The sequence below is a fragment of the Cyanistes caeruleus genome, chromosome Z, assembly GCF_971803275.1.
Source record: "Cyanistes caeruleus chromosome Z, bCyaCae1.hap1.1, whole genome shotgun sequence".
Lineage (NCBI taxonomy): Eukaryota > Metazoa > Chordata > Aves > Passeriformes > Paridae > Cyanistes > Cyanistes caeruleus.
In genome coordinates this window covers 14,062,234-14,133,446 of record NC_141732.1, presented here as the reverse complement: position 1 = coordinate 14,133,446, position 71,213 = coordinate 14,062,234, and the positions used below count along the sequence as shown (strand labels likewise).

The following is a 71,213-nucleotide window of genomic DNA, read 5'->3' as shown; positions in this document are numbered from 1 at the left end:
GCTACAGCAAAATCCAATACACCTTTCTATTTAAATTAAAGCTTTTCAAGAAGACTTGATTAATGGTATACTGCATTAATTAATTAAAATCTATTATCTTTGCACTTCTAAAGAAGACCCTTAAATATGCTTAGTTTTCTATAATTAAGAAGAACAGAAGAATATTTGCAAGAAACCTAAAAAACTGTAGGGTTTTCTTTGTGCAAATGGACAGAAGAGACATGAGAGAAGTCTTTTCACTTTTTTTTTCCCACTGAAGTTCTTCTGCCTTGTCACCCTTTGTGTCTCAGTTCCTCAACACGAGGAAAAGAAAAAAAATATGTCTTTGTGATGCATTTGAATTGTTTTATTTCTATATGAGTGCAGGCAATAAAAAACTCTTAGATAATAGAATTGCTAATAGAATATTGAAGTGTGAGGAGCTATTAGCCCTATGCCATTTAGCTATAAACATGAATACAGCTTTAACAAAAATCTCAGGGGGCTTGGTAGAGGTGATTCCTATAGGCTTCCTTCTTTATTTGAACACAGTTTTAAATTTCACAGGGTAAAGGTTCTTCCTGGTCTGTGAAGGTCCAGCCTTTACTCCTGGCAAGTTCCCACAAGGGCTGTGAGAAGCCTCCCACAACCAAGACAGGGCTGATTAGGGAGTTTCTTCTCTGTGACACAGGATGAATCTGAATTAAGGGATTGAGGCTGTAAGTGCTAGAAAGTGCTGCTGTTCAATCAACCTGTGCCCAGGTTGCCTTCTGCCTTACTTCTGCTGGATCCTTGCAGTCAGACTGCACTTGCTGAGTAGCCTCTGCTCAGCAAAGCTTTCCTCTACAAAGGAATTTAGGGCAGCTCCTTGCAGCCTGGGAGTCTCCCTCGAGAGACAAAGACTGGCAGATCTGCCTGTAGAGCCACCCACAACATGGACAACAGGTAAGGAAGCTGCAGGATCTTTTAATTTCATCCCAAAATGGGCACCTTCATCTGCTCCTGTGAGTCAACTCACACTCTGCATTGACTGACTTGATAGATGCCCACCAACCACATGGGACTCAAAAGAGCTGCTCACACGGACACCTCAAGGGACTTGTGATCCACTGAGTGTAAACCCTGCTTGGGATAAAATGGTTTGTCTCTGCTTCAAGGAGACTGCCAGAAATGAAGCTCCTGGTCTTACCAGCTGGGTTTTAGGATTTCTTTTTATTCCATCTGCCAGAAGGCCATATAAAATTTTTCTTGTCAAAGATTTCAGCAGAGTCCCCCAACCACAGGAACAATCCTGAATTACCCTGGATTCGTTACCTTGAAATATGTCAAAAAATTTCCCTAAGGAGTATTGGGAGAAAAAAAAGGAAGTAAGCAGAAGGACTGTGATTTTTGTTTTTATTTATCATCCTTTTGTGTAAACTGCATTTAGCTGACAATACCTTGATTAACTTTGGCTTTCCTCATTAAACTGTTCTTGATTTGCTCCCGCCACCGCAACACCTGGGCAGGTCATTTTTGGTGTTCACTGTCATAAAGTTAATTAAATTAACAAATTATATTCTCCTCCTCTTCCCCATTCTGCATGCAGAAAATGAGGACTAATAGTCATACACCTTCAGGCAAATGCCCTCATTGCTGGACTGTGCTTCTGCTGTAATTTCATAAAGCAAATCAATAAATAGTTGCTGGCAGTGGGAAATTCTATAAAGCGTGAAATAAACCTGTGGTGGGTTTAGTGCTGGCTAAAATTGCTAATTTATAAATGTATTCGTCTTGGTTTAAGGCAAATTTGGTCTCTTGGTTTAAGAGACTTCTGAATGGGGTTCCTCCAGAAACAAATTCAAGCAACCCCTCTCTCAACTAGTTTAGGAAAAGATTTCCTGGGAGAAAAGTTGAAAAAACTGTTTACTTAATAAGCAAAGTATCCACAAGCATAAAAAAAATTGAATAATATTAAACAATAAAACCTCTTGCTGTTTAAAGAGATGGCAAATTCAGAAAAGTCCCTGTTGTGGAGTGTAGCTTAGCTCTCTTAGTCTCTTGCCAGTCCCTTTGGCACTGGAAAATGTCAAGGCCCCGGTGGGCCACAGGTGTGAGCTCCCAGTGTTTTTGTCCAGAGAAGGTTTGACCAGTTCTAAGATAAAAGGAAAAAATCCCACAATCCAGGGAACATCTCTGCCTCAGCTAGCTAAAAAACTAATAAAAAGCAAAGGAGAGCTCTCATCTGCTCTCTGTCTGCGCTGCAGACAATAAGAGTCTGGAGAAGGATGTGGGGTGTGGGAGTGGGCCTGGCTAGGACTCAGAGTCAGCCAGATTTCACCTTGAAAGTAGCAGGCATTAGCTTCAAGCCCTGGGAAACATTTCTTGAACTTAGTGCGAGCATGCAAGTTCCTCTCATAGTCCCTAGTGTTGTTACGTTAAAGCAGTCCAAATTTTACTTCCCTACTGGTTACCTATTCTCCCTATATAGTTATAGGTTCCAGAAAGTTCTACCCCCAAGAGTATATGTTGTTACTCCCTCTTTGTTTCTGGTCTTCAGAGTTGGTCACCATACTGCATTTGGTTTCTGGGAATTGCCTCTATTTTGTTTTCATTGACATGCTTTTGTTTCAGGCAACTCCATCATTCCTGCTCCTTTTATTTTGCCACCTAAATTCTGAACCCAAAAGGTTTGTCATGACCATGCTCACCGTGACAGTGGGGGAATGACTGCACTTTCTGAAAACAAACTCCACTCTTCTTTTCCCCTCTTTGCTCTCTGAACCAGTCTTAAATGTGCAGAACTTAACATCTAGCTTAAACAGAACAGACAACTGGGGATACAGGCATCATAAAGTCACCTCAGGACACAATCAGAATTACTGTTTCCAGTTCATGGCATTACCTCATTTTCTTTTGCAATTTTTTTTCCCAAGTGTTGTTATGTTTATTTCGATGCTGTTATTTTCACTCTCTTTCATTCTACATGGTAAATTGGGTAAATAATACACTGGTAGAAGTGAAACAAGTGGCCCTGGCCGAGCTGTGGCTGTCCGAGGCCAGAGCCACTGCCTTTTCATAGGAGCTGCCAGGGCTGAGCTCTCTGTTCAAAGAGTCAGGAGCTTGCAGAGCACCATCCCTCCACTACCGGTCCTTCCAGCCATTGCCTGGACTGTAAAGAATATTTTAAATACTGTCCCCCAATTCCAGTATCATCAGCAGGTCCAACACCACCCCCGCCTTACCAGTGTCATCAGGAAACTACCAGCAGAGTCTTGGACAGCCCCACATGATGACATCAAATGCCAGGCCATCCCATCCCTCACTCCCCACCATTCCGGAGAGTCATGCAAGGAGGCCACATTTACGACAGCTACTAAGAGGAGGAGCACCAACTCTCCAAGGCTTACCAATAGACCCAGTGAGGACCCAACAATCACTGGTAAACTCCCTTTCTATCCAATCTGACGACAAGGTGGTGTACCAAATACAACTGGGGAATTTGTACCTCCTGATGGACCAAAAGACAATTTAATTACTGGGGACTCAATCAATGGACTGGACAATTTACAGGTGCTTTCTGAAGTCCAGATGTTAGGATCCATGGACAACACCACCATCAAAGTTACATGTTTGGACCCACCCTGATTTCTAGGCAGGGACACTCCCATTGCACAAGATTTTCTTCTGCCAAATTTGACTGACTTTGTTCTGGAAAACCCAACAGCTTATTGGGCAGAGACTGTGGGCCAAGGTAGACCTCTCTTGGAGTGTGGCTCTAACAAAGGGAACAAGATTTATCTTTCAGGGATTGTGGACACTGGGGCAGACATCACCATCACTGAGAAGCAAACACAACATCTTGATCGAGAGTCCTGAGGGTCAGGTTGCCACATTAAGACCTTGTGTGGTAAGGGCACCTACTTGCCCCTTGTAAGAGGCAGCAGGGAGTGGGAGACACTTGTTGCTGGGAGGCATGGCAGGGTAACATCTCAACAGCAATCAAGATGCAAGAGGGGCTCCACCAGCAAAGATGTGGAGGACTGACTGACAGACCTTGGGAGGAGCCAAATCTACATAAAAGGATGAGGCCACAGACCTTAGGAGGAGCCAAGTATACATATATAGGCAAAACCACAGACTGTGGGAAGTGCCTGGAGGACATACAAGGACTTCTTATGAGTATTAATGTAGCTGATGCAACCTTGAGTGTATAAAAGGTGGAAATGCCATTTTGGGAACTGAGCCTCTGGTGGGCAGGAGTCCCATCAAGCTCCCAGTGCTGCCTCCCACCCCCTTTGCTTTATAACTTCAATGGTTTCTAATTAAATTTTATTTACTCACTCCTGCTCAGGGTCTGAGTTATTTATAACAGGAGGAAGAACTCCAGAGATCTTGCACAAGGAGGGGCTCCAAACCCAACCCAAGGTGCTCCAAGGAGCATCCATCCTGTGCCAGGAAGGCAGCTGGAGATGCTTCACCAGCTCAGAGGAGCTCAGAGGTGGTGGTATCAGCTTCCTGATGGAGAGAAGCCCTAAAAATGCTTAGAATGTGAAGAGCTTCAGCTGGAGGTCCAGCCTGATCTGCCGCCAGAAGATTCATATTGGGGAGCAGCCCTACAAGTGTGGAGAATGTGGGAAGAGCTTCATCCAGAGCTCTAATCTGATCAGTCACAAGATGATCCACAGTGGAGAATAGCCCTACATGTATTCAAAATGTGGTAAGAGCTTCAATAACAGCTCTGTCCTCATAAGGCACATTCACAGTGGTGAATGGCCCTTTGAGTATCAGGAATGTGTGAAGAGATTCAGCTTGAGCTCCCACGTGATCCGCCACTAGCTGGTGATACACACCAGGGAGAGGGCCTACAAGTATCCCGAGTGTGGGAAGAGGTTTCAGACAAGGTCCAATCTCCTCCTGCACCAGTGAATTCACATGGAAGAGCAGCCCTTCTGCTGCCTCGACTGCAGGAAGGACTTCTACCTCAACTCCTACCTCATCACCCACTGGCACATCCACACCAGGGAGAGGCCCTACGAGGGTCCAGAGTGTGTGAAGAGCTTCTCCTGGCAGTCATCCTTGACCCAACACCAACAAACCCATCAATAAGTGAAGCCCTATGAGTGCCCTGACTGCAGAAAGAACTTTGTCCTCTGCTCTAACTTCATCCCCCATCAGAGGACCCACAATGGGCAGAGACCTGGTGAGCCATATTCCCCATAATCCACATTGCAAAGACACCTTTGCCTAGACCTGGAAATGATGTGAGGTGGGACCTAAGAACATGAGAGTGGCCATGGCCCCATCATTACCTTCGATCCCACCTCGGGTCATAGCCTGACAGGGAAAGGAACTCTATCCCCAGAAGAAGACTAGGAGAAAATACATGGTTCAGAAAAGCTGAGTCAGTGTCATCACATTTTTTCCTGTAAATAGTTTCTTTGTCTTATCCCTTCTGTTCTCAATATTGTTGCTCTTCCTGTTGGTTCCTTATCTCATTGCTGTTCCCAGTACATTGTTCTTATTCCAGCCCAAAATCTTCGCCTTTTGTGCTTTCACATAAGGTTGCTGTGTTGGGGTTGAATGTAATAAACAGATGCCAGGTGATGGTCTAAGGCTGTGAGAAAATCCCTCTTTGTGAGGGTGAACAAGTTTTGCCCCCATAATCTCTCCTGTTTCAGTTATGTTAATCTAGCTAGAAAGTTCCCTGTGTTATGGTTGGCTATGTTTTGCCACAGAAATTTTAATATTCCTAGTCGGCCTCCCATATTGGATCCCTCCCTTAAACTTCTCCTTAACTACTCCCCTTATCCAAGTTTACACACACCCCTGTCAAACCCCGTGCCAGGAGTTTTTTCTCTCACAGTTCACTCCATATACCCTGTGCAGTTTAGTGTTCATTGTTTTTGTATTATTAAAGCTTTCAGATTTGGACAACTGGGTTAGAGTCCGTCTTTTTGCCCCAAGACACCGAACCACGTGAAGCCACCAGTCTCAATATCTGGGCTGAGACTGGTGAGAGGCTTCACTGCTGTTTACACAGCTGGAGCACTGATCAGTCACCAGGAGCTCATCCACACTGTAGTACTGTGGACTCACTTTTAATTTTGGCATTACTGCAGCTGAATGAGGCTTCAGCACCATTTATGCCTAGGCTGATTGCTATCCTTTCCTTTGCATAGTACACCAGACAACAACAAAAGTAAAAATGGCAGCTGAAAATAATTTAAGAAGAAAAAAAAAAAATTCCCCTAGAAATAATTTTTGTCAAACCAGAAACAGAATCAACCTTACCCAAGGACAAGCTGCCTAACCAGGCAGCACAAGTTCCACCAACGGACATGCATATAAAACAAGCTTGACACCATAAATGTGTGTGGGTTCACCGCTTTCCCAATGTGATTTCAGCTTCATTTGAGGAGTGAAACAAATTCATGCTTCAGCAGCTGATGCATCGGCTGGGGTGTACCAGGCACCTGAGCTGCTTTGTGCAGCCAGAAATATGGCAGACTCTCTCAGCAGTAGTTGGTTAACTTTCCCTTTAATTTCTTCCCATGTAAGAGGAGACAGACTTCAGGTTAATAGCTTCAAGAATATTTGAGTTTTAACCACCTCATAATTCACCTCATCTGCCTTTATATACAACCTGGCTTCATGAAACAGATGGATTTTTATTTATTTACCATGGGACATAAGAAAAGCTCAACAACTGCCCCAGTATTTCATTTGCTCAAACAAAATCATATACAAAACAAGTTCCATCAGAGAAAGTTCCATCAAAGTCAAAAAAGTTGCTGCATGGTTTAATTAAAATAAGCTCATTTTCAGAACTAAACCACAAAGTTGAGAATATGAGTAATGGTATGAAATTGTTATAAAATGAACTGGAAAATTCCTTAAGTTCATGTCTAAGCATTACAGATGGATCAAAAGAAGATCAAAAGAAAAATTGTTTTATTAATCATTACCATATCATCAAAAGATGTTTAAGTCCTGGGTTTCCAATGTATTTTAAACAAAACAATTACATTAAGCATCATGCTTCAGGGGAAAATAAAAATTGTCACTTTTCAAATTTAGGTGAAGTACACTTTTGAAACTAAACATTTCAGTGCTATTTCTTTGCTACTAGTACTGTAACTAAGAAACATTGCTATTTCACAACTCTTAGGTGTCAGTATTTTACTCTAATACAGGTAATTTTCACTTGAGACTGTAAGACCATTAACTGTTACAGTTTGTTGGTCCGGGTTTTGTTGAACACTTTTCTAATAAAGCCTCTTTTCTTTGTAATAAGTTGATATTATTTTGACACTTTCAACCATGTCCCCTCCTGTAGATGCACAAACAATGCAAAATTCAAATCCCATTTAAGGAATTACGGATTTTTGGGCCCGATGTGGAACCACTACAACATAGCCCTGTGGACAAAAATGAATGTGTGTTGTAAACTTCATGTCAAGAGACATGTGACTTTAAGGGAAGAATGATCTTTATACTGAAATTCCTAGAATTTATGGAGCAATGACTTTAACTTGGGAAGTAGCTAAGCAGGATGTTCTGACAGGCTTAAGGTAAGGTGAGGCAAGTTTTGTCTCAATCCACAATTGCAGAAAGAATTAAGTTCTAAATATACCTGAAAGTGAGATTAGAAGACAAATGAGATTACGTGTTGGGAAATCAAAGTGGTTATACAACTTTTTTTTTCATGAAAGATGAAAGAGAAAGAAATAGAAAATGAGGGAAATGTCAAGAAAAAAATGTGAGAAGCACAGGAAAGGGGTTACTACCATGATGGATCTAGCTTCTCTGTCAGGTGTGACCCCAGGCAACCAGACCAGCAAGGTGGGGCAGGAGAAGCCTTGTAGTAGCAGGTGGGACAGCAAAGGACAGCAGTGATAGCAAAGACTCCTGACACTTTGTAGACACTGTGCCATGATGGGCACTCATTTATTTAGGGGTGTCTTGCTTTAGGAGAGATGGTAGCAAGGGCATGTGCACCACATGAACCCTTCAGAGCAATGGCATGTCCAACATCTTCCCCATGAACTCCCTCATGATCTCTGGTCCCCTGAGGAGTCCCTGAGGTCCATTATGTACAGAATCTGCTGGAGAGCTGAACAAACTACCCAGAGCTGGTGAAAAATGCTATGAACACCATCAGCACCAGCTCCCTTGGAACAGGAGAAACACCTGTAGCTGGTGATGAGTCAGTGCAATGTGCTGATGGGTGCTTTGGCAGCAGAGCCTTGACTCGGCACTGTGCAAAAGACATTCCCTTTGTCTGCCAAAACTCTGCAAACAGATTGTGCCTGAAAAATCAATTCAAATGAAAAAAGGATTTCTGGTTGTCTGTGTTTCCTTGTGTGTGTTTGGTTTTGTTTTGTTTGCTTTTTGCTCCCATTGTTGACAATGAGCTGTTGTGGCTGAGGCTGAGGCATCCCTCCTACGCTGTCAGCAGCAGACCTGTCTGCAACTGGCTATAAAATATGAACAAAGCAGCTGGGTACAGCAATGCATGGAATACTATGGTGCAGGAGCTCTTATGCCAGAGCTCTAACTGAGCCTTATGCTTGTTAGCAGCTCCTTTTCTGCACACAAAAAAAGTGCATTTGTTTTGTTTTATTTTTTGCTTAGTTCTTGAGAAGCAAATGTTCTGCTGAGACTCCCATGAGTGCAGATGTTAAGTTCATTCCTGAGAAAGAAAAAGTAAGGCCAGGGTAGCAGATCAGCTGTGAGCTGGTCACTCCCTGCAAATGGCTTGTTTCTGATAAAGGAACACCATGTTCCTGGATGGTCATGAAGGGGTAAAGAAAAGGAGGTGTAACAGAAAAAAAAACAAAAAACAAACAACAATGAAAAGCCCAACCAACCAATCAATGAATTTTAAATTTTTAACCTTTTTTATGCCTAGGCTGATTACTATCCTTTCCTTTTCATAATACACCAGACAACAACAAAAATGTTTTTTTGACAGATAATTTCATAAATACAAATGTCAATGACACACTCATGCATGAACTGAGGCTGGGTCCTTTTATCTGTCCTTTGTTTTCATCATGTGAATTTATTACATTGAATAATTTTATCCATCACTGGATCTTGCAGAGATTGACAAAAGAAACTTCTATAGAGGCAGCAGAAAAGTCACACATGTATTTCAGAACCCCTGACACTTCCTAGTAGTACAAGATGACCTCTACTGGGCACTATCCTCTCCAGCCCCTTCCTGAAGCCTTCCCTTAGGATAGTGGCCCAGTCAGTACTCAATGAGTTAATTGCTCAGTGGAACCAAACTCCAAATCATGTGAAACTGGGGCTATAACAAATTTGTTATGTTGGCTCTCGTGAATGTTAAATGTATGTTATAAAGATTAAAAGAAGTTGAGATCTGTTGTTTTTATATGGAAGTTTTGTAACACTGAAAGTTGATCTCTGATCATTGGGGCAGCTAAAGCAAGGACCACACAGTTTCTGAGATGTGCAACAAAGGAGAAATTGGAAGAGTGACATGCACAAGCGTGGGGAGGGTCAGCTTTTCAGGGGGTTGGCTGGTCAGTAGCGTGTATAAGGATTGTTAGGGGTGTGGGTGGTGTGCCTCTGGCTGTGCCTTTGGCTGCAGCTAAGCACCCTTATTTTGTCCTTTGTTGTAGGTTAATAAACTTTTAAAAATTTTAATAAGTGAGGGTCATTTCTCACAGGTGCAAACAAAGGCAAGTCCCAAGCCTTGCTCTTTTCCTCACACACATGTATGTACCCAGAATGTTCCAAGCCAACAGTCTGTCCCGTGTCACACTTGTACACACTCTGACCAGCCTTTCACTTCTCAGTCCTCTGGAAGTATCACCCAGAGCTTTTCTAGAAGCTTTTCCATGGTCATGACTGAAGGAGCTTTTTCTGCCCTGGAAAGGGTTCTGGGGCCCTTGGCCGACAATGGGAATCAGGGCTCAGGGAGAAGCACCAGTCTGAGACAGGAGAGAAAGCAGAGCCCAGAGTTTCTCTGGCAGAGAAAGAGAAGTTTATTCCCCTCTTCTGAACCTGCACCGTAAGCGCTGCCGTTTGGGGCGCCGGCGTCTCCTCTTGCAGCGGAGCCGTCCCGGGGACCGGGGGCCCTCCTCTGTGGGAAGTGCCGGAGCACCCAAGGCGAGCGACTCCCGCTGAGGCCGGGCGGAGCGGGACTGCGGCCTGGGCAGGGCGTGCCCTGGCTCCCCGGGCCCACTCCCGCCCACACCCTGGATAGGAAACTCGCCTTCAGCACAGACTGAGCGGGGCTTGTGGCGTCCGTGGAGCTGGCGTGTGTCACTGTCTGGTTGGTGGCCTCAGGCAAAGCTCTTGCCTGTGTCCCCATGGGCGCAGCTGCTTGGCCTAGCGGGCCGAGCACAGCGAGCACCAGGAGCAGCGCTCCACGAGCCCGGATTGGAGCCACTCTGAGCCTGCGCTTTTACTAATATAAACGTGGTGGGTTTTGAAGTCAAAATGCATCCCCTGGTGATGTCAGAATCATTCAGTGAGGTGATCCCCATGTGCCAACATTGTGCCCCCCTGCTCATCTCATAATTTGTGAGTTACAGGGAATTCCATTATTCCTTGGTCTCTCAGTTTTCACCCTGCAGTACAGGGCACCCTACACGAGACTAAGAGAGATACGAAAGACTGAGAAGTCTTCATCTGCCTGACCAAAAAAATGGGCAATGTTGACACTGGGAACAGTTTTCCTGATGGCAAGTCTGCACAACAGATGCACAATATTCCTGCAGTCTATTGGCTTCCTGACCTGGAGATTCTGTTAAACAGCTACCACGTGAAATAGTCACATTGAATCTTTCCCTCAGAACATTCTGTGTGAATGCTTTTGAAACTAGTGCCATCAGCTGAGTGCTGGAATTTCAGAGTTGAACTGAATAGTATGTGCAAATTTTTTATTTTGTTTTTGCTGAGGCCTGCGAGTATTTTTCTGGGCCTTTTGTTTACAAGGCAAACCATTACTTCCTGCAGTTCCTTTGTGAGTTTTAGAAAAGTCACAGACTTCTATAATTTTTCTCTTTGGCATGGAGCAACCTAATAAATATAACAAGTTCTGGATTTTTTTGTTAACTTTTTTCCATGATGGTTTGATCCTCTCATGTTCTTGCAAACCTGTTGTGTTGCCTTTATAATTTTACTTTCCCATATGTAACTTTCCCATAATGTTTACTTTCCCGTAATGTTAGGCTGTCAAATTTCTAAGAATGCCCAACAGACTAGTGCAGTATTTCTGACTCCAGCCAGGCAGAGCTGTTGCATGGACTGCTGACACCTCTTCTGGCTATGGAAACTTCACTGAGAAGTTGTATGTGCAGAGCTAGAATTGTTTTTACAATGTATACATTCCTTCTCATGTTCTCAAAATAAAATTCATCCACTCTGTAGCCTAAAAAGCAATTCCTGCAACATTTGTGACTAATAATTAGTATTAACTCAGTGACTACTATTAGGCTAATTGCAATGATAACTTGACAACAGCAGTGAACGTCCTCTTTGTTTTCCTTCATTTTAAACTAGAGAAATTTCTGGACCCCAAATTATGCTCCAGTTAAAGCTCATGTTTGCCAATTCATTTGATTAAAAATTCCAATCTCAGCAGTGCTTTTTCACTTGAATTTTGTATGAATGTAATATCTTCTATCATGTCCAAGAAGCAGTTGTTGTGACTCATGTTTCTTATGTCTGTTATGAATGCCAAGAAAATGCAATCTTTGCTCTTCTGACACAGCTCTCTCTATTCATGATGCAGGACAGTATGAGTGCTGATGTGCAGAAGTTCCTGCCGATGGAAGGGATGGGGATGAGGATGCAGCAGGCACAGTGCCAAGCTGACAGAGAGATGATCTCTAACAGTGGCGCTGAAGAGAAGACTTTCCAGACAGGACAGAAAATGGCTCTTCATTTTATCTTTTCTTTCACTGCAGCTAAGAATTTAGCCTGGAGCAAGCTGGGAGCACCGGAGCATGCAGCCCTTTCCAGGGCTGTGTCAGCTGAGGGGGCAGAGGGAACCCAGCAGGGATCAGACACAAAGCAGCAGCGGACTGAACCCCTGTGGTGGCTGCAAGCAGCTCTACGCTTTGGTCACTGCTTGTGGCATTTTTTATTAAACCATCTCAGAGATCTTCTGTTGTGCTCTGTATTTCTAAGTGTCTGTCCTCTTGGTGTTGTCTTCTTCACCATTACTTCTCCGAATTTTCCTACCTTGTCAGCAGCAGCCCCTGTCCAGAACTTTGCTATATGAGCAAAACGCAGCTGGGAACAGCAATGCATAGAATCCTACAGCTCAGGAGCTCTCATGTCAGAGTCCTGACTGAGCCTTATGAGCACCTCCTTTGAGCCTTATGTGCACAAAATAATGATTGGTGGAGTTTTTTTGCCTAGGAGCTCTTGAGAAGCAAATGTTCTGCTGAGATTCTCATGAGTGTATCCAGTACAGTCATTCCTGAGAAACAGTAAGTCCAGGGTAGCAGATCAGCTAGGAGCTGGTTACTCCCTGCAAAGGGCTTGTTTGTTACGTAGGAACACCACGTTCCAGGATGGGCAAGAAGGATAAATGTGCTCAGGTTGCAGTAGGTGAGGTTTAGGGTTCACCTAGAGGGCAGTCAGGGGTGGTGAGCACTGGCAGATGCAGCTGCAGTCCCCATGTTCCTTTCAGTGGTGGCTTTAAGGTGTCTGCAGCCTGGATCCAGAGCACCCTGGGGGCTCCTGGGGCTGGCTTTGCACTCAGGGTGAGGATGCCCAGGAGCTGCTGGGGGCCAGCAGTGGGGACGAAGGCTGGGGTTTGCAGGCTGGGACATGTGGCTCTGGGGGTTAGGACATACCAGGGCATGAGTCACATGAGCCTGGTAGCCCAGTGACATGGTTCTGCTGGCTGTGGCATCACAGAGGACGACAGGTCACACTGGCACCTGTGTCCAGGGGCAGCAGCAGGCAGTTGAACTCTGGCAGCACACGCAGTGGGAATGCTGGGCTGGATGGGGGCTAGCAAAGCCAGGCTGGGGGTTTAAACCCAGAGTGAGAACTGGGACCCTCAGGACTGCCCGTCCAGGTACCCCCTAGTCCCCTGCTCCCTCCCAGCCAGAGGTGCTCAGCTCCCTTTCTCTCACTAGGCCATGTCTCCAATCATTGCTCTCATCCTGGCCATGTTAGTTACCCCCAGTGGGCTGAAGGTGGACATAAAAACTCATAAGGATGTGGTCAAGCAGATGCAGGAGCGTGAGGAATTTTTGCATCGGGAGATGAGTCGGCTCCTACAGGAAATTGAGGAGAACAATTCCACGATGAAAAGCCTATTCCTTTCCGCACAGCAGCTGCCATGGCTTCCTTGGCTCACTGAGGCTGTTCTGCTGTCTGTGGCCTTCTGGCTGGTCAGGAGATGGAAGTGGCGCTCTGCCAGCAGCAGGAGGCAGGAGGGATCCAGCAGCAAGGAGAATGGCAACAGTGAGGAGAAGGCTGGCAGCAAGGAGGTCAGTGAGCACGAGGAGAAAGTCAAGGGTGCAGACAGTGGTGGCAGCACTCTGGCTGTGCCCACCCCATCACCAATGGGCACATCCAGGATAAGGCTGGAGTGGGCTGTCAGCAGCCTGATCTAGTTGGGAATGTCCCTGCTCATCGCTTCAGGGTCCCACGGGACGGCCTTTAAAGGTCACTCCCAAGACCAACTCTCCTGTATTTCTGTGATTCTGCAGCAGGACCCACTCAGCACGAAGGTGCTGAAGGAGCTGTTGGACGAGCTCCTCAGTGTCTGCCGAGTGCTGTCCCGGAGGAGCTTCATGCCAGAGCTGCACCCAGCCACCGGGACAGGCACCAGCTCTGAAGCCTGGAGCATCCAGGAGAACAGCAGCACCTACTGCCCTCTGGTCATCCTGCGGCCACCCCTCGGCCACTCCTTCAGCCCGGAGAGCACAGAGCAGCCGCCAGCCAGGCGCATCCGTGTGGTGCTGGAGTGCCTGTGCTCAGGGGAGCAGCTGCTGGGGCAGATGTGCTTTCTCCACACCTCTGGTGGCCAGCTGCCCAGGGATCAGGAGTGGTACCTGCTGGACACCCTCTGCACAGGCTCCTACTTGGACGCTGAGAAAGTCACCTGCTGGGTCCAAATGTTGGTGGCATCGGCCTGGCTGCGTTTGCCCCACTCGCGCCACTGCCAGCTCACAGCGCTGCCCTCCCACAAGTCCTGCATCTTCCAGCTGAGCAGCACCTCTGGCCTGTGCTGCAGCATCGAGATGGCTTTGGCTGTGCAGCAAGGCAGCTCAGGTGCCTACCTGATCCTTGAGTAGGCATCAGCCAGCTCTGCCAGCAGCACCGTGTCTCAGACACATGCTGTGTCTCAGACTCACTGCCACAGTGCCACTGCTGCAGAGGTGATAGCATTATTACCAAAAACGAGTAGAGGAAGGTGAAGTCAGCTGAAGTCAACCATTGCTCATGGCACATTTTTTTGTCTTCTGTTAGGATTCTTTAGCTCCTTTTTACAAACTCTGAAAACGGTAGCCGGATCACAGTAACTCTGAAATCTTCCAGGGCAGAGCTGGGAAGGTTAATATGATTTCAAAAATGTCTTAAGTTCTTTGATTTTTATTTGGTGTCCCAACAAGTCACTTGTGATAAGAATACAGACAAGTCAAAAACATTAGCATGTTGTCAATACGAGCAATTATGGTGGCAATTAAAAATTTCATTGGTTCTTCCACAGCTCCGTCTCAACTCTAGGAAGGATTCTATAAAAATGAAAGAGAAAGTTTGGCCCACTACAGACCCATTATTAAAAGGAAGGAAAAGCCTCTTGGATTTATCCAAAGGTGATACAGCCTAAGTGAAAAATGATCATCGCATCTCAATTTAAATCTGCTGGCAGCTGCCCTGCTCCCAGACTTGTTCTTCTGATGGTTAGCAGAGAGGTGGGGACATTCCTAGAAAAAGAAAACACAAAGTTCCTGGGAAAAACTGAGCTCTGTAACTGCATCAACTTGGCGTCTTTTGCATAAAAGGTTCTACCTTTTACTGTGTGAAGTGCTTTTGCACTGCTCTTGTTGCTTCGCCCAACTTAATAGCTAACATTACACTAATCGCAAGCATATCTTGGCATCAACAGTGAACCTGCTCTTTGTCTTTCTTCTGGGTTAGAACAAAATAAATTTGAGGAGGAAGAATCCCTTAAAATTTGTGCTTTTACAGCTCCATGCATCTACATAACTATTCTGACTATCAGAGAGCAACAGATTATAAGCTTTCCCAGAAGTTCTTCCATGGTCGTGGCTGAGGGTGTTTTTCCTGCAGCCCTGGGTCTCGGGGGGTTCTTGGCTGAGGATGGGGATTCAAATTATTTGAAATGCTATTGCTCATATTTAGGTGCAAATGAGACCATTTGCTAAATTCAATATTATGGATTTTTTTTTTTTTTATTAATAAACGATAGGGGGGAGAGAGAGAGGAAAAGGAAGAAATAAGGTAGTGATAGAGACAGATTAGGTAGAAGATATCACCACCACTCCACGGATCCCACTGGCATACCGATGATCCTCTTCAGCTGGTGGTGAGAGCCCCCCAAAAAACATAGAATCCAGTGGAATAATATATTTCAGGTGAGGAGGGAATTGCCAGGTATCTCCTCAGAGAGGGACAGAGGGAAGTTTTTGACAGAGTCTCTTGCAACAGGCTTTGGGTCTGTGGCATCACTTTGTGTCCTGTGCAGTCCTGTGGTGCAAGGCCTGTGGGGACACTTTGGGGGGGTCTTTGATGGGTTCTGACACCCCTTCAGCTGCTCCTCATGGGAATGTCTTGTGGAGGTGGCCTTCCTGGGGTTGGGGGTTCCGCAGCTGGGCTGGTGTGTGTAAGGGAGGATGGGGGTTCTCTGCCTTTGACCAGAGGTTACACCACACCCAAAACTCTCCTCCTGCGCCTTTCATTGCAGAAGGATTCTGTTCAAACCTGGTGTCTGTGAACTATGGCCTCCCCCACCCCAAAACCAGCCTAGGATGATTTTCTGCTGGCTTTGGCTTTCTTGACAGTGCATCCTTTCCCTCAGCCTTGTTTACTTCTCCCTAGACCTGAAGTGATTGGACAGTAGTGTACCATTTATCTTACTTAGGTGGCCTTAACTCAGAGTCCAAAGTCCCAGTCAGGCATCCTCAGTGAGGGCTGGGTTTCAGTGGTAGTACCTTCTTTATACAGTTTGGCCATACAGTTTGGGAAAAACTCCTTCCTGACAAATGTGGTGGGAGGGGGAGGTTGCTGCCTTCCAGGAAGATTGGGCTGACTTCGATACATTTGTCAGTAGAGCACTGAGCTTGTTGAGCCTTATGGTGCTTCTTTTTGGGTTATAAAGAGCAGCTTTCTTCTGCCATTGGAGCTTCTCGAAGACATTTAGATCAGTTGCAATTCTCCCTAAATCCCTGCTGTTCCCGCAGTTTGACCTGAGAAGAAATTCAGAGGGGGCAAGAAAGCCTCAATTCTAATTTAGCAGAAATTAAGTTGTATATTTTAATGACAAATAACAAAATGTCATGGATTTTGTTCTCTGTTGTAACATGCAGAACTTAAAATAAAATGAATCCTGTTTTATATTTCATCTTTAACCTCCTTGGAGTGGAAAAAAAGATTGCTCAGATTGCATTGTTTTCTACCAGTAAAGTGAGAAGTAGTTTTTATTTTACATTTCCTCCTGCCATATATTTTCAAATGTGTGATGAAAGATCTCTGGATCCCAGATGCTCTGTTCCTGTATGTAACACAGCCTTTGAGAAAGGACAATGGCAGAAGCCAGAGCCCTCCCTGGTGCAGCTGCTGGGGACAGAGAAAATCTAACAGAAGATTCATAGGTTGAGATAAGGACTGGGAGAGATCACTCAGCAAATACCATCATGGGAAAACCAGACTGAATTTGGGGATATGAACTGAATAACTAACAAATACCTATATTTGTTCTATATATACTATATAGATATGTATGCCTATATATATAGTATTTATTTTAAGTGTGTGTGTGTGTGTGTATATATATATACACACACACACATATATATATATGTACATATCTATAGTTATCACAGAGGCATTAACACCATTTCTAATTGAACCAGAACTGGCCAGCAGCAGGTCCAGCTGCAAGGGAGTGGCTCTGCTGAACACAGAGGACGCTTGTAGCCATAGCCCCTCTTCTACCAAAACCAGGTCATGCAAACTCAATACAGGTATTACTCAAAGAAAAAAAAAGAAAACTGTATTGTTCCCCAACACCCCACTGGAATGCACACGTCACTGACAGAACTCAGGAATATGCACTAAACCCCACAATCTCTTCAAAGGCTTCAGCACATTTTGGGATAAGTCTTTAACAGAGAGACTGAAATCTGAGAAAATACATTATTCTCATTAAATTTTCATCTCATTTCTGGAAATAATTTAAACAGGTTTACATCTGATTTATTCCTCATAAAGAATCATTTGAGCGTAAAATTTTCATATCTGCAGGCTGTTTTCTATAGCATATATTGTAAATATATTTGATGGGAAATGAGTCCGTCAAGTTAAAGCAGCTTTATTTCCATCCCAAACCTCTAATCCAAAAGGTGCTGCAGTTTTGTAAATGTTTCCATTAGGATCAAGATATTGGGATTTTAAGTAATGTACTTTATGGATGATTTTGACCTGCTGCTTTTTCCAATTTGAGGTAATAACCACTTCAAAAATGGCCCTTTCCTTTTCTTCAGAAATAAAATAGTTACTGCATCATTACTGAAATTTTAAATGGCCGTTGCTTAATATTTAGAGAGGTTCACACCAGTGTCATTGCATTATTCTTTGCCTTCAAAGTGCCTGAAAATTTGCACATCACCATGTAAAGAGAACACTTGTTCTTTTTATTTCTATTCTTTGCTTCTTCTGCAATGTCCCACCTTTTCCAAGAGGTGAGTAGTCTGACTTCTCATGCCAGTGTTGTCTTTTCATTTTCAGTTTCTTTAATTCTACAAGCTTTAAATGATAAATGAGACTCTTTGCCCTACCCTGTCTGAGGTTTAGTCCCTTTGGTACACAAATGCTCAAGAAAGAGATGAGAGAAATAATGAAGGAAGAGTCCTGTGTTTGTGGAAGGGATTTGCTCTGACCAGGGTTTGATCAGCAGGAGAGACACAGGAGGAGTTCACATGACATTTTCACCTGATGAACACAGGCAAGATTTGCATGCGTGATTCACCTGAATTTACAGTAAAACGTGCAGAAGGCTGTGCATGATTAGACCATTTCTGTTTTCAGCTGTTGGAGAGCAGGGGAATGAGTTCTGGTGTCAGATATTCCACATGCAATTCACTAATGAAATTATAATTCTTTTGGTCATTGTGCATAACAGTCATCTAAAAAGCGACACTAATTTGAAGTATTTCACTGGTGGGTGTTTATAAAGAGACAGACATGGTAGCTTGAAAGGTGGCAATTTTCCAATTTTCTGCAGCACCTTCTATAATAAATCAGATATTGGAGACCTGAAGACTTTGCACTGGGATTCACCCAGCACAACTTGCTGGTTGCAACAGCAGCCTACATTAAGTGCTCAGAGAAATCCCAGTTTGCCAAGTGAAATCTTTTTCAACATTTTCCTCAGGTATTGTTGAAAGACAAGGAATAAAGAATCAGGACATTTTTTAACATTTAAATTAAGGTAATTATGGATCTTAGTAATACACCTTAACAACCATGTGGAGACTTGCTGTCTAAAGACAGCTGTGAAGGTGTTTTTGGCAGGTGGATGTGACTTCATGGTCACTTTATCTACATAGAATAGACTGGAAGTCACCCTGTAAAGAGCTCTTTAATTCTAAAACTGATGCAAAGGATTGAGGGGAATACTGTGGTTTTTTTGTGGGGTTCAGTTCAAAGATAACATAAAATCTTCCACCAATTTAAACTTCTGGTGTTTCAGCTGAAAATCCATAAGGCCAAAACAAATAATTTGTAATTCAACCAGTATTTATGTCACAATATAATTTTCATTTAGAATGCATTGAATCTTATTCCAAATAAGATTTAGCAATACCAAACACCAAAATGTCAGGTGTGTGATGAATTTCTTCAGTTACTTTGGGTTATTTTGTTATTTTCCCTCCAAATTGTCTGGAGGTAAGGACGGGGAGGGGAATACAATGTATTTGAGAAAACATATTTTTTTTCAGACCACCTGTGACCTGAATTATTAATCTTGGTAATATGTCACATCTTCCCATGGTACCATTTACAGTGCAAAATTTTTTTGTTCTCTTGAGGAAAAAGACACTCAGTGGTTAGGTGCTTGTTTCTAGAGTGATGTCACATACTCCCTAAAGGCTAATATTTATTTTCTGCTAAAGGTCCAGAAGTCTGTAAAAATCTGAATTTTATGACACTCAGAGCTTTTAAATCTGTTGCTTTAAAACTTAAATATTTTTGTAAGTATTTTAATTTTTGAGCACACACACTAATACTAAATCAATAAAAATACATCATCAAATATTCAAAAATACTTAAAATACAGAAAAACTAATTCACACGAAATCTTCCCCAAGATCATAGGGTGGTTTCTATGTGTAAACTCATTGCTTGAAAAATGTCTTTTAAAAAATGCCTAGAAAATTTTTCAGGCACAGACACCTGGTCTCATACCAAAGATCTGCAAATAAATAACATTTCTATATTTCAGAAGACTCATAGATGTATTGTTTCATTTCTTTTTTGGAGTTTCATAAGAAAGATGCAGCTTGATAGTGGATTTGATATATAATTGTAGACAAAAAAATGGGGAGACATTATATTTAATTGCATATTTGAGAAATCCCTATTGCCAAGCCCTTCTGAGTTCTTAATTCACTGAATACCATAATACATTCATCAGAAAAAGACAGCAAAATGTCTTGTTCCTAGTAGAAGAAAAATTGCAAAATAACTAGACATTGATAAACATTTTTATACATTCAGTGAGAAAGGTGTGTACTTTCAAAAATCCCGAAATAACAGGTAATTTGGTTTTTTTTCACATAAGTTGTTGCAAATAACAGAGTGGTACAAAAATCCATGGTTTTGCATTTGAAGAGAAATTGTAGAACACTTCAAAATTCTGTGATCCATACACATGTGGAGGAGCCCATATTTGATCCCAACTCAATCAGATTTTTCATGGGATCCATTTTTACAGACAGCCCTGATTACCATTTTACTGTGAGGCAGCTCTGCAAGGACTCACAAGTTCATGTGTAGATTCATGTGGATTCACATAAGGAAGAATTTCTGTGCAGTATGACAAATTTCAGTAGAAATTAAGGGTCATTATCCCTCATTTATACACTTAAAAGGTTGATTGTGCTGCTTAATGTAAGGCTGGTTTGGTTTTGGTTTGATGTGCTCTCCTTTTATCTGTGCAGAGGGAAGTGTTTTCAGATGTCCTATGGTTGAACGTGTTACATCACACAAATCACTTTTTGGAGCCCTTTGCCACTAATTCCACCAGAATTTGCAAACTTTTTTTGTTGAAATGTAGTTTTTAATTGTCCAGTTTTTTGTGTCTGAGGAAAAGCAAACACTATATGCCATTTTCAGCTCAAACCAAGATTTAAATCAGTTTTGACCTAGACAGAGAACTGGTAACTGTCCGGAATAAAAGCCTTACTGAAAAACACTTTCTTTTTGTTATTAACCATGTATCTGAATTTATACCTCAGGCATATGCAACCCCAGAAAAATGCAAACTGGAGCTACATATTTCAGTCTCAAGTCATTACTGGAGCTACATAATGGAATAAACCACCAAAACCAGAGTGAAACAGCAGCCCATTCACAGAAAGCATTCCATCCCCAAACCTCATGCATCTGGTCAAGTACAGCCTTTTCCTTTCCTTTTGGTTTTCAAATTTTTAATAAATTTAGGTCAGTTAGATACAGTCTGTATGAGATCTGGAATCACAAACCTTATCTGGTTCATCTGATTAATTATTTAGCAAAATACTCTTCCAAAACGCTTGAGAGAGGCAGTTCCAAATGGCAGGAGGCACAAACCCCAAGCTAATTGCAGCTAGCTGGATCTTTCTGAATTCAAGTCCTGAATAACTGGGAGAGCAATACTCATGAGATGTTGTATGTAAGCCTTTCCAGCTCAATTTCTGCAGTTCCTAATCTAGCAATTTCAGATTTCATAGCTGTGTCAGCTGCTGCGGATCCAGAGTTACCTCCAGATCAGAAGTGCACTTTTAGAAAACAACACATTTGTCTGGACACTTCCAGCTTCAAAACTCTTGGCTTGAGTATATATTTGTAATGTTAAAAATTCACATTTTATTCTGCTTCTGCTGATCTCCATTTTCATGTGAAAAGTAATTTGTGAGCTTTGTTGATGAGTTTGTTGTCTCAGATTTAACAGCATTTCCTGAAGAGAGCTTAGCCCTGTTTCCTCCAAGCTCATATTTCCTTTAAAGATACTCAAACAAATCCTAGAAAAACATCATGTCTCTTTCCCTTTTGTTCCTCAGAGGAATTAAAATTTTAAGAAAACACTTTTCATCTTAAACTGGCAGTCTGACTCAGATGTACAGAAAAAAACAAACAAAAAACTAGAATTTGAGTGTACTGCATTTCCTTTCCCACCATGCCACGCTTGAAAAATACAGCTTCACTATTTCTGTGCCCACACTTCCACAGAGTCCATTCCCATTAATTCACAGAGGCCCTGTGTGGATTTTGCTGCTTATCTCAGGTGTCACTCTTCAAGCTGTGGTATGTGACTATGAGAGAACACCTGATTTTCAAGCATCTTTGGACCCAAAATTGTGCAGCCCAGTGTCATTTCTAACACTAACATTAATAATGGCATTGCAGAAATGGGAATATTAGCTGAGATTTCTAGAGATTGCCAAAAATCATTTCCCTCTGGTATTTTTTTTATTTTATTTTAGGGTTTTTTTGGCCAGAATTTGGCACAGAAGCACAGGAATCCATGGGCAGCTTTGGGAACTTTGACCGTTGAGCCTCCCAGTTTGCAGACAGGCTTCCAACTAGACATCAGCAAGTGGCCAGAGTATTTACCTCTGAAAATCTGCCTTTCTGGGTGTGGAAGTGACCTTATTTTTCAGAAGTGCTGCCCATGTTAAAGAGAGCAAAATACAGCACTTGGTGGAAAATCTGTTTAGATATCCAGGACTAGTAAGTTACTTCTGATAATTCAGATAAGAAAATCTTGAATAAAATTAATTATTATAAGGTCTAGTCCTTGTGAAATAAAAATATATTTTTCTTTATCTTGCAGAGTGAGAGCTTGAAATACCTATTTTGAAATATGCCTATTGAAAAATATTTTTAGTTAGACATTGCAGTCAGGTAATTTTTTTTATCAAGGAGATTTTCCTAGCAGAAGGGAATGAAGAAAGAAACTTTTAAAAGGCTTCTGTATCAATACAACTTGCTCCAAGCATCACAAAATGATTCATCTCTTCTGGCAGACAGAGGATTCCTCTTGGGGGCATTTAGATACCTCAATTTAAAGATATAAAAAAAAAGTCATTAGTGAAACTGTACAGTGCTAAATTTCAGTATAATACCTAAGGAATGTGTAATATTTAAGGAATTTTCATGGTTCTGGCCATGTCCTTTTTTCCATAAACTTCTTCTGTAAAAAGGAAGAATCCCTCGTACTGTAATTGGATTATTTGTGATGTAGAGATATACACAGATACAAAAAAAAAAAAAAAAAAAAAGTATATATGGCAAAACAGAATGATGAATTTAATGAAACTAACCATTGCATCCTAGCTAAGAAATTTTCAGCCTATAGAAAATCCTGAGAAAAAATCCTGACAAATCTTTAGTCCTGAAGTTGAAAGCTTAGAAAATACTAGATAAAGACAGTGCTTGAACAATTCATTTAAACTCTGCCTCTAAAGTGAACTGGAAAGATAAATCCATGACAAAACACATTCCGAACTACCCATATCTCCATTTTCTTTTTTTTTCTTTCCTTTATCTGCATTTTGCTTAAAAAAACACAGATATGAGGGTTACAAAGCATAGATAAGGAGATGAGAGATACTAAAAGTTTAAATGGCCAGGAGGATTAAAAGTCTGAATTTTGATTAACTATCAGAAGATGTTCCAATAATAAAACATGGGTTTAAGAAATTAAGATTTTTTTTAAAAAAAGTACTGACCTTGAAATTTCTTGGCAATTGGAAAAGTCTACTTTTAAACAGATGTCAAAGTGTGCTTTCCCTCATTCTTAAATAAGTCACCGTGAAGAAATTTGTTAAGTGATCTTTTTTTCTTTTTCCTTAAAGAAGTTTTTCTATTTATGGGTTTTTCCTCTTAGTTACCTAGGGGATAATATTGCAACTTATAAATTATTTCTGCATGTTATTTTTTTTTTTCTTATTCAAAGAATTTTTAATTTCTGAAATTCTGCTGGGTGGTGACTAGTGGAATTCAGCTTCAAAAGCCTGACACTTCAAATATTTCAAATTGACACAACATGTTCAATGTTGTTTTTAAAAAGAGAATTCAAAACAAAATCCTGTTGGGTTTTGTGGGGTTTTGAGATGTGTTTTGTTTCGTTCTGTTTTGTTGGTTTTTCTTCTATCTCTGCACATCCAGGAAATAAAACAAGAGGTGAAAAATGATTTGAATTAATATCTCTATGCAAGGAATGAATCTTGCTTTTCAACAAATGTAAGAGGTACTTTTATGTATTTTTCTTTTAAAAAAGACTAAATATGTGGCTTAAACAAAATTATACTCTAGTTTTTGTGATAGTTTTTCGTCTGTTTATTTATGTTCTGTTTTTGTTCTAAAATCTGACACTGTTGAGAACTGTCTGGTCTGATATTTTATTCACAATGTGAGATATCTGGCAAAGACCACAGACAGTCCTAGAACATTTAATACATCAAGAGAGGGCGCTCAGATACAATAATACTCAAAACTAGTATTTCACTTAATCCAGGTCAATGTTAGCAGCACAAGAGTCTTCAAATAAGTGGAAAAATGTTTGTTCTCAGTGGTCCTTGGGAGAGCTTTATAAAAGCTCACTTACCATATATAGTGGGGAGATAATCTGAATTTGGAAACTGAAACAAGAGTTGTGCAGTTGAAACTGTGGGAGGAGCATTGGTTAAGTGGATGCATTTCTCATGGGAACAATGCAGAAGTATATGTATTATACACCACATGTAGATGAGAGCAGAGGCTTGAATATTTGCCTCCTGTATATTTGAAAAAATAAAAAAAACTGGTGTCCTTACAGGAACAATTCATATTTAATTGTATTCTGTGTGGAGTAGTTCATCTCGATGCTGAAAAGAAAAAAATGTTATAATACATTAAAAGATTTACTGTATAAAGCAAATCATTTTCTGCTCAATAAATTCACTTTATTGCACAGATAATTTGTACTATATTCACTTAAAATGGTGAGCATCTTTCAACTGCCAAATAAAACGCACCTTCCTTTACTTACTTTTTGTATTTCTTCATATGTAGCATGGAATCATTAAATGCATTTGAAGAACAGCCAGCATCTATATAATATGTGGAGCAAGAGCCAAGAACAGCCTGCTGTCTTGCTGTTTAGTCCGAAAGCAACAGCTTACCAAACAGAGGGGATTTTGGGTTTTGGGGTTTTTTTTTGAGGAGCTGATTTTTTGTAAGCTGAACTATAACCAAATCAGGGTTCTGCCAAACTTTTTGTTTGTAAGGCCAGGCAGTGACTGGCATCTAAGCATTGAATGAAGTGTTGTGGAAACCTCATGGTCCATCATGTGTGAAGGAGCAGAGTTGTAATGGGTACTACGGGCCACCAACAAAAGATCAGCAGCAGACAGGGTCTGATACACCAGAGGCAGGGAAACTTCCCTGGAGGAGGAGATGTGGCTGAATCCTGTGATGTTTTTGCATTTCAGCCTTTCCACAACAGTGGATTCAACAGACCCATGCTTCCAAGGATCTGCTACTTAATTCTGACCTTTATGTTTTTTATATTTACAATAGGTAATAATATCTAATCGCAGCTGGTAAGAGCAGTATCAGTGAGACTTTGTGGCATGCCTGGACCTATTTCAATACCTCTAGTGAAGAGGAATGAGAAAAATCATCAAAATAATAAAATAAAATGATTTTATTAGTTCTGACCACTCACTGGGCTTTTCAGCATGTCTTTTTCATGAAGGATTTTTTTCCTAGTTTGTGAGACCTACATTAAGAAGGAAAGAGAAAAATCTATTTTCTGCTTGACAAAAAAATTAAGTGTGAAGAAGTTGTTTCCATTTCCAGAAGCATTTTAAAGCCCTTCAGAGCCAAGTACTCAGTAAATCCACTTCAGGGTCTGGGCATCAGTGCACACCATGAGGAAGTGTTTTTTCTTGTAGCTGCTCCCTCAGCCTTTGTCCAGTCACCAGCCAGAGGCTGTCAAGGTGACAGCACCACTGTTGAAAGGCACAGGTGATGCTGCTTCCTCTCCACCTCATCTTCCTTGAGTGTTTGGGAGTTCCTGCTTCCATACAGGAATGTAAGCATGAGCAGCATAATGCTCAGGACCAGTTCAGGAGATACTGGATGTCATTTGCCAGAGATTAAATCTTCAAGGTCAAATTACAGGGAAAGCAGCGCAACTGCAGAGAAGAACTGAAACTGAGTATCACAGGAAGGGGTGTGCTATGAAAGACTGTTTGGTCAATTGATATTTTTTCAAATTTGAGGAAAGAAAATGGTGAGAAGTAAGTCACTTAGGATGAAGACAATATATAGGAATTGCAGAAGAACTAGTAGCTCATAAAAACCCATTTTTATCTGCTCCATGCTCAGAGTGCAGCCTGGGTTTAACCATGATGAGCCTACTACCTCCTCTGAAAGGCCAGGGTTTGTGTCAGCAAGTGCTCTAAGTTATAAAATAGGAGTTGCTTTGGTTGGTGTGGAAGGTATGTTTTTCTCTGTTTTTTATCTCACTGATGCTATCAATGTATAACTGTTAAGCCACACTGAAGAGTAAATCAGGCTGCTGAAGTGAGCAGAAATGAATTTGAAACTGTGTGTGCACAGTGGGATTAAGCAACAGGGCATGATGGGAGTTTGATAACCCTGACATTTTTTGCTGGTTTTTGGCCCTTTGTTGTTTTTGGTTTTTTTTTTTTTTTTTGCTCAGACTAGACAAGTCTTCTATTATGAGACTGATAATTTGTCTTATTTTTGTCTGCAGTGAGGACCTGTCTGGTGATTGTTCTCTCCTGAGTGCAGCAGGCTCATGTAAAGGTTGAATGGGTATTTATGGGTGTATTTTGCAAAAAATATGGGTGGTATGGTTTTGCAGCTAAAGGAACATCTAAGAAGGTCTCTGAGGCTGTCAGACCCTTAATTGCTCCTTGATACAGTAGTTGGTGAATTTCTACAAACCAAGTACAAGTCCTCAGTTAAGATGTTTATCTAACTGTACATAACAGTTACATAAATCCTGAGTCAGACCTATTGAATTGAACCTGCAGAGTTCAATTTCCATACATCTGCTATCATTTATATTAGCTCAGAGCCCAGTCTTATATTTTCTCAGCCTGACTGGACTATTGTTAATTAGAAGTGGATTTGTTGTTTACAACACCCTAGAGATGCAAAACAGCCAGGTTTCTGACTTACTTTCCCTGAGTGTGAACTAAAATCATAGGGAAGTAATAAATTTGAAATATTGTTTCCAGCAGTATTGTGACAAAGAATTTTGAGTTATCTGGTCTGTTCAAGAAGTCTAAACCACATTGCAACTAATGTTTTACACAGGAAGCATATGAGAAAACGTATGGAATGAGTTGTCTTTACTTAAATATTTAGGCAGGTTGTTAATCTGAATTGCTGCACCTGTTCTGCACATTCCTACAAAGAGTCACCAGCAAGAGGAGATCCTTGGGTGGAACTGTCCTCTCAAAAGCACATGACAGTGATTATTATGGGCCAGTGTGATGCACAAATCATTTTCTCTCTGAGTGTCTATGAAGTAGCCCTAGGAGGAATGGAAGTGCTACAGCTGCATTTCAGCTGGGCTGAACTGGCATGGATAGCAGGAAAACCAGAAGAAATGTGATCCCCAGCCCATCTTGCCATGCCCACCATGGAAGGCGAGCATGTAAGGGATTTCCTTGAAAACAAAACCCAGAAGGAGCTGGACTGTGCAGCTGCACAATAGGGCAATAAAGCAAAGAATACAGGATGGGGACGCCTTCCTTGGATGGTGGTCAGCCTCAGACAGAATCAGCTCGATGGGTTATGGGGTACAAATAGGATTTATTTCTGTGGTGGGCTGTTAAAACAGGTCAGACCGTGAGAATGTCACCTGTCAGTCTTCATTCTCTTAGCTGCAGACAAGTACAGAGGTATTAGGCAAAATCAGGCAGTTGGTTTCAGTATTTCTGCCAAATATGTGAAACTCAAACTCCAGTCAAAGCAACAGGCAGCAAAAAACATGAGATGGCAATCATTTCTACACTTGGGCAAATACTTTACCTACACCAGACTTGGCATGCATAAGTGTGTGTCTTGATCAATATTCACATTTGAGCTCTTCTCTAATCTTTATTTTTTTCTGTTGGACTAATTTTTTTCCCCCTCCTTGCTTCATAGTGGTGTTCAAAACTAATATGGGTATATCCATAAATCGAGGTTTTTCCATTGATCCACTGGGGACTTCCAAAAGGGTTTTAAAATACACCACCTGTGATTAGAGGTCCTGCTGCACCAATAAATCCCAAGGAGAATGGCAGCAGGAGGAGCTGGGCTGAAATGACATTGATATACAAGTGTCTGACAGATTTCTCTCCCAGCAGTGCATGTGACCAACCCACTCCACAGATAGCTTGTGACTGCTGGCTCCCAGCAGAAGTCTTTGGTTCCCCAGATGAGACCTCAGGAGCTCTGTTTTTATGTCTTTATTTAGACTAAGTGGCAGGGGTGTCTTGGTTGAGCCCGTGGAGCGTCAGCCAAGGTGGCAGCTGTCACAGAGAAACACACACCGACACATCTCAGATGATCCTCTTAGCAGCAAGTTTTGCCTTCTTGGGGTTCCCCTGACACTGACACTTGTACATCTACCAGCAGGGAAGGGAAATGGTATCTCAGAGCAAGCTGTGTCTTTGTCTTCAGGTCATTCACTGATCAGCTCCTTTGGAGGGAGGTCTGTTTCTTTCTTGCTGATACCTACAGTGCCTGCAGAGCTTCTGTTACCAATGAAATTCCCTGACTGAGCTCATGCTTGATGAGTTTTCTGCCTGCCAATGGCCATGTGGGACCTGGTTCTTGTTTTAATTCAGCATGCCTTCCTTTCCATCTTCACAGAGAGAAGGGACCAGAAGTGACAGCTATCACTCTGTAGCTATATTTATACAGTCTGACAGCACAGGGCCCAAAATGTTCAAACCTCTTTACTGATAGAGAAGATTTCCTGTCCCTTATTATTTCTCAAGAATTAATATTCTTTTATAGACTATTTTCACTCTATTTCTCAATTATTGTTCTTTTTTTCCAGGGAATGGCAGCCAGTATTCCTTCAACAGATCACAGCAAGACAGACAGGCAACTTCTTTTGATTGATTTGTGAAAGAAAGTACTAACAGATTTATATTGCAAAAAATAAAAGAGGTTTGAAGTTATACCTGCTGTCCCTTCTACCATGTGATTAATAACTAAAAGTACACTAATAATTTTTTTCCATTTTGGATGAGCAAGGTGTGCTTTCACACCTGGCTCTTGATGATCCATGAGCATGAGGAGAGTAATTTGGTGGCTTTTGAAGCTTTGAGGATTTTTAACACCAGAGTTTGGTGTCCCATCAGCTGCAACAGACCTATGAGATACCAAGACGTGGTTGCGCTTCATGACAATGAACAAGAAAAGTGAAGACAACATGGGAAGTCAGAGGGAGAGGGAATGGATGGAGGAACTTTGATATCTGGGTGTCTCTGGGGGACATTTAGGACTGTTTTCACATTTATGTGTTAATTTTCCAGGTCACTTCCTTTTTGTGTTCTCTTTGACCCTTACGGTTTTTCTCAACATGAAGCAGCAAAAAGACTGAGAGCTACTTTGCTCCAGGATTTCTCTACTCTTAGTCTGTATTTGAGGTAAAAAATGTCTTCCTTCCTCTCTTTCTCCCTTTCCCTTCTTCTTTCTCCTCCTCTTCCTCTTCCTCATCTTCTTCAACAAATTTTGTCTATTTCATCAAAATGATTAAGAAAAACAATCATCTATTCTCCTTTTCTCATCAGTAACATTTTCCTGTTACTGTATTCCTGGCATAAAGCCCATTTTTAAAATCAGAGTCCTGATCCTTTGGCTATGTCTCCATGTCCTGCCACATTCAAGGCAGATTAAAAGGTTGGTATCAGCAGGAACATCTGATCACAAGACTTTGTGACTAAAATGTCATCAGTTAGCATATCCTCCGTTCAAAAAGCAGAGTGGCAGAGAGCAGGGTGATCTGGAACGTACAAGGTAATGAAACATCTATCTCTTCCTGCAGTGGGGACCTCCAGCCAGGTAAAGTGCTGACAAAGAATAAACCCTAATTGGAGATGATTTGGGGAAACATGGAGTTTAACTGAAGACTTCTGTCATGCTGGAAAGGAAAGAAAGAAGATATTCCTTGTCTGACCTCTGCAATAGCCTGACCTCTGTGAGAGAGGAAACTGGATTCTAATTTCAGTTACTCTGGTGAACTAATGAACTCAGAATAGATAAAAGCAAACCCATAAACTTACAGTTTCTAATCTTGCACTTTGTCAGATTTCACTCAGGTACTCTTTTGAACACTTTTTATGTATGAAAGTGGTGTGTACCCCTATGTGTTTCAATGCTCTTAATTAATTTAATCTTATCTAAAAAGAATTTTAAGAGCCTTGATTTTATTCTTGTTTGGAGAGCAAAAGTAAAGAAAAAAACCAAAAAGCTAACCAAAATCAATTTTAAAATGGTGCCATGACCATGACTCTTTCTCTCTTAACTTTTCTGAAAAATTTTTCCCAGGTTCTGCTGCTGAACTTTTAAAAACAGAATGTTCCAACTTTCCTTTTCATGACATCACACAAAATGGGCAAGGTTGGTAAAGACTACTGGAGGACATCTAATCCAACCTCCCTGCTCAAGAAGAATCTTTCCCCCTCAAAAAAATATAAATTCTTGGCACTCACACCGAGTCTGATTTTATACAGAGAAGCTACTGAGCATTCATCACAGCAACAGAAAAATACTTATTGGGTGTTCTGTCTTGGTTTGAAAAGACAGGTGTCTGCTAAGGAAAGCAGGAGCTTCTCTTGAAACAGAAAATATAAACCCCTTTTCTCTGAATTATTATAATTTTGAAATTAAGGCGTTCTCAGGCAAAGATTTAGGAGTAGGAATAACAATTCTCTACTAGTATATATAAATATAAAAACCCCAACCTACAATGTAATAGGAAAATTAAAATAAAATGCCACAATACAAAAAACACAGAGTCAGAATACAGGTTGACACCCTGTTGGTCAGGGTGTTGATAGCAGTCTGATTAAATGGTGGCTGCAGTCCTCCTGGAGTGACTGATGTGGTTCTGTTGAAGCAATGATCCTGTAGAAGGGTGTAGTTTTCCTCTGAAAGCCCAGTGGTGGTGTAAATAGGTCCAGTCTTCCTCTGGGAATTCAGTAGAGAAAGGCTGCTGTGGTGTTCCAAGTCTCAGATTATGTCCAGGTAGGAATGCTTGGCTCTTCCCCCTAGGTGGAGCATCTCACAATGGGACGATGTAATTTTATCAGTCCTGCAGTGACTGACTCAATGGGACATTAACAGAAGACATACCCCTGAAGGGAGAGTGGGTTGTGGAAGAGATAAAGAACACTGTCCCACCTAGTTTTAATAGCTGGTAATATAATTACATGCTTTTGGTTACATCTTGCATTGCAACCCAAGACAATTTCTTATTTTATTGGTAAGCACTGAAGTGACTTGCAGCTTCACACAGATGTCACACACTGTATATATCCAATTGGGATGTTTTTGCCAGAGGGGCCTGAGAGGCAAAACCCAAGAACTTAAAATCCAAAATGATGCTTACAATGGAACAATTAAAAATGCCATTTATTTCAAGAATACTCCAGGCTCACCAGTATCATTAATCTTGTCTGAAATGACAAAAGAATAGTGAAGAAAAGCAGGTGGGGATAGGGGTAGGAGGAAGAAACAAGAAGGGTGAAAAAATCTATGTATGTTTGGCAGGATTTTAAAAGGCTAAAGGAAGAATTACGTTCATAATCGTCCAAAGAGGGAGATTTACAAAATTAAGAGTTCTTCACGGAAGACAGACTGAAATATGCATATACATGAGGATTTGTGCTTCTGGCTGGTGTAGCCTGGTTGAATGGCTTTGTACCAATGGGGGCTGTGGGCTTGTCAGTCCCTGGAGCTGCAGCATGGAGGAACTCAGGCACTTTCTGTCCTGCATTCACTGGTACCTGCCACAGCAGAAGATCAGCAGTGTCAGACCCAGTGCCACGGGTGGCTCTGGAAAGGGCTGGGACTCTGGAGATGGACAGATATCCTTCAGCTGGCTGCAGCTTCAGCTGCTGCAGAGCATCCCTGAGGACATTTCACCTTAAAGCTGAAAAAGCCATGACTAGAGCAGGGCTCTGTGGGGACATGTTCTGCAGTATAGAGATATTTTGGGGGGAAGCCAGTCTGTGGGCCTCCTGGTTTGGCTGCAGCCCCTGCATCCCAGTAAGTGATGGGCACTTAGGGATGGGAAAACTTTTTTGTTGTTGGCTTGGGGTTTTTTGCAGCTGTAATTATAATACCCCCAATTCTTCCTGTCTGAAAGCCCATTTTGTCTGTTTCCAGAATATCCCTGGTGCAGATTGAGTTGCAACAAGAAACCATTACTCAATTAGCACAGAGCTTGTTCATTGCAGAAAGAAGGTGAATGGATTAATTTAAAAGGAAGTCAAATAGATTCATTTCACACAGCTGCAAACTAAATTTGTTTAAAAAGTTTAAAGAGACTGAGCCTGAGTGCATTCAAAGTAAGCAATACTTGGACCACCTGCAGTCCACCCCATTTTGTGCAACAGGTAATAAATTTTTCCTCTGCAGTCAGTGCAGCCAATTGTCTCTCAAGTGTCTTTTAAATATATTAAAAGGCAATAAGCTGCTGTCACCACATTACAGAAATTTATTCCCATCATAAAACATGTAAGTATCTCTCAGGAATAATTTGGTCATTTCTTTGTATATGTTCAAACTTCATGTATTTAGCTGAGCAGAAAGCATTTCCTTCTGCATCCCTTAGGAAAGATTTCTTCACAGAAAGAGTTAAGTGCTGATTTTTTTAGTTTTCCACTAATATTTTCCAATATTTAACACTGCAGAGCAGGGACAAGAAGAGAGATATTTTTCCAAAGAGATTCAGAAACATATATTTACTTTATCATATACTTCCATCATATACAAGACCATATATTTTGCTTAGAAAATACCTGCAATACCATCATATTTTTCAATTGAAAAACAAGTCTTTTAAAATTCTTTGATTATGCAACAAGAGTTTGTCAGAAATATTTCTGAATTCCCACCTGTCCATCCTCTTTCCTCAAGAGAAAGAAAGAGAGGAGGAAGAAACGAGGAAATTGACTGGTTGAAACAGAGTCCTTGCCAGCAGCATGTTGGGAGCAGTAAAAACTCTTGCCTGAGACTGTGACATATTCTGGATCTAAACTCAGTAATACTTGCAAAATATACAACTCAGGAAACACTTGCAACAGTTGATCATTACCTGAGTTGAAATACTCCACTTCTGTTTTGTTAAAAAAACCTTTAATTTACTTGGCAACTTTCCACTTTGGACTCGCCTTTTTATTATCAGAACATACACTTCTCATTTGCAGGAGGCAGAAGTTCTGTCCTCACAAAAGAATCTTCCAACAGCAGCCCCTTCATCCCTTACTTTGCTACTTGGTCTCTCTTACTGAGGATATTCACTGGATGGCACCTGAATCTCTCAGGAAATTCAGTTTGTATCATCCTTCCTGCTTCTCAGATTGCCTGGCCTGCTGGTTTTCCAGGCAGCCAGTTATCCAAGCCTCTACTATGGAACATCAGCGGTGAGTGCTGTGGAAGCCTGCTGCAAGAATCAGATCTTCAAAGTCACTAGCTCACATTGGGTATTTGTTCATGAGGGCCAATGGCAGCTGGGAAAAGGGGCTTTCTCTGATTCCCACCCAAAATCATTTCCATGGGTTTTCCCACCCAGGGCAGTGCTGCTGCTTGGATTGTGTAGGGCCCCTTGATGTCATCAGCCCTGATTAGACTTCACCACCCTGCTCTATTGTCTCATTACGAGACTCTGCAAAAGTATTTACACCACAAGCCATTGCTTCACTAAAATAATGAAAAAATAAACCTGTGAACTGAGGATCAGGAGCACACTCTTTTCTACCCAACTCCAGTCATTTAATGTTTAGAATATGAGGTCAGTCAATTTCCTCTTTCCCTGTCTAAATTAGTGCATAGTATTTATACAATATAATAAATTAATTTAACTGGCTCAGCATTTGCACCCTGTGGAACCAATGGTTTAGAGATTCTCAGTAAAGTTAGTGAAAAACAGCAGTTATAACCCATCCATCCCAGAGCTTCTGACCTAGTTCTGCTGTACTGGAAAAAAATGCCAAGCCACACGGCAGGTTTCCTCAGTCTTTTGTTTGCCTTTTCAGACATATTCTATAATTGTATCCTGAATCAGCTGAAGGACATAAAATTCACTACTTCCTCCGAACACAAACACCTCAATCACTTGGCAACTCAACCATCTTGCTGTTTTCTCTTTGGGTAAATGTTGCCCTGAAAACTCAGTTTTTTGATCTTGTTGACATAGTTTTTAAACTATCCTTTCTGGACAGTGACTGTAAACATAGATTTGTATACATTCTTTCTGATACACATCTTTTGATGGACATCTCTCACAGGCAGTGCGGTTGGGAAGGTGTTATCCTGACTATCCAATCCCTGGCCATGGTCAGAAACCTATAAATTCTGAGAAAAGAATTAAAGCTCTTCCTTCCTTTCACCACACCTCGAGCTGTGTCCATGTGACTCATTTCATTTCCAGCAGCAACAGGTAAGTAATTTTTATTTTTAATATTTCCCTCTTTTGTTCAGAGGCCCATGTGCCATGCTGCTTGCTGGCCATAAAATTAGGCATTTTTTTACTGAAAGTGGCTTGTGTGTATATTGTGGAGAGAGTTCCCTTTGCAGCAATGTGAAAACCTTGCTGATTGCTGGAGCCTCATGCCCAGGTTTCCTCCCTCCTCTGGTCTCCTGACATTCACAGACAAAATCTGTGGAGGAATTCATGAGGAAGGCTGAGCATCAAACAGGGGAGTTTGAGGAGTTTGTTTCCATTGAGCTTTTCTCCTGAAGGACTGACTGATGCTCTGCAGCTGGACTCATCCACCATGGAAGCCAATGCTGGGATGGGCTGGGGAAGCAACTGAAGCAGGGACCCAGGATTTACCAGTTTAGAGTTCTTCTGGCAGAATAAATAGTCCAAGTTCATAGGTACCTCACACAATCAGAACATACTTGCAAATTCGCTTGAAGTGAGTGTTGTTACCATCTCCATCCCGTGCACCCCTTCTGCACATAAACTGCTCTTTCCACTGGATAATGAAGCCCAAAATACATTTTCAGCAGGATGACCTATCAGAGAGCTGGAAACAAGAGTGAGACACGAAGGTTTGCTATAAAAAGGCTGAACCTTCCCCCAGAATTTTATCTAAAAATTCTCTTTTGCTGTCCTCTGGATGCTGCCCTGCACCAAATAAGCAAAGGGGGAAAAGATTTTGTAATTACACTGCTTTAAAATAGCCATGCCTGATAAACAAAAAACCTATCAGCCTTTGTATGAAAGAAAGGATAGACAGATCAAAAAGTTCTCATGGATGTCACTATTTAAATAATGAGAAAAAACTAAAAAGTTACTGAGTTGTCAATTTTTTTTTGCCATCACATTAGACAAGTTATTTCCCTGGACTTCCTCTTAACTGTGTCTGACTTTCTGTTCCCTGCTGGAGCAGCTCCTGATGGCTCTAACACAATTTCTCTTTAGACCAGAGCTGTGAGACTTCAGGAGGCCCAAGGAATGTGGCAACGTAGGACTGATCATGCCAGCTCAGGTCCAAGGGTCAGGAAGTCTAAGATCATATCCCATAAGCTTTTATAAGGGATATTAATAATTCAAGCCTAGATGTCGTTTTTGTAGTGATGGGTAATTCTTCCTTTGCAAGCAGTTAAGCTTTTTGAAGCATCAGACTAGATGTGTCACCTGTCACACCCACCTTGGGGCACTGAGACAACTTCCAAAGTGTTTTACTTTTGCTGAGCCCATTGCCAGTGTAGCTAGATTTCAGCAGCTTGGTTGAGAACAGCATCATAAAATGAGACAGGGAGGCTTATCAAGTAAATTAATTACATAAATTATTTACAAGTAAAATTAATGCCAGACAGTGGGGATGTTGAATTTTAAGTCTAGCATAAAACTGAAAAGGCCAAATGCTAAGTATGGAATTAAATGTAAATAACCCTCTTTGATATCCTCTAATTAAACATCCAGCAGAACGACTTTGGCATCAAAAGCATGTGAAGTTATAAAGTCTAAGAAGAAATCTCAATATTTAGAGTGTACCTGTCATCAAAATACATACAGAAAGTAAATTACTCTTCCTCTGATGATATTGAGCAGAAATGTCTTTCCACGAGGCAAAAGCTATGAGAAAAGATAGTCTTAATTAAGGAATGGAAGTCAATTAGGGTAATTACACAACGCACTAGAGGTCATTTCTTCTGCTCTCTGAAACCAGGCTAAGTTGCAAATTTCCCCCTGTGTACAGGAGTTGTGTTTTCCTTGGTGCTGGTCAATGAAGAAAAACAACTGAATATGGCTTTTTTTCCACAATTTCCTTTAGCAGAAACCTCTTTATTGTCATCAAATGAAAGTGAAGATTAAACAATGTGCCTGAAGCTGGGTAACACAACCAGTCCCTGTACAGAAAGTGGAAATAGTTCTGTTTCAACTATAAAAGTGTTTTGGCTCCTCTTTGATACTGAGATGACATAGAAAAAGCAGTGAACATTGAATTATAAATGCCTTTAAAAGATTTTTGCAACTAAGCAAGGACATCTAATTAATTTTAGAAAGTGTCTGATTACTGAGTGTAAATAACACAGTGAAAGTAATTAACTTATGCAATGCAAATTGCCAGTTGCCAAATATTTACAGTTACAACTTTACCAATAAACTTCAGATACAGCTATACACCAAAAGAAAAATGAAGGTTAAAATATCTTTGAAAGCTCACGTATTTTTATAAGCATAGAATGAAACCAATCATGGCTAACCAAAAAGTTAATAATTGCAAATTGCAGACCCATGTCCTCAAGTAGCTGAATTCCTAATTTCACAGCCCAAATGAAGAGTTCCTTCTTCCTCAGAGAGAAACAGCAGATTTTCCTCTAACGGGTCTGAAACACTCAGCTAATCATAAAAAAATGGAGTTGTAGGAAATCTTTGTCAGAAATTCCAGGGTTACTTCCCTGTTGCAAAATAAATCCTGCTCATAGTTCTGGAAAAAATACGAAATCTTTGGGAAGAAACACACTGTAGTATTTCCAGAAGAGCTTACATTTTTTGCTTTCTGATCAAGGTATGCCATAGTTCAAGTTTTGCTGTCCAATCAGCTACAATATTCATCAGGAAGTACTCAAAAATCCTGCACACTGTGTTAATTTGTGGAAAAATATATTCTGGGGGTTTTCATTCCATTATAAGATTGATTCAGCGTTACGCCTACAAAAACAGAAGAGGAGAAAAACAGAGATGGTACTACCTTAGAGGACAAGATAGAGAAGCTGCAGAAAGTAAGGAAAATAAAAACTGACAGAAAACCAACTTTTGGCCTCATTCCTACACCATCAGGTATAGCTGAAAAATGTATAGGTAATAAAAATATAAGAATTAGGAAGAATAGCCACACACCATGCCACTTATACTCACAGTATTGTTTAAATGCTTGCAGTATAAAATTTCACAAGCACAGGGCAAGGCATGCAAGGCATTATCAGTTCATTATGAAAGGTGCAGATTTCTGACTGTTAATCAATTACTTTAGAGAGGGCCCCACTTTTGCTGATTACGCTGCTCAGGGAACAACTCAAGGCAGGGATGTTTAAGTGAAGTGAAATTTAAGTAGCAATATTACCTCACTGTTCTGCACATAAAGAAGATGTGATTTGCCACTGTGTTTTTGCAGATTTAGGTGCAGCATAAATACCAATACCAATGCAGTGACACATTTGCTATGATTGATTACTAAGGGAAAATGGAAAAGAACATTTCATAATTCTACAGGAGTCCTAAAAAATATGAAACACGAGCTGGAGTACGTTTCTGACCCCCAAAGTATGCTTTTCACCATAGAAAGAGTTGACGTTTCAGAGCAGATCATTCTATTTTTCTCCTTAATGGGATTTCCTAAATAGCTTACATAAAATCAGAAAAAGCACCCAAAACCTAACCAACCCCAAACATTATCAAATGCTTCAGATGATTATTCAGATATTGCTCAGTGCATTTATCTGGTCTCATGGTACCACCATGCCCTTGCCACATAACTTCTAGATTACCATAGTTAAAATTAAATATTAGCAATACTTGACAATAAACTCCAAAATGGCAAGTGCTCCTTTTTTTTTTTTTTTTTGGTTGGGTTTGGTTTCGGTTTCAGTTTTGGCTAACTCCAGCACAGTTTTTTAACCAAACATTTGAGTTTGGTTAAAAAGTTTTGGCACCGAAATTCAGTCATGCAACTCTTTGTAAAAACTGATGAATAAAGATGATGAACACAAAGAGTGGTAGAGGAATTTGCTCTGAGCTTTTTTTTTTTTTTAAATCAGCATAAAACCACAAAGTGTGCAATTGCTTGGTGTAGGAATCGCAATGTGAAAAGCAGGTGAGTTACCAAGTTTTTCTGACAGTTTTGAACTCTTGTCTTAAAATAAATGTTTTGCTAAGAAAACCAGGACTTAGCCTGTAACATGGCATTAAAAATCAAGATATGTAATAAAAATTTTTACATGAAGACATAAATCAGTAACATTTGTAAAAAAAAAACCTGCTCAAAATAATTTTATTTCTGGCTTTTTTATTTTCCTAATGATATCTACAACTAATGAGAATTCCAAGAAGCCATTTAAAACATATTTTTGTATTAGGAGCAGTCTTGTTAGCAGGAATCTTTCAACAGTATCATTGTCAGTGTTTCAGAATGCATTCTGTCAGAACAGAATGCATTTTGTTCTTTACCTTTTCTTTTATAACTTCAAAAAATAATAATTGTCATTTTTCTTCCTCCCCTTTAAATAAGTGAACTTTGAGGTTTTATCCCCAAATTTCCAGAAGCCTATGATCAATTTAAACTTATTAACAATTGTTAATAATAAAGCTATTCAGGACAATAAGTGTGTTTTTGTGTAGTTACCAGAATGATTTTTGAATTGTTTGAGGGAAAATGTCAACCAAACTCACCGATCAAAGAAATGTGTGCTTAAAATTATTTAATAATTAAGTATTTATTAAATAATACTATAAATATTATTTATACTAAATAATACACTTTATTTAGTATAACCTGTAAATTTAGAACAGTAGATTTAATCATTATTGTTAAAAAAAATTTGGGATTTTAATCTATAAAAATGTGCTTTACCTTTGTTAACCACAGAAATTGAAAGCTACTGAGTAAACAGAATTTTTAGTCAAAGCTTAATTAAAAATAAATAAAACAAAGAATGATAAAAATAAATGAACAAGTCTGGTTTCTTTAAATATCTCATCATAATACTTTTGGACTTCAATATCATCACACATGTTGGCAAACAAGATGTGTTCTCAAGATTTTCCTCTTTATCCCTCTGAAATTTAAAAGCTGAAAGGAACTGTTTCAGTGAAAATGTATGTTATCTATGTTTTGGTTTTCTTAAATCGATATTTCAAAATCAAAATTTGTGATAAGCTCAAAACCTTTAGCAGGCTGACAGAAGGGTAAAACGCACCCTGCTAGTTACTCAGCAGCTTTCAATTTCTGTGGCTGAGGAAGTAATTTGAACTGCTACTGGACATAAAATTCAGGGAAAACTGACCTATTTACTTACCTGTATTTAGTAGTGTTAAAATGAAGCTGAAATGAAGGATATATCCAGGTGTCCACACCACAAAGGTTTTGTACTACCAGAAAAACTCCAGGTGGTCACTGACTCGTGGCCTGGCTTTGCGAAGATTTTTGGTACAACAGCAGCAAATGAGGGGCTCACTGTCCTGATCCTACAGCTCTGTGCTGAAATTCATTCAATTGCAGTGTGGCAGAACAAATAAAGACACAAAAGGCTGAAGTGGCACATCCACAGGTGTAAAACCAGCCACTGACCAGGGAGAATGGAGCCAGCATGTCCTCACTCACCAGCCGGGCCACTCTTTAGACATGACAGCAATTCTCCCTACAAATGTAGCTAATTTCAGAGGCGAGAGATAGATGAAACACACCACTGATCTGACAGCCTTATTTCTACATGGAGTTTAACATCCTTGGCCTCTCCTGAGTTCACCAAGTATGAAAATTTTCAAGGCACCCAAGGCACCTTGGAGCATGAGAGAACAGCAAGATGAGCTTTTGCCTCTCCCATATTTCAAACATACCATTAGAGGTTTAATGACTGACACAATTATGATGCAGTGCTTGTGAGATTCCAGGTCATTAACCTCCTCTGCCATGTGTAAAATGGAGTAAGTCTGTGGTAACTACTGAAAGAGCTACACACAGAAATAATTAATACTTTAATATTAGAGGAGTCACACTGAAAACAGTGGGCATCAGCAGGTGCTGGGGCTGACTCTGACTGTGCAAGACCCTGCTGCCTTCACAGGAGAGGGGATATCCCACCCTGCACAAGTTGCATGTTTTTGGACTGGGATCTCTGTAGGGTCCCCAGAGGTATCTGCCAGACTTGTGCACACCCACATTTACAATCTGATGTAAATTCTGTGAATTCCAGAGGCTCTGAGGTTACCTCTGGTTGCTTTGTCACATTATAAACTGATGGTCAACACCTGCCTCTTCTTGCAGAGATGTGAAGAAAATAATTTCTCTGGCCCAAATGATATCAAAAATACTATTTTACTGACCAAAAGGCTGTTTTCAGCATTGTATTTATGGCACTGTAAGGAACTTGATGACTGAATTCCCATACCTGTGACAACCTGAGAGCTCCAGGACAAGGCCCTGGTCTCTGGCACTGCCTCACTTCCCCCAGCAGCTGGAAATGGATAGACTTAACAGAGAAAAAGCCAAGGAGACAAGTTCTTTATTCAATTTCTCTCTCTGACATTCTACACCAAAATTAAAAAAAAAAAAAAAAAATTAAAAAAAAAAAAGGCAAATAAAAAATTCCTGCACACTTTCTGGTTTTTCAAGACAATAATGTCAGATGTGTTCTGCCAGTAGTTCCCAGTGACCACAAACATTTAATCTCACTGAAGTATGGCTCAGTGGCTTTAGACTGGACATTCCAAACTGAATTCTACTCTTTGGCTAGGAGAACACAGTCCAGCTGGATCACCTAGAAATCCCTTCCAGCTGTCACCCTGGAATCCATGGTTAGAGCCACTGTGTCCTGCCCTGCATCACCTCATGTGGATGTAAGATCAGGTCATTGCTTTCCAATAGCCCTTCCCTTAAAAGGAACAAAACAAAAACATAACAGCAGAAAAATACAAATTATTTTGGTAAACCTGGCCAGCCTTTTTAGACCTCGTGAAAGTAATGTCTCCCAAATAATGACAGGAAGGCAAGACCTGTGCAAAGACCACAGGTCTCATCACAGACAAAAACACCCATTACTGTAGATCCTCATGAATCCTTAAAATCAATTGCAATACATTACGCCTTACATTTTGTGAGCCTTAATTTAAATTTTAGTGAAAGGAGTTGGTATTGCTTGTGGCTTCAGAAGAAGGTAACATTATTTCTGGAACTCTGTATCTCCTTCTGGATAACATAGGTGTATTACCACTTCAGCTGGGCTCAAGAGTGAATTTCCCAGTCATATTCATGTATGACACATTCATTTAATGGAGCCCTTTCAGTTCATGATGATGGGCTTTTTTCTGGAAAAGGCTTAATCAAACCCTGGCATCCAGGGGGTCTCCTAAAATGCTTCACCTCCTTCAGCCTTTCAGTCCACAGGACCAGCCTAGGCTTACTCTAAATAGAACATGCTGAATCTATGTGATGTGAATGTTAGTCCTGAATGTTTTGTTGTGCAGATCTACTCATTTTGCTCTACAGTACGTTCTAATGTGCCTACATACTTGTGTTACTTCTAGTCAGCAGAATTTTGCTTGGCTTAAGCCATATCCATAATTTCCCAAAACACAGATAATTGGAGAGTACTAGACTGCCTACAGAAACTCAACAATTACAGATAAATGCCTGGTAAATTGCTTGACAAGACTGGAACAGTGGTGTTACAGTCAGGCCAAAATTCTATTGCCCAGAACTACAAAAGTCTGATTCCAAACATTTTTGATGTAGCCACCACCATCAAGCACAATTGAGAAATGTTTCTGTACTCAGTCCAGTGTTCCTCTGTTGGCCTTTCATTTCCCTCAGCCTTTTTAATGAAAGAGAGTCTTTCTTTATTCTGTTTCATTTGGGTGAGTACCTCATAGGTAAACAGTAATTTGCTTGATCTGTCTCTGCCAGAGGGGTGGGGAAGAGAAACAGAAGGCAAAAGCATGAGAATCTCACGGGTTCAGATAAAGACCATCTGATAAATAAGGAGGGAATAAAAAAATAAAAAGAAAAGTGATGCAAAGTCAATCACCCACGCATCTCTCACCAGCAAACTGGGGCCCAGACAGTCTCCATGAAGTGGCTACTTTAGGAAGAGTTCCTCTCCACCTCTTGCAGTTTTCACCACTGAGCATGGTCCTGGATGATACAGAATATTGCTTTGAGTCACTTTGAGTCCCAGCTGTGCCAAATGCCATCACTTTTCCAAACCCCACCTTTTCCCTGGGAGAGCACAGAGAAGCAAACAAGGTGTAGATGCTGTTCAAACACTGTTCAGCAATAATAAATTGATAAATTGTGTGTTGTACATACTCTTTTGGTCCCAGATCTGAAACATAGCCCTGTCATTCTGATTGGGAACAGCTGGAAAGAACGACACTGACTCTCAAGGGAGTCACAACAGGAGAATCTCTCTAGTTTATTGCTCTAGGCTTGTCTTATAGACAGATATGTGGAAAAGTACAGAAAGGAAACTCTTATTGGTTAGTAAAGTGCTACATCACCATCATTGGTCAGTGGGGCTCAACACCCCCCTGAGCCTCTCCTGCAAGGAAAACAAAAGGACAGACAAACAGCACCTGGCAGTTGTTTTCTGTCTCTGAGGATTGTTTTGAAATCCTCCTATGAAGTTCCCAGGCTAGCTTCTCAGGCAGGACTGAGAGGCCATGGGCCTGCAGTTTCTGCAGCTCCCTGCAGCCTGTTCCAAAGCTAGCATCCATATAGCCCCATAAGTGTTGTTATGAGGAAGTCTCCACCTCAGCCCAGTGCAGTGCAAGAACATTACTTTTTGTTTTATTTAACAGTCATGGATGGCACAGATGGTATGAACCAGGTGTTTTAAAAATTCTTCTCAGAATTGTAATACCTCAGAGAGATCTCCCTCTGCACCTTTGACTCACCCTTGCTCCCTTTGGCTCAGCCATACACAGCCAGACTGCCTCTGTCAGTATGGGAAGTCACTCTGAGAGTTATCTGACCCTAGGAGTTTCTTGGCACCTGAACTTTCAAGGAAATTCAAAACAAGGTGACAGTAATCACCTGGGGAAGGCAGAGGCTATTTTGAGGGTAGAAGACAGCAGCACCCTTCTGGAAGCATTTTACCATGTCATGAGTCAAAGCTGAACAGTGTTGAACATGGGAATCTGCCAGTAAGAGTAAAGAAAGACACCAGATATAAAAGGACTTTTATAAAAGATAGATGAAATTATCTGTCTTGTTGATGTTAAAATTAGAGATGGTCTTTAATATTTCATAGAGGACAAAGACATGCATGCTTTTGTAACCAAATTCCTGCCATTGCAAGTTAGGCAGAGTTTGGTTCTGACAGGGAACATCCCTTTAAGGTGGCACTTAATCATTGTCGTAAGTGTTCTTGTCACTTGAGACAGCAAAAAGTTCTCTGTCTTTTTTTTCCCCTCTCTTCTCCTCTCTTCATTTTCATGTGGGGCATACAGAGAATGGAGACATTTCTCCACAAGAGAATCAGATCATTTGTGTTAGGGGTAAACAGTCAGAAAATAAGTTCAAGGCTGAAACTACACACTAGTACAAGATCTACTCTTCTGAATCCTGTAGAGCATCTGCACAAAATTTGTCAAATTTGGCTTTCTAAGTTACTGAATATCATCTTTGATTTAACTGGAGATCTTAGTGGCCAGACACCTTAGCAGCGATGTAGAGTCCCTCCCTCTTAAAAAAAAAAAAAAAAAGGTGAATCTGCTTGTCCCTCTTAATTGTACACAGGTCCAATTAAACCTCAGTCACAGTTCAAAGCCTGCTGACAGGCTGTGAGAAGTAAACCAGTAGCATAAATAATGCATAAAGCAGAAACAAGACTGTTGAGTGAGTCACAGTTAATCAGATCTGATTCCCTTGACTGCCTTGCAGGAAATTAAAAGAAAAAAGAGAAAGGAGTACAATATCCATTAGCTTCCCCATCTGCTTTGTGGAGAACACTGAATTTCTCTCCCACCGAATTTTCCAATGCAAAGCTTATTTCAACCAGATCTCACCAATACTTGGAGTCAAAAAAAAGTTCTTCTGAAAATGTTATTTCTAACCCACTGTGAATCTTAAATGGTCAATGGTCAACATGATTACATGATTTTTTGATAAAAATCTTCTTCACCTGGCTGCTCTTAGGCTTTTGTGCATTGTAGAAAGCCTGAGTGCATTGTATTCAATGCCATCACAAAAGGAGCCTACAGTCTGATCAAAATAAATAGCTTCTCAGAATAAGTTAGTTGTGTAATTTTTTCTTGGTCTTGACTGTAGCTGGAAACTGCTGGCAGCAAATAAAATTCCTTTCTAGTGCAGTGCTGGTCCACTTTCCAGAGCATGATACAGCTGTCGTCTTGGCAGATTTTTGATTCACACCACTATATACGGATGCATCCTAATACAAATATAATTCAGTCACAGAAAAATGCTTGGTACATACTTGAAATTTTATCCTAAAATGTCATGTTCTGTTGACAGAGCAGCTTTTTTTCATTACTGGTTTGCATGTGTGATTCAGATCCAGTACTTAAATGGTTGCTTGTAAAGCCACACATGCATAGGAAAGTGGAGCTACTGTCAATATCAGGATGTGCTCAAAGCCTTCCATCTGTTCCAGATAGCGTAGAACTGAGTTGTGACTAAGATGTTTTTACATCTTTTAAAACCCTTTGCTAATTCAGAATTTTTGTTTTTGCCAAGAAATCTGTAGTTTAAACTCTTAAAGCTTTGAAATTAAATAAATGTTAAAATAAACTGAGTTATTCTAAATTATGTCAATTTCAGTTTAAAAAAGAAAAACATATTACCTTACTTTTTAAAGCTATTTTAGGCATCGGAAATTGTTATTTCTTGAAATAAGTAAGGGAATGAAAGTGGAATTTTTGAAATTTTATTTTCTCTGAGTTTTATCTCTAGCAAATTTTCAGCAGTAATAATGTACTCTCTTCATTTTATGGGTAGATTTTTTTAAAATGAGCCTTTGCTAACAAAAAAGAATGCTAGTTTTGATGGAGCAGTCACAGACAAGCCTATTTAAAATAGATTATTTCTTATTTTACTTTTTCATTTTCTAAAGTATGACAAGCCAGTTGAATTACAAATTTAATAATGTGTGATCAGATTTTTACTGCAAAGCTGTAAATCAGATTCTTTGTGTGTCTCCTTGCATTTGCTTCTCTTTCCATTGCAAAAAGATTTAAGGCAATTAATGATAAATAAAACCCAAGTGTCAACCAGTGAGGTGCACCCAGTGTCTCCTTCTCTCTATACTAATTAGGGGGCACAAGAGATTTAAGTAGAGGGATTTAAAAGCAGAGACACCAGTAGAGAGCAGATACAGGAACTTTCACTACAAACCTGGATATTAATGAATAAACTCAGTGCAACACTAAACCATCACTGAGGTCCTGTAGCTGTAGAGCAGCGAGTGGGAGTTGTGCTGCATCACTGGGGCTTGCAGAGCCTTTTTAGAAAGCCTGCTGGCATCCCCAGCAGGTTTACTGAAGGAGTCAAACAGAGAGAAGCAGCATCCAGTGGCCAGCCAGGTGGTCTGGCTCCTTGCACCAGCCATACACAAGCAGCAGGCAGGTGTCAGCAGCGGTGACCCATAACAGGGTCAGGCTGTCCTTGCCACACTTTGGGGACACTGATTAAAATATGTTATGCCTGTTTTCCTCTCCCAACAGAGGCTGTCCTTGGGCAGGACAGACGATCCTTCAGGCAGCGCTTTTTCCAGCTGCGTGCAGAGTTCATGAGTATGACAGGAAAGGAAACACAGGATCATCAGATCAGATCAGTGTTTCACTACGTTCTGCATCACATCCCTATGCACAGCTCTTTCCAGGGGCTTTGCAGTAAGGTGACAGAAGCCACCCTGTTGGAATGCTGTGGAGTGAAGGTTCCAGAAGGAAAATGTGGCTGGCGTGTCAACTCCCTCCCTCCAACTAGAAAAACAAAGAATTTATTGTGTTAAGGGTCACAGCTGCTGAGACAGAAAGGAGTGAGGCTTAAATCCAGTGTTCTGTGATCAGTACAAGAGGGAAGAGGCAGGGAAGGATGTTCTCTTTCTCTGTTGTAATTCTTGCTTGTTGTGATTGCATTAGAAGAACAACAACAACATCCTCACGAGGCCAAACGCAGCAACAAATATTCACAGCACCAAGTTATAAGGCCAAGGTTTAAAATTAATGGGAATCCAAAGTTCTGCTTTCAGCTGTTTAAACAGCCAGTTTTTTGCTATCTTGAGCCTTCTTCAGGAGCTAAAATTTGGATACTCAGCAAGGGATCCATCCAGAATTTTGGGTGGCCTTGAAAGTCATTACTCTCCATATTGTGCCTTTTCCAAGGCACCTGTGACTAGGAGGACAGCAAGGTGGTTTCTCACAGAGGATAGAAGGAAGCTACTGGATTTCAGAAGAAAACAATTACTTTAATTCAGACTACATATCTAAATCTCTCACCTGAACTGAAAGTTTGGTCCAATCTAGAGAAAAGGAGAACCAGTATTTAATCAGAATGGTCATGATCCATTCAGTATTCATATCTCGAAAGAAGAAGATAGTAAAACAAATAAGCTTTAAAACCAACATTCAGCAAGATTTTTAGCAAGTAAAATTTTGCAGTTCATCCCAGCATTAGCAGTGCAGATATAAGCCATGTATTCTGATAAAGCCTTAAATCAGGGAGGAAAACAGAACAAACCAGCCCCGAACCAAACAAACCTCTCCATGATGCACTAAGTTACAAAGAACAAGAAATTTCACACTCTCTGGTTTTCATGCCACTTGTCACCAGACACTGAAAACAGTGACACAAGGTGGCTGCCAGCATTAGCCTTTCTTTGGAATTCTGCTGCCCCTCCCTGCAAGGCCCTGGCAGAAATTTACCGATGTTGTTAGCTCTCTCCTACAAAATCACATAGATTTTTATTCCTTGCAGGAATGTCCTGGGGTTATTTGCAAGGAGTGAGCAAGGAGTGAGACTGGGGAATTGGGGAGGGCATTAAACTCTGACCATTCATCACACTGGGCTGGAGGGGGGTGGATGGAGAAACTGATCCCAGAATTCTGAAGAATATGGGAGGGGGTAGGTGGATCTTGCCACTGATGGGGTCCCACGAGGGGTGTGGGACACACATAGGTGAGGGGAATGCACAGGGGCATCCCAGATGACACTCCTCCAGGGATTCCCTCCAAAATTCCAGTGAATTCCTCAGAATCCTTGCCCCGCTCTGAACCCCGGTTCACTGTCTCCAGGGAGGCAGACCCAAATCTGTCTGGCTTTTTCCCCAAATTAATGAGAGAAGTCCCAGCTGAGGGTTCTGGAGAAGTCCAAGCCCAGCTCTTAGACAAAAAAAACCCAAAAAACAAAACAACCGAAACACAAAACTTTAAAGTGTTTAAAAAAAACCCATATGTAACTGGGGAAAATGAGGTTTTTTAAAATACATGAAAATGAACGGGTTTTCCTTTAGAAAAATAAGAAGAAAAAAGGAGACACATAATAAAGGATTTTCTTTCAAAAAAATACTTTTGAAAGGCCAGGTAAATGGGGAACAAGAATTTTTTCAATAGAATAAAGAGAATAAGAGTTTTTTTCCCTTAAAAAAAATCCCTAACAACAGAGATATTAACTTATTTTTAGAAGAAACAAAGAAACCACACTAAAAATTATGGTGGTTTAAAGAGTTATTTTTTCTTCCTAAAAGTAGAATTCTAGTGCATAAGGACATTTTTTTTTCTTCCTGGACAAAAAAAGGCCAAAGTACATCATAAAGATTTTTCTCAGCCTCAAATAGCAAGAAAAAAGTCTTCAAAATCCCAAATAAACAGGGATAGGCTATTTTCTTCTCCATAATAAAAAAGGAGATAAAGGAGCTATAATTTAAAATTATTTGAAAAGTACATTTTTGTTTCAAATAATTAAGTCAGGGATGAAAGTTGAAAGTTTGGAAAGGGGCACAAACCCCACACAGGATGAGGAGGAATCCAGAGGTGTCTCCAGAACCCGAAAATTATTGAAGTCTTTGCTGTGCTTAAAAAAATACATCTGGAAGAAAAATACATTTGGAGGAGCCCAAAATCCCTAACACGTGATTATAGCCTCAACACGTGATTAAATTTCCCTTTCTAAAGAATCCTGCGAGAGCTCAGAGAGATTGCATGAGTGGAAAGCTGGCAAATTCCTTGTTTCCATGTTTTTTGTTTTGATAACGAAAGCAGCAGGACAAGGTGAAAGCCAGCATTTGAGGGTGTTTGAGCTCATTTTCAGGCTGCAGTTCTTCATGACATTGAATTCCAGGTGAGGAATATTTATTCCAGTGTGGTTTTGGTTATTCCTTGGAATACTGTCTCTTTAAAATCCTTATTTTTCATTAATTTAAGGAAGATTTGTGCCTTTGGATGACTTAAAAATGCATGAAAAAATGTAAATAATCCTCATTTTATTCAGAAAAAAAGGTAAAAAATCCTGAATTTGAGCACAGAAGGGGGAAAATTTCTTCATTCACACAAACAGCAAAAACTGAAGTTTTAATTAAATAAAAATTAAATAAAAACCCAAATAAATAGAAGATAAATAAAAATAGCATTAATTTGAAAACTCTATTAAATAAAAAGGCAATGTATTTAGAATTAAAAGTTGAAATGAAATTAAATAATGTTCACTTAAAATTTTCAATTAAAATTCAATCATAATGAATTAAAAATTGAATAAATTTTTAAATCTCTTAAATTAAATTATATTAATACTTTAAAATGTACTAAAATTAAATTAAAAAGCCAGCTTTTCAAAAACTTTAATTATTTTTAAAAATGTCTAAAGTACCACACATACACACAGCCGTCCCCACAAAATTCCTGGAAAAAGTGTGTGTTTGGTGTTTTAATGTGAGTTTTTTTGCCTCTGGAACTTCATTTTACTGCATTATCTCTTTTGGGGAGGGTTGTTGGTTTGCTTTTTTGGATATATTTATAGTTCTTATTTCAAGATTTCTTGTTTTTTACAGTTATTTTAGGGTCAAGGATGTCACCCTCTAGTGTTTTCTTCCTCCTAATATTAGGTAAATGATTACTTCTGAAAAAGTGCTGTTATTTTCATATCTCTTGGACAAATGATTAATCAACTCATTTTCCTTCCTATTTCTTCTTCAGTTTCCATGGTGGACACCAAAACCTCATCTGAAAATGGTGAATTTTGGGGCTTTGCCCTAAAAAACCATTATTTCCACCTAAATCAAATTTTATCCCACCCACATCATACCATTTTCCTACTATTCTCTCAAAACCTATTTGTTCCCCATGTAATTCCACAGGGGTCATTCCCATTAACCCCAGTTTCACCATGAAAACCCAAGAGAAGACACATCCATTTTCAGATAACCAAGACCATGGGAACCCCAAATTTGGTTGGTTACCCCCCCCCCCCCCCCCCCAAAATCTATGTATTTGGGTAGGAATTTGGGGTCAGTTCCAAATCCTATTTTTCCTATAGGATTCCCTGCTCTATTCCTATGGGACACGCCAGGAGGATGAAACCAACCCCAAACATGACGATGGGACATCCGAGATCACCCCCTCTGTTCCCTTCACCTTCTAAGGGAAAACATACCAAACTGTGTTTGTAGGTCACCCCAAATTGCATAGTTTTCAGAAATTCCTCCATTTTTCCAAATTTTTGCTCCATTTCTACTTAATTTTTCACTCATGTATGTGGGTGTCTGTGTGTATGTGTGTGTATCCCCCCAGAATCAACCCTTCTTAAATTCATAGTGGGTTTTATCCTTGGGCATTGAAACATCTTCAGATGGGTGGGGAACTTGAGGGGCTGGTGGTATTGGGAGGGTTGAAGGAGCTTGGGAGGTTCTGAGGATGGTGGGTGATGGTGTGGTCCATGGTCATATGGCTGGTGGGTCTTGGGGCAGTTGGTTGTTTTTGGATCTTCCCATGTTGGGTAGATCTTGGGGTATGTGGGATCTTGGTGGGTGTTGTGGAACCACATGGGTGGTGGATTTTTTGAGGGTCCTTGAGGGGTGGGTCTTGGGGGGATTGGTGGGTCTTGGGAGGTTCCTGGGGGTGGTTGCTGTTAGGGGATTCTATGGATCTGATGTTTGGGGGTCCTGTGGGTGGTGTGTTCTTGGGAGGTTGAGGGATCTGGAGAGGTTCTTTGGGTGTTGTGGGATCCTGTGGGTGAAGGTTCCTGTGGATGGTGGGTCTTGGGGGAGTCCTGTGTGTGGTGGATTTTGGGGTGTTGATACATGTTGGGGGTCCCTGTGGATGGTGGTCCTTCTCAAGGACCCCACAACCCAAGTCAAGCTGTTGCAGCCACCTGCTCCTGGTGTCATCTCCAGGTGAATAACAATGGGGTAATCTCCTTCAATGAGCCCATCAAACGATACACCCCTGACCCCTTCCCTCTGGTGGATGGACACCCTTTCGTGGCTCCATCCTGGGCAGATGTGGACAATGTGTTGGGTGGGGACATCTTCTACTGCCAGACCACCGACCCGGTGCTGTTGGAGGACATCAGCCAGGACATCAGCCAGTACTTCCCCAAAAGCCCCTTCACCACCACCTGGGCCTTGGTGGCCACTTGGGACCCCATGGCCTACTATGGCTCCACCTCTGAAAAGGAGAGGTCCATGGTCCATGGGGCTTGAAGGTCACTCAAGTGCTCATTGTCACTTGTCAACAGACCTATCTTTGACCTCCTAAACCCATCCATTACCTTCATGACCCATTCTTGACCTCTGAGACCTTTCTCCATAGGACAACACGTTCCAGGCTGTGCTGACCACTGACTCCAAGATGTTTTATACCATCCTCAACTACTGGGACATCCAGTGAACCACAGGGGCAGCAAGTAATGGGGATGCTGAAACGGGACTTGGGGAGACCCCAGCACATGTAGGTGGGGAGGGTGAAGGAGGAGGGGGAGGTTGTCCCACTCCATGTCCTGAGGATGATGGTGATGAAGGTCAGGGATTGGCCCACCCATTTCCTGGGGATGATAATGATCGTAGTCATGATGAAGGTCCAGGATTGGCCCACAACATTTTTGGGGAGGTCAAGTTTTCCGGTCCCATCTTCTGGAGATGATGATGATGAAGGTTAGAGGTTGGCCCATCCCAGCTATTGGAGATCATAATGATGATAGTGGTGATGAAAGTGATGATGATGATGATGAAGAAGACAGGCTTCTTCTGGAGATGATTTTCATGATAGTGATGGTCATGGATTGGTTCATATCATTTCTGGGTGACACCAAATATGTTCACATCCTAAAACCCTTTTGGGGGCCAACTACCCCTTTGGGTGGGGTCAGCCCTTATAGATTCATCCCCCCAATTTTCCAGGCAGGATTCAATAGTGGTGATGACACCAACTTCTACAACATTCCCGGATCCCAAACCGATGCCATCATCAACATCACCACCACCTCCAATGTCAAGGTCCCGGGACGCTGGGTCTTTCAGGTGGATGATTTCCAGGTGACAGGTGTGGATCCTCCCCAGTAGAAAACAACTGCTGGTTGTAAGTAGGAGGAGAAAATTGGGAATTTTGAGGAAAAGTGGGAATTTGGGCACTAAATTCAGGAGTGAGGAGGGGAAAAGTGGGGATTTGGGGCAATAATTTGTGACTGTGGGAAGGCCACTGTGAATTTAGGGGAAGACCAAATTTGTTGGGGAAAATTAGGAATCTGGGCGGAAGAGTGGGAATGTTGGCTGGAATATTGAGAATTTAGGGGCAAATTGAAAGAAAACTGGGCATTTGGGGAACAATTGGAAGTTTGGTGGGGAAAGGGGTAGGTATTTTATGGGATAATATATGAGGAAGATTTTGATTTCTGAGGGGAATTTGGGGATTTTTTGAGGGTATTGGGGATTTGGGTGGGAAGTGTCTCTTCCTCTTGGACTGTTGATATGTCATCTAGGTGAATTGAGGGGAGTTCTGCAGAGGGAAATCACCACTGCCATTCTTATCACCAGTGAAGTCACTGTACAGGTCAAGATCATGCCAACCTCTTTTAGAGCAATAAAATTGCAGCTAAGACGTTGTAGTGTCCATGTCCTTGTCATTGTCATGGCACCCATGGTTATGTCATCACACTTACGTCACCATCATAATAATATACCCCTGACCCCTTCCCTTTGGTAGGGTGGATTACCCTCACTGTTCCCACAGTTGCAGAGGATCTGAGGGGGTTTGGGGTGAAATGTGACAGAATTAATCTAATTTTGCCTTTTTGGGTGTTAATTTCTGGGGTCTTGAACAGTATGAAGTCACGTGTCAGCCATGTGCACAAGAGACACAACCCACAACAGGCAGCTTAGCACACACCCCCACAATGTGGCACTTAAAATACACTTGGACATCACAAGACTCAAAAAATACAAGACACAACTTTACCCCTCTTAACCCTTGACTCCTACTCACAGAATCACAGGATCATTAAGGCTGGAGGAGAACTCCAAGATTCTCAAATCCAGCCTTTAACTGAACACTCCATGTCAAGCAGACCTCAGCACTGAGGGCCTTGTCCAGATATTTCTTGAACACTCCAGGGATGTGATTATACCACCTCCCTGAGCAGACCATTCCAATGCCCAATCATCATTTCTGTGAAGAAATTCCTCCTGATGTCCAGCCTGAATCTCCCTTGGCACAGCTTGAGACCATTTCCTCCTGTCCTGCTGCTGGTGGCCTGGGAGAAAAGATTCACTCCCACCTCAACAGAGGCAAAAACCTCTTTTCCAGGTAATTGTAGAAAGTGAAAAAGACACCCCTAATCATCATTTTCCCAAGACTGAGCACCCACCAGGCTCCCTCACCTGCTCCTGATTCTCCAGATCCTTCCTCAGCTCTGTTCCCTTCTCTGGACATCCTCCAGGCCCTCAATGTCTGTCTTGCCATGAGGGACCCAAAACTGCTCCCAGAATTTGAGGTGTGGCCTCAGCAGTGCCAGCACAGAGCATGGTCACTGCCCTGCTCCTGCTGCCACACCATTGTTGGGACAGCCCAGAGGCTATTTGCCTTCTTGGCCACCTGGAACAGCTGGCTCAGGTTTTGCTGCTGTCATGACTGCCCCCATAGCCTTTTATAATGAGTGGCTTCCCAACCACTGTGCCCCAGCTTGGAGCTGCAGGGGTTGTTGTGACCCAGGGACAGGATCTGGCACTTCCGCCCCAGTGCACGTCATGCCATTGGTCTGGTTGAGGAATTGATTCCATCAATTCTTCAACCCACAAAATGTTTTTTTTTTAAAAAAAAATCCCTCCTTCCCCTTCCCTTTTTGCCATTTTCCCTCTCTTTTTACCCCAACCAGACTCCCTATTTTCCAAAAAATATGCTATTTCTGCTCGCTCAACTCCTTGTCATTGTGGAATAATTTAAACCACATTGGGCAAAAAACCCTTGATATCTGGTAATTCCAAATTTTGACATCATTTTTAACAAAAAAATCGTTGTTTTTCTCTCTGTTTTCACCTTTTCTGGCCAAAAATTATCTCACATCATTGGGTGGGGTGGTCCCTGGGGGTGCCTAGATTAGTCATTTTCTTCCCCCTTTTTCTGCCAAAATTAAAAAATAATTGAGGGAGGAGCCAGATCTCCTGTCCTGGGATTGTGTTTTCTTCACAGATTTGGGGATAAAACGGAGCTCTTTGGGGATACAGAGCTAAGCTGGGATCAAACGTGGCCAAAGGCAGGTAAGGGCAAACATAGATCTAATAACTGATAGGTTTTTTTGGCAGGAAAGACTCTAAAGTGGGAAAATCCACCTGAAAACTCCTCAAGCCCTCTCCTCTCCCCCAATCCCTGACCCACACCCCCCCCCCCCCCGCCCCCCTCCCTGGCCCTGAGTTCAGTCCTGGGAGCAGTGGGATTGGAAGCTTTGTGAAGGGATTTGGGAAAGAAAAAGGCAGGATAGAGTGATGGAAGAGAACAAGAGGGGGAAAAGGAAGGAAAAGAAGAAGGGAGAAGAAAAGGGGAAAAGAAGGAGGAAAGGAAAAAGGGGGAGGAAAGGGAAATTTGGGAAAAAAGAGAGGAAAAGAAAAAACAATGGGAAAATGTGGGGTAAGGGGAAAAAGGCAAAAAAGAAAATAGAAAAAGGGGGAGGAAAGGAAAACTAGGGAAAAAAGGGAGAAAAACAGGGGAAAATGTGGGAAAGGGGGAAAAACAGAAAAGGGAAAAGAGTGAGGCAAGAGAAAAAGGGGTAGGAAAAAGAAACCAAGGAGAAAGAAGAAAATACAAATTAAAGAAGTGGAGAAAGAAAAGGAAAAAGGGGGAGGAAAGGATAAAAGGGCAAGAAAATGAAGTAAGTGGAGAAGTAAAAAAATGGGAAAGGGGATAGAAAAGGGAAAAAACATGAAGAAATGGAAAAGCCAAAAGGGGATAAGAAAAATGGGATTTGGGGAAAAGAGGAGAAAATTGAATAAAGAAGCAAAAGAAAGAATGGGGAAAATAAGGATAAAAGAGGAAATCACAAAAAATTAAGAAGAGGAAAAAGTAAATGGGAGGAAAAGAGGAAAGAAGAAAAGAGGAAAAGAGAAAAGAGATTCTAAGTACCTGGTATGGTGGGGGAAGGCGTGTGGAAAGGCCCCCCAAAATCCAATTTTGACTCCAGGTACAATAAAATTCAAATTTTTGAGTAAATGCAATTAATACAGAGAAATTGTGGGTAGCTTGAATGAGAAGAACAGATTTTGGGGACAAATTCAATACAACACTGATTTTTGGGATGAGTACAAAGCTGAAACACACAGATTTTGAGTTTTATGTCAAGAAATGATGAATTTTGGGAAAATTCTAGTGAGATTTCAAAAAATATGAGAATCTGAGTGTTTTTTTACCTTTTGCACCCAGAACATCATGGATAGCAGCTCGGAAAAAGCATACGTGCTGAAATGGTTCTGGATTGTTATGTTCTCAGGTAAGTTGAAACCAGGTGAGAAAATGCCCCAAAAGCTGTAAAATTCCCCTGAAATAATGAATTTCCTCAAAATAAGGGTTTTACTGCCCACAGGAAGGATTTCCCAGCTCAAAAGCTTGATCTTTTGCCCAGGGAATTAATTGGGTTTTCATCAAATTCATGATTGTTCAAATGGTTTGTTTCTGTGAATGATGATCCAACAGATTAATCTAATTCATTAAATATTTGTTCAGAGTTTACTCTTCAAACTGAAGTTCACACTTACTTCTTTCTCCAGCTGGAGAATGAGTCTATGAAAAATTAATCAAATCAATGATCAAATTAACACTCCATTTAATCAGATCTAACAAATTAATAGTTCATAAAATCAATCAAGTCAATCAAATCTGTGATCCATTAAAGCTATAATCCATCAGATCAGTGTTAATTTACATTTTTTCTCCAAAATAATATCCCATCAAATTAAATCCATAGTCCATAAACTCAATAAACTGTCAAATCAAAATCAATGACCCATGAAATTAACACTTCATCAAATCAACAGTCTGCCCAATAAAAAGTTCATCAGTTTATTTATCCATTTACTCAAAAGTCCAATGGTTCAATAATCTATTGAATCAATAATCCATTAAATCAATGATCCACCAGATTAATAGTCTAGTAAATGAAATAAAAGGTCTATCAGATTGAAAGTCCATCAAGCCAATAATTTATCTAATTACTAACCCATTAAATTAATAATTCCTTAATCAATAATCCACCAAACTGATCAAGTTATCAAATCAATAATCTAGCAATCAGTGGTCCATGAAATCATCTGTCCATCAAACCAATCAAATCTTCATCAAATCAATAATCCATTAAATTACCCATCCCTCTTCTTCCTCCCCCCAGATCTCCTCTATGCTCCCAGCATCACCTCTGAGATGTCACCACCTCACCTGGGTGATGAGTTCCTGGTGGCCTTCCTACAGAATGGTGACCAGCGCACCCTTCGCAGCGATTTCCGCCTCCTCCTCCTCACTGGCCCTTCCCCGTCCACCACTGCCACCATCTCCATGAAGAGACCGGGATTACGGATGACGGTGCAGGCAGCTGCCAACCAACCAGTCCTGGTGAAGATCCCACCCCAAGCTGAGATGGTGGGAAGCCAAATTTTTGAAAACGCTGTGGTGGTGAAGACCACTGCTGCCGTCACTGCAGTAATGGTCAATGACAAACCCATGGCAGCTGACTCTGCTGTTATTATTCCGGTCCACAGGTGGGGGACAGAATATCTCGTGGTCACTCCCAACCCTGGCCCCACCCACAATGCCCAATTTGTGGTGGCCGCTTGGGATCAACCCACCACAGTCAACATTCACCTCAATGCCGATGTCATCTTTCGTGGACAACGGCACCGACGTGGCTCCACTCTTACCATCCCGCTGGAGCCATTCCAAGCAGCACAGATCCAGAGTGTAGCTGATCTTTCTGGAACACGGGTAGTGGCACAGAGACCGGTGGCTGTTTTCAGCGGTCACACTTGCGTGGGCAGGCTGAGCCGCTGTGATCATGTGGTGGAACAGCTCCACCCTATTGCCCAGTGGGGAAAATCCTTCCTTGTGCCACCTGTGCCCTTCCAAGGACAATCCAACCTCATCTACCTCACTGCTGCCCAACCAACACGTGTCACAGGTCATGGTGAAGTCACCGAGACTACACGAGAGATACAACCCAACCACTCACTGCTCTATGGCACCCAATCTCCAAAGGGCATGTTCCTCACTTCTGAAGATGGTGTCCAGGTTTTTCTGTTGGGAAGTGGCAGAAACAGTGGTGCAGTGGCCTTTGAGCCGTTTTTTGTCAGCATCCCAGACATAACTAATTACTGCAACTCCTACAGCATTGTTGCGCTGGAGGGATACGACAACCGCATCCTGCTGGTAGCCAAGACGGCAGAAACTGCTGGAATACTGCTGAACCAGAGGCCATTAGGGAGTGTGGCGTGGGAGCCTATCCCCGGGACAGAATATTCATGGGTTGGGATAAATTTGGGAAGTGGATTTGGAATCCATCGTGTGGAGCATGAGACGGTGGCATTTGGGGTATGGAACATCGGGATGGGACAAGGGAAGCGCTATGGAACAGAGGGAGCTTGCGACAGTGGTGAGTGGAGGGGGACTTTGGTATCAATAAAGGATATAGAATTATATAGATATCAATAACAGATATTTATACTAATTACATTTAATTATATGTAATCATGCAAGTAACAAAGATCAATTAAATAAAAAACCAGCAATGCATAATATTGTATTATAATAATATAATATATATTATAATGGTAATATTTTAAAAATACAAACATATGGGAATAATATTGAAAAAATCTAAATGTAATATGATAAATGAATAAGAATCAATGGAGAAATACATAAATAATATATAAAAATCACTATCTATAAATATAAACATAATAAATTGTAAATATCTAAGTATTAGAGACAAATATATATGATATAACATGTTTATATTTATACATTATTTAGAATATTTTATTATTATATTTTTATATTATTAGTATATATTTTTATATAATTTTATATTATTATTATAAAATTATTATATTTTTAATAATTCTGTATTATGGAAATACATAAGCAATATGTGGATAAATAATTCATATCTAAACAGAGATAATGTATAGATATTTATAAATAAAACAGAAAAACTTAGGTGTAATTACAGATCAGATATGAAAGAATGCAAAACCTATAAGTAAATATATACTTAGACATATCAATAATATAATCAATTAATAGAATTTTATCCTCTGTCACTAATAAACTTGCAGACCCCTGCCGGCAGATGCAGTGCCGCTCCAAGGAGAGCTGTCACCTGGACAAGGGCTCACCCACCTGTCGCCATGACTACCTGGGCACCTGCACAGGCTCCCCATCCCTGCAGTACCACACCTTTGATGGGGCCTCTGTGTCCTCCCGTGGTGGCTGCAGATACACACTGGCCAGGTACTGTGGGGCAGACCCCACCCTGGAGCCCTTCACTGTGGAGGAGCAGCGGAGCCAGGATCACTCCCAGAAGCCATTGGCCAATGTCTACGTCTACAACTACAATATCTCCATCCATGCTGGTGAGGACAAGGCCATCCAGGTGAGTTTACCCAGGTGTCAGATACATTGTTCCCAATAAAACCCCATTTGTTCAAAGTGGATTAAAATTTCTGAGTGAGTTTGACCTCCCAAAAGAAAGGAAAAACACCAAAAAAAGTGTGAGAGAATAAATGATTGCAATATTGATGTTGGCCTTAAAAAATAAGTGGAACTGCCACACCAGTGGAATTTGGGGAAATATTTCCATTCCCAATCAGTTTTCCAAGTGGAATGTGTTGCTTTTTTTTCCAGCCCTAGTCTTCATATAAACAAGATTAGCTCAGAAGATGTAGAAAATTGTTCAGATTTTTGAGTTCTCTTGGTGTAAATCACTAGGAACTAGGGCAAAAATTCTGGTTTATAATGAAAACTGATTATTCACAAAATCATTTCTCCCTCTGTTTGTACCTATGTGGTTTTTGTGGGATTGGACACCACCTTCTGAGGTCTAACCCTCTTCCTCATCTTCCTGCCCCACAAGGTTAACCACAAGCCCACCAACCTTCCAGCCACCCTGGAAGAGGGAAAAGTCCAGATTTTCCAAAATGAGGGTCGGACCATCCTCCAGACAGCTTTTGGGCTGCAGGTGACCTATGATGAGGACCAGGTGATCATGGTGGCAGTGCCCAGCAGCTATTTTGGGGCCAGCTGTGGCCTCTGTGGTAACTTCAATGAGGATACAGATGATGAAGCCATGGTTCCCAATGGCATTCCTGGTGAAGGTGGCGAGGATTGGGCAGAAAGCTGGAGAGATTCCTCATGCCAGGAAGATTGTGGAGACCAGGAGACTGTACAGGGCATGGAAGGGTGTGGTGAGTTCATGTTGGGGTCTGTGAGGATGTGGGGAAGGGAGAAGAGGATCTATATAAGAACAGAGCTGTGGGTATTAGTCTAGAGCTGTAGGCATCAACACAACCAATGTGTCTTTCAACCCCAAAACATCCCATAATCCACCCATCCATCTAATTTGACTCCACGTGTCTGTAACACATGGAATTATACCAGAATTTTTGTGAAGGCCATCCCTTCTTGGAGTCTCATGGACTCCGCAACCTTTGTTGTAGGCATCAATAAAACCAGTGGGGATGGAATGACCTCAAAATCTACCTGATCTCACTCCAGCTGCCCAAAAACCAGGGAATCGCGCAGAGATTTTTTCCTGAGGGTTGTCCCTGTGGGTGTATCTTGAACTATAGATTGGTTTAGGTGTCAATGTAACCAACACCTCCATTACAGGGAAGGCTTGCATTGGTTGGTTCTCCCTAAAATAATGCTAAGCCCTCCTGATTTGACTTCAGGTGTCCACAACACATGGAATTCCACTGCGGCTATCCTGAGGACCACCCCTGTGTGATGTCTCACAGACTTTTATATCTCTTGTAGGCATCAAGGCAACAAACAGCCCCAGCACCACAGGCTCTGCTTGTTACCACAACAATCGCTCCTACAAGCTCCATGAGGAATTTTGGGAAGATGGGAGCTGCCGGAAGCAGTGCCGGTGTCAGGATTCAGGGATGGTGACTTGTAAGCCAGGGGGATGTAGATCCCATGAGAAGTGTGTCATAGTTAATGGCATCGCCAGGTGTACACCCAAGAAGCACTACACCTGCATTGGGACGGGTGACCCACACTACACCACCTTTGATGGCGTGAGGTTTGACTTTCAAGGCTCCTGCATCTACCAGTTTGCTGCTCTCTGCATCCCCAAGCCCACCCTGGTCCCCTTCAATGTCACTGTGGAAAACAACCACCGCGGCAGCCGTGCCGTGTCCTTCACCAAGACTGTCAACCTGGAGGTCTATGGGAGTGTCATCAGCATGAGCCAGGAGCACCCACGCAAAGTCAAGGTGGGGAACCCCTCAAGGAATCCCAAATTCCCTCAAAAAATTATTTTCATCCCCAGATTCCCTCTTATTCCCCTTTTTTACCATTTTAATTATCTTTGTCCCTCTGAAATCTTTCTTTTTCCCCCCAAAGTACCCTTTTTTTATGCCATACTCTCCATTTCCCCCCAGATGCCCCTTTTTGTCCTTCAAATCCCCTTTACCTCCCAAAATACTTTTTTTTCACCAAATATCCCTTTTTACCCTTGGACTCCACCCTTTTCCCCCAAATTGCTCTTAATTTCCTCTCAGTTTCCTCTTTTTCCACAAAGTTCCCCAGTTTGCCCTCAAAATTATTTTTTTCCTGCAAAATTCCCTTTTCACCAAAAAATTTCATCTTCTCCCCTAAAATGCCTCTTTGCAAATTCTCCTCTTTTTCTGTCCAAGTTCTCTTCTTTTCACTCAAATCCCCTTTCATCTCTCAAATACTACTTTTTCCCCCAAAATCACCTCTTTCCCCTAAAAATCCTATTTTCTCAATCCTCCTAGTTCCCCAAGTCATCTGTTTTCCATGAAATTCCATTTTCTTTCCCATGCTTTCCCCTTTTCCTAACAAATCCTCCTTTTCCTCTAAATCCAACTTTTTGTTGCAAATCTCCTCTTTTTCAGCCAAATTCCTATTTTTTCCTAATTTTTACCCCAAATTATAGTAAATATATAATATATTAAATTTAATTGAAATATAAAAATAATTCAAATAAAACCACAAAAGAAAGTAAATAGGAATAAAAAGCATAAAGGTAAAAATGAAAGCCAGTAAAAAGTCAATAAGAAGAAATAAATGTGAGAAGAAAAAACTGGATTAAAATATAAGATAAATTAAAACAAAATTATAATAGAAATAAAAATACAATAACAAAATAAAACTACCAAACTATGATCTCAAACCTCTTCCCTCCTGTCTCCACCTTTTGTCTTCCTCCCCTTTCCACAGGTGGATGGTGCCTTTGTGTCTCTTCCCTTCACCCACCCCCACTTTTCTGTGTTCTACCGTGGCGTCCATGGCTTTGTCACCACTGACTTCGGTGTCACTGTCACCTTTGACTGGTACAGCTACGCCCGTGTCATCCTCCCCACCACCTACTCTGGTGCTGTCTGTGGCCTCTGTGGCAATGCCAATGGTGACCCTGATGATGACCTTGTCACCCCTGCTGGCCACCGCTCCTCTGATGAGACCCAGCTGGGTGACAGCTGGAAAGTGGGGGACGTCCCTGGGTGCTCAACTGGTTGTGGCTCAGAGTGCCTGGTGTGTGATGCGGTGAAGGTGCAGCCGTACCGTGGAGACAGGTACTGTGGGGTGATCGCCCAAGCAGAGGGACCCTTCCGAGAGTGTCACCGTGTCATCAGCCCGGAGCCATTCCTACAGGACTGTGCTTTTGATGCCTGTCACTACAAGGGACACCGTGACACGGTGTGTCAGGGTGTCTCTGCCTACGTCACTGCCTGCCAGAGTCATGGGGTAGTTGTGGAGACATGGAGGACAGCAGAGTTCTGCGGTGAGTATGGGTGGGATGGGGGAAAACAGGACCCTCCCTCCCCTCTCCTCCTTTCCCTCCCTCCCTGACCCACCCTGTTTCTCTCCCTCTTTGTTCCCTCCCTTCATCCCTCCCTCCCTCTTTTCTTCCTTTCTTCCTTGAGGGACTCCTCTACACTTTGGATATTCCCCTCATTCCCTATCTGCTTCTTTTTTTTCCCCCAGCTCTTTCCTGCCCTCCTCACTCCCACTATGAGCTCTGTGGGAGCCCCTGCCAGCCCACCTGCCACACCCCCTCCATCCCCGCCTCCTGTCCTGCATCTCCTTGCTCCGAGGGCTGTTTCTGCGACACCGGGTATGTCCTCAGTGGGTCTGACTGTGTCCCCTACTCTGAGTGTGGCTGTGAGTACCTTGGTCGCTACTACCAGAAAGACACCGAGTTTTACCCCTCATGCCGGGAGCGCTGCCGCTGCAGCACCAACGGCACCGTGACCTGCCAGGAGGCATTCTGCAGTGCCCACGAGGAGTGCCGGCTGGAAGATGGGGTGTTGGGATGTCACCCCACTGGTTACGGCCGGTTGGTTGTGTCAGGAGACCCCCACTATGTCACCTTTGATGGACGCACCTTCAATATCCCGGGATCCTGCACATACATCCTTGCACAGGTGTGCAAGCCGGCACAACAGCTGGTCAACTTCACGGTGTTGGTGGACCATGAGGCAGGCAGTCATGGTGACCCAGTGCTGATGAAGAGCGTAGTGGTATCCATCCATGGGTACACCATCACCATGGAGCAGGGACGCAGGTGGGAGGTGATGGTAAGTCTGGAGACTCCCATAGAGATGTGGTGAAGAGGGTGGTGGTGTCCATCCATGGGTACAATGTGAATTGTGGAGAGGATCCAGTTCCCATTGTGATGCCCTGATTATAAGGAGGGTGGGTGTTTGCCCTCCACAGCTACACTGTGACTATGGAATGGGGCCTAGTGACTCTATTCCAAGCGTCACATGTCACCCTATCCCCATTCCAGGTGGACTTGGAGCGATATACCCTCCCACTGGTGACAGAGGATAAGAACCTCCGCATTGGTCAAGAGGGGAATAACATCATTCTCCACACTGCTGCAGGAATCCGCATCTTGTACAACACAGCCACCTTCCTCCTCATCACTGTCCCTGATGTCTACCGTGGCCGGCTGTGCGGCTTGGGTGGTGACTATGATGGGGACCCTAGTGATGACTTCCGGCTGCCCAGTGGGGCACTGGCGGGAACCACCCAGGAATTTGTCACCTCCTGGAAGGTTCCAGAGAAGGAAAGAGCATGCAGTGATGGCTGTGATGATGGCGTGTGCAGTAGGTGTGATGTTGCCAATGAAGCAACGTACAGCAGGAACGGATCCTGTGGAATCATCCGTGATGCAGAAGGGCCATTCCAGGGGTGTCACCCGCGTGTCAGCCCCATGGAGTATTTCGCCCATTGTGTCCATGACATCTGTGCTGCGAACGGGGCCCGCACCGCCCTGTGCCACGCGCTGCAGGCATACACTGCTGCTTGCCAAGCCGCTGGCGCTACGGTTGGAGTGTGGAGGACAAAGGAGTTCTGCCGTAAGTCAGAAAGAACTTTGCCACTCTTATCTTCAAAAGCTACATTTTCTCCAGGGGAAAAAAAAAAAAAAAAAAACCAACTAAAATTTTGGGAAAAACATTTCTCCAGTTTTGGAAAAATAGTTATGGAAAGGATTTCCCTCAGGTGGGGAAAATTTTGTCATTTTGAAAAATGTTGCCTCAAATTCTGAAAAAGTTTCCCTGCATTTCAAAAAAATCTCATTTTGCAAAAATTCCTTTGAGTTTTAGAGAATATACTCCAATATTAAAAAAACCCTTAAAATAATGAAAAGAAATCGAATTTAAAAAAATACTTATATTTAAAAAAGACTTGCAAAAAAGACTTTGCTGAGGTTTTAGAAACATTCCCTTCTGCTTTGAAAAAAACCCCCTTGCATTATGCAAAAATTCCTTTAAAATTTGGAAGTTCTCTCTCAATTTTGATTAAAACCCTTCAATTGTGAAAAAGGCCCCAAATCTGAAAAAAATTCCTCACAATTTTTAAAAATACGTTACTACTATTATTATTATTATTATTATTATTATTATTATTATTATTATTATTAACAATAATAATTAATTTAATTTATTATTGTTATTTTAATTATTATTATTAATATAAAATTCCCTCCAGTTTTGAACTTCTTTCCTATAATTTTGAAAAAAAAAAAATACCTTCAGTTTAGAAAAAAATATTTTGCAGAAAACCTTCCCATTTGGGGAAAACCTCAAATTTCCTGACGAGAAAAAACACAAAATTTTTGAAGAAACTACCCATTTAGGTAAAATCTTACTGAAAATATTTCATTAGGAAGAATAATGCCAGTTTGGAATGATGCCTTCAAATTCAAAAAAAAAAACAACCCAATTTTGATATGAAAAAAACCCAGTTTCGATGAAAATGCCCAAACTAAGGAAAAAAATCCCATTTTGAAAAAGACTGTCAGATTAAAAAAAACAACCTTTTTTCTGAAATTCTTCAAATTTTGGCCAAAATCCCACACAAGTTTGGAATTGTCCCAACAGTGGTGTTTTTTCCCTTTTTCCTCAGCCCTGTCCTGCCCCCCAAACAGCCACTATGAGCTCTGCACCCGTACCTGTGACCTCACCTGCGCTGCCCTTGTGGGCCCTGCCCGCTGCACCTGGGGGTGCTTTGAGGGGTGTCAGTGTGACGAGGGGTTTGTCTTCGATGGGGACACCTGTGTGTCACCTGAGCGCTGCGGTTGCCTCCACAGGGGACGCTACCTCAAGGTCAGGTGACAGGCAGGTGACACCTGAGGCTGAGGAGTGGTGGGGCTGGCTTTCTGGGAATTGGGTTGGGGGTTGAGCTTGCCCCATCTAGGAAGTTCCAGAGGGTTTGGGGGAAAAAAGGGACCACTAACAGCAAGAAGAACATTTGGTGGGGGAAAAAAAGGAAAATTAGCAAGGCAATAGCCAGGAAAAATGAATTATTAATTAATGATAAAAAAGGGACAGTTAATAGGGAAAAAAGGACAAATAACACAAAAAATTTGTTATTTGCAAGGAAAAAGTTCCCATTAACTGGTTGAGCTGCCCAAAGTTCCCCAAATCCACCTGAATTTCTCACTCTCTAGGATTTCCCCCTTGGAATTCAGCAAATTCCCCTACATTTGGGAGATTGTGCTTAACCTGTAAGATTTCTTGTTCCAGGCAGCTGAGACTGTCACCTTCAACAACTGTACTAAGGAATGCCACTGTCACCCATCACGGGGACTGGTGTGCAGGGACACACAATGTCCCCAGGACCACGTGTGTGTCACCCATGACGGAGCACAGGTGTGTGCCAGGAGGGATGGCCAATGCCGGGTCATGCCTGGAGCCACCTTGACCACCTTTGATGGTGTCACCGGGCCCCTGTTGGCCAGTGGCACCTACAAGATGTCAGCCCTCTGTGATGAGGAGGCACCAGACTGGTTCAAGGTGGTGATGGAGGTCAGTGACTGTCATGACATGAATGTCCCCGTGGCTGTGGCTGCCATCGTCTTTGTCCGTGAGGGTGTTATCAGCATCAACAGCAACATGGAGGTGTGGGTGAGTGGATCAGGTGTGGGGGTTTTGGGTGCTTTGGGTCAATCTAGAGGGATCTGGGAAAAAATCTCTCAAGATTTTGCCTGATAGTGAGCTACTTTGTCTCATATGGAGCAGTTTTGCCCAGTAATGAGCCATTTTTGCGAAAAAAAGAAGAGTGATTTTGGCTCTTTGGCCAAGCTAAAGCCTTTTGCCTAAGAACAAACTGGTTTTCTATCATGTTTTTTGTAATTCTCTGTAATTTTCCCAGGTCAACGGCCTCTTCACCCAGCCCCCCACCACCATCTCTGACTCCGTCTTTGTGGCTTCGTCCCCTGAGAATGTCACCGTCACCCACCGCTCTGGGATGTCCATCACCATCACCCGACATGGGGAGGCGACCATCACCGTGACCTCAGGCCTGACCTCCCGTCTCTGTGCCCCCTGTGGGAATTTCAACGGAAACCCCAGAGATGACCTGAAGCTTCCAGATGGACGTGATGCCCAGAGCATTGGAGAAGTAGTGGACATGTGGAAATCCCGGGATTTTGCTGGATGGTGAGTAATTCCTAATTTATTTACCTCAAAATCCAAGAAAAATGTTTTCCCACTCAGAAATTTGGTAGTAATGTCAGTGGGAGAGGGACTGGGCAGATCCTGGAAGGAATTTTCCAGTTTCTTTGGTTTCATCCGCAGCGACTGAGGCAGATCCTGTGGGAACCATCCAGGTAAGAGACTGCTTTGGCAAAAAATGAGCCATCTTGCATTTTAAGGGGCCTTTTTCTGCCCAATAATGAGATATTTTTCCCAATGGGCCATTTTGCATAGTAAATATAATTTTTCCCCAAAAAGTAGCCACCTTCCCCCAAATCAGGCCATTATGTATAAAGCTGAGCCACTTTTGCGTAAAAATGACCCATTATTTGCACATTAATAATCTGTTTTCCATAATACTTCCCCATTTTTGCCAAAACAGACCCATTTCTGTCCGAAATGATGTACTTCTTTCTCTTCCAGCCACATCTCCCACCAGAGCCGTCAGGAAGTTGATGCTCCTATCTATCCCATCCCATAAGTGAATCCACCTCAAATCTCTCCAAATTTAGGAAAATTCTGTATTTTTCCTCAAATCCATGACATTTTCCTGAATTTTTCTCAAATGGATTAACTCTGTGTGGACCCTAATGCCCTGATCTCCCATCCACCCGCTGGAAGCCAGAAATATATAAAATTCAGGCCAAAAAGATCCAAATCCCAATGTTTTTCCCATATAAAAATGATATTGCCAAGGGCTGGTTTTGATACAACAGTCAATAAATGCTTCTTAAGCTTTCTTGGGGTATGAATTTGAGGTTTATTTGCTAAGTTTTATTATTAAAGTTAAGTATTTATTATTAAAGGTAAGTATTATTTTATTTGCTGAGGTTTATTTTGCTAAGAAAACTGGAGGGTCATCATCCCAGTGGGTAGGTATAGTTTACCCCTAAATGTTGGTCAACCTTGACCTCAATGTGTGGGGCACCGAGACCCTTATGTGGGGCACTGCAGCCCCAAAGTATGTGGCATTCAGACCCCAAAGTCCAGAACACTGCGACCCCTAAATTTGTAGCACGATGGCCCCCAAGTGTGGCGCATGACAACCACAAGTGTGGGGCATTTTGACCGCAAATTGTGGGACCATGTGACCTAAAAGTGTGTCTGTGACCCCTAAGTGTGGTATGTTTAACCCCAAAGTGTGGTGCAATGTGACTTCAAAGAGTGGGGCACTATGATCCCAAATTGTGGCAATTTGGTAAGTCCAAACTGGGGTACCGTGACCCATAAGTCTGGGGCAAAGTGATGTGTGGATCATTGTGACCCAATGTCACAATGCCCCAATCAAAATTGCCCCACAAGTGTGGGGCAATATGATCCCCAAGTGTGAAGTGTTTTTACCCCAAAATGTGGGGCATTATGACCCCAAAGTGTGAGGCACTGTGACCCCCAGGTTTGAGACATTGAGATCCCAATATGTGAGTCACTGTGACCCCAAAGAGTGGCCCACTGAGACCCCAAAATGTGTCACACTGTGACCCCCCCCAGAATGTGAGGTGTGTTGACAGCAGAGTGTGGGACAATGTGAGCCAAGAGCGTATGGCGCTGCAGCCCCTAAGGGTGGGGCACTGTTAATCCAAGGGCACTGTGATCCTGAAGTAACGGGGCATTCTGACCCCAAAATGTGTGGTGTTTCACCTCAAAAGCGTCAGACACTGTAGCCTTTAAGACTGTGGCATTGTGACCTCCAAGTGAGGGACATTGCAACCCCAAAGACTAGGGCAATGTGACCCCCAAGTGTAGAGCACTTTGACCTAAGAGTGTGGGACACCATGACCCCAAAATGTGGGACAATGTGACAAACAACTGTGGGGTGCTGTTACCCATAAATATGAGGCACTGTGAACCCCATGTGTGAGCCAATTTAAACCCAAACTGTAGGATATAACCCCTATATGTGGTGCATTTTTGGCCCCCAATTTTGGGATGTTTTGACCCCAAAAGGGGGGAAGTGTGACCCCAAAGTTTAGGACAACAAGACCCAAACACATGTGGCAATATGACCCCCAATTTTGAGGTGTTGTAACCCCAGATTTCAGGGCATTGTAACCACAGTATTTGGGGCCCCACAAACTGAGCCCCTCCATGATGAATTGCTCCTCTCTTCCTGCCCACCTCTTTTTCTCTGTTACTGCCCCATTCTCACTTGGATTCTTTACCACCCAGACTGTGGGGTGAGGACTCCAAATTCCTTCTCATTTATCTCCATGGGAGCAGGATATCCAGTGTCACGCACCCTGCCCTGGGACATCCCCAGATCTCTGAGCTCTTGCCTCAAAATAATAACAAAACCTTGGCAGTGGGATACAAAATTCCCAGAAACACCGGAGGACCTGGCAGAATTCCCAGGTATTTTCACAACAACTTGAGGCCAGCAAAATGCACTGGGAATTCTTCTGAAATAAAATCTCCAAAAATAAACATAAAGGTTTTTATTTTTTTTTCCCCATTTTTTCCCCTCAGAATCTGTCATTTTTTTGGGTAGTAGATGCTTTTTTTTTGAAAAAATGTTAGAAAAGTTGGTGGCAGGTAATTTTCAAGGAGGATGTCATAGGACTGGGACTTGTCTGGGGGAGTGATGTGCCAAAAGGTGGGAGGCATTTGAGTTCTTTTGGTGTGATCCAGAGTGGAAGAAGGTCTTGGGGATGGGAGGCGTTGTGAGAGGGCTTGGGAACAGGGGATTGGTGTGTTCCAAGTGTGTGTGGGGGTTTTGGGGTCCCCCAAGGTGGAGGAGGAGGACGAGATGAGGGGCCAGTAGCTCTGCTGGAAGCCCTGGGAGCACTGGTAGACAAAATTCAGCTCATTTCAAATATTATGTTACTCAAGTATTCCCACATGCAATCAACATTCAACTATTATTATCACATTTGTGGATTTCATTTGATTTTTGTATGATACAACAATATAAAAAAGGTTTTTTTAGTTGCCTTTGAGTCAAGAATGAACATAGTTGCATTTTTCAATGAGAGTTCTTGTCACCTTCACCATGGTCTCCACATGGTGAAGGAATTTTTATTTTGGAAACATGCTAGCGGTCTCACTCTTTTTTTTTTTGTCTTAATTTTTTTAAATATTAAAGGATTTTCAGTCACCTATTTATGGTGGTTTCTGAATCCTGGAACACGTAGAGTGTGGAGGATATCTCAGAAGCCTTTTTAGGTTGTCATGTTGTAAAAGATCAATTGCAATAAATAAAACATTTATCAATATTTTGTCCTTTCTTCAGAGACAAATGCATTTAACTTTGTGTTTTAATGGAGAAAAACTTGATTAACACACAGGGGTAGACTGGTGGTAACAGCGATTGGGAGCATGCAGGAGATGGCACATACAATCATGGATTGGTTAAGGTTTGGAAGGGACCTTAAAACTCATCCAGTCCCACCCCTGCCGTGGGCAGGGACACCTTCCACTGTCCCAGGTTGCCCCAAGCCCTGTCCAGCTTGGCCTTAGACACTTCCAAAGATAGGGCAGCCACACATTCTATCCTCATTTTTAGACTCCCAATGAATCACAGGCCTGTGTTTTGCTCTAGGATCCAGGATTCTTGGCTGGGGTCTCAATTTTTCAATGATCTTTTGTATTTGCTGGTTCCACACACCCTCCCTGTAGCAGGGGAGAGCAGAGTCCCAGCAGAAGCAGGGTACCTCCAGTTTTTATCCCTGTGCCACGGCACAAGATATGTGCTCTACTTCCAAAGTATTTCCACAAGCAAAACCAATGAAGTTACTTCTGAACCACAGAATTTTTTTTCCCATCAGTGGAGAGCCTTTTACTTAAACCAAGCAGATGACTTCCCTTTTGGAAATTAAAGGGCCCAGGAGTAACCTAGCTCTAGTCTGAGAGATGGGGTCACCTCTGCAGTCATTTTCTGCCTACAAGTTGCACAATAAAAGTGCCAAAGGTACTTTCTTTCTGCAAAATAAGGCTATATGTTTAGATATTTCTTTGTAAAATTCCTGTCTATGGAAGTGGATGCAATTTAGAAGATTACATGATATTGCTCATAATATCAATCCAGCTCTGGTAAAGAGAAGCAGGTGTAAAGATGTAGCTGAGCTGGATTGAAAAATACAAGGCCAAAACATGGGTAAAAGAGGAAATTTTGGTACTGTCCCATATATCACTGTGATTTTGTACTGCTAAGTCTCAACCCCATCAGAGCTCACATGAATCTGATAGTGGTGTCTTGCCTAGTCCTAATATTGCAAGAAACTACAAGAATGGAGAGTGGACTTTTATGACAGCTGAGCCAGAAACAGGAGAAGCTTTTACTCCAGTGAAACTGCAATGCAAGTGTGTTTTGTGTGAGTAAACTGTGATCACTTGCCAAAAACACCTGCTTTCTGTGACTGCATCCTCCTTGCTGTCTGCCAGCAAAGCTTCTCCTTCTGCCTCTGCCTCCAGCCCTGGCATGGCAGAGAGCTGACAAGGCAGCAAGTAAGGCTGAAGTTATAATCTTATTGTGCTTTACAAAGTCTCATACAGTTTTGGGCAGCACTTTCAGGGTCTTTGTTGAAGTTGTTCAAGAATGTTTTCAGAGCTAGGAATTATAATTCCACACCAACTGCAGGCAATGCACTCAGTGCAGCAAAAGTTCAATGACTGCCTTGCTGGTGAAGCAGGAGTGGAGCTGGCGTGCATATGCAAGGAAGGAGCTATGCCCCTTAACTAAAAACAAAACAAACCTCAAAATGTCCTTTTCCACTGATAAGTTTTGTGGAGGAGGATGGAAATGAGCCATGGAATACAGAGGAGGAAAAGTGTGGAGAGCTGCTGTGACACAAGTGCAAAGCACAGGAGAGCTTGTCCCCAGCCCCTGAAGATGAGCTTCAGTTTCTCTGGCCCTAAATGCAGTGAAGAAAAGAGGGGCAAGAGAAGTGGGAGTATCTCTCAAAACAAGAATAAGCCACATTTTCAGCTTGCCTTTCACTGAAGGGAAGATGTCCCCTACAGCTTCTAAATCAATGTTCTGATGTTCTGTCATGCAAACCCCTCTCGGTGTGTTTTGTGCACAGCAGCACCTTACAGCTCCACTGTCACCAAGGCCACAGGGACTCATCTGGGGCTGGTTTAAATTTCTAAAGGTGCCGTGTTGTGTTTTGGCTGCAGCAAGCAGGTGTTCAGAGATATCACAGGCTGTGTCCCTCTGGATGGGCCTGGGGAAAAAGGAAATAATCACTGATAATTTATAAATATCTTCCTTTGACAGGCACAATAGTATCTCTTCTGCACTTACCCTTTTTCCTTAGAAGGCAGGAGTCATGAATCACCAAGGGAAGAAAACAATATAAATTTATTTTCCTACCAAATGATTCTGAAACACCCTTGTAGTAATTTTGGCAGTCCTGGATCCATAGCAACTCATATAGCACTTGATTCCGTGACAAATACAAAACCTGCAGAGATAAACCTTCAATTTGGGAGCACTGGGAAAGTATCTTGTGGCAAGAACTTCACCTGTCTCTCTCTCCTCCCACAGTATAGCTAAATAAATGCGTACAGACACTTTTATTTGCTTGTTTAAAATTATTTCTCAGAGTACTGAGAAATGCTTCACCTATTTGTCAGGAATCAAAGGAAAATGGGAGGAGGAATTGTTTCAATGCCAGTCTACACATTTTACTGCTTCTTCAAGATAAAGGAAACAAAGATCTGTCTGTCTGCCA

At 41.9% G+C, this 71,213-nt stretch overlaps 2 protein-coding genes, 1 long non-coding RNA gene and 1 pseudogene across 10 annotated transcripts; all 4 read left to right on the top strand.

Annotated features, from left to right (window-relative positions):
* Window positions 1–12,869: 12,869 nt before the first annotated feature.
* On the top strand, window positions 12,870–15,141 carry LOC111941625 (inositol 1,4,5-trisphosphate receptor-interacting protein-like 1). Of its 3 annotated transcripts, none has more exons than XM_086868751.1 (3): window positions 12,870–13,030; window positions 13,132–13,448; window positions 13,674–15,141. In XM_086868751.1, exons 2-3 carry the CDS (start codon window positions 13,188–13,190, stop codon window positions 14,256–14,258), a joined length of 846 nt encoding a protein of 281 aa, XP_086724877.1. In that variant the 5' UTR covers window positions 12,870–13,030; window positions 13,132–13,187; the 3' UTR covers window positions 14,259–15,141. The 3 variants fall into 3 exon arrangements, with proteins under 3 accessions (XP_086724877.1, XP_086724876.1, XP_023800550.2); XM_086868750.1 differs by having other exon boundaries at window positions 12,871–13,030; window positions 13,671–15,141; XM_023944782.2 differs by having other exon boundaries at window positions 13,002–13,448; window positions 13,671–15,141.
* A 32,891-nt stretch (window positions 15,142–48,032) lies between these two features.
* LOC111941627 (uncharacterized) lies at window positions 48,033–49,279 on the top strand. Its single transcript, XR_002870160.2, has 4 exons — window positions 48,033–48,182; window positions 48,889–48,942; window positions 49,034–49,069; window positions 49,195–49,279. It is a non-coding gene; the product is annotated as an uncharacterized LOC111941627 (long non-coding RNA).
* Window positions 49,280–49,382: 103 nt separating this feature from the next.
* On the top strand, window positions 49,383–51,396 carry LOC147648132 (sushi, nidogen and EGF-like domain-containing protein 1; annotated as a pseudogene).
* Window positions 50,230–66,283, top strand: LOC111941621 (IgGFc-binding protein-like). 6 transcript variants are annotated; one of them, XM_023944763.2, is made up of 14 exons: window positions 50,230–52,636; window positions 53,519–53,586; window positions 54,743–54,809; window positions 55,704–56,957; window positions 57,646–57,962; window positions 58,443–58,773; window positions 59,345–59,808; window positions 60,779–61,340; window positions 61,544–62,136; window positions 62,349–62,922; window positions 63,974–64,173; window positions 64,594–64,974; window positions 65,222–65,508; window positions 65,968–66,283. In XM_023944763.2, the coding sequence occupies exons 3-14, from the start codon at window positions 54,749–54,751 to the stop codon at window positions 66,023–66,025; spliced, it is 5,082 nt and encodes a 1,693-aa protein (XP_023800531.2). In that variant the 5' UTR covers window positions 50,230–52,636; window positions 53,519–53,586; window positions 54,743–54,748; the 3' UTR covers window positions 66,026–66,283. The 6 variants fall into 6 exon arrangements, 3 of the variants coding, with proteins under 3 accessions (XP_023800531.2, XP_023800533.2, XP_023800532.2); XR_015280434.1 differs by lacking the exon at window positions 50,230–52,636 and adding an exon at window positions 65,647–65,678 and having other exon boundaries at window positions 53,455–53,586; window positions 63,974–64,178; window positions 64,598–64,974; XR_015280435.1 differs by lacking the exon at window positions 50,230–52,636 and adding an exon at window positions 65,626–65,678 and having other exon boundaries at window positions 53,484–53,586; window positions 63,974–64,178; window positions 64,598–64,974.
* Window positions 66,284–71,213: the final 4,930 nt, after the last annotated feature.

Coding starts and splice junctions, on each gene's coding strand:
- LOC111941625 (XM_023944782.2), top strand. CDS start 13,095: ATGTCTCCAATCATTGCTCTCATCCTGGCCATGTTAGTTACCCCCAGT. Junction 13,449..13,670: donor AGAAGGCTGGCAGCAAGGAG/GTCAGTGAGCAC, acceptor GTGATTCTGCAG/CAGGACCCACTCAGCACGAA.
- LOC111941621 (XM_023944763.2), top strand. CDS start 54,749: ATGGATAGCAGCTCGGAAAAAGCATACGTGCTGAAATGGTTCTGGATT. Junction 57,963..58,442: donor GTGAGGACAAGGCCATCCAG/GTGAGTTTACCC, acceptor CTGCCCCACAAG/GTTAACCACAAGCCCACCAA. Junction 64,174..64,593: donor ACAGGGGACGCTACCTCAAG/GTCAGGTGACAG, acceptor TTCTTGTTCCAG/GCAGCTGAGACTGTCACCTT.